The sequence below is a fragment of the Neofelis nebulosa genome, chromosome 12, assembly GCF_028018385.1.
Source record: "Neofelis nebulosa isolate mNeoNeb1 chromosome 12, mNeoNeb1.pri, whole genome shotgun sequence".
NCBI classification, from domain to species: Eukaryota; Metazoa; Chordata; class Mammalia; order Carnivora; family Felidae; genus Neofelis; species Neofelis nebulosa.
The window spans coordinates 95,085,580-95,157,668 of record NC_080793.1 but is presented as its reverse complement, the minus strand read 5'-3'; the positions used below and the strand labels follow the sequence as shown (position 1 = coordinate 95,157,668).

Sequence of the window (72,089 nt, the reverse complement as noted above, 5' to 3'; positions counted from 1 at the left end):
TTTCAGAATTGCTAACCCATGGCTTTGCAAAACAAAATCTACTATCGCTTTACATTTCTTTTAATTGCATTAATATAGCATGTAAATGCTTCTATTTTGATGTAGTACAAGGTCACAAAGGTTGAATGTAATTTTGTGCTATTAAAACACATCTCATTTTGATTCCTGCTGAGAAACCATGAGGAAGGCCTGAAGCCTGTGTTCACATATCCAATTTGTTCACATATCCAAACTACTAGTGAGCATTGAAATAAATGGGACTATAATACTGGCCACAGTGAAGTGAGATTTGCAAGATGGCAGATTAGGAAGCCCCAGGCCTTCTTTGCCCATGAAAACATTTTTTAAAACTGTACATGGGCTAAAATAATTTTTTTTTTTAGTTTATTAATTTTGAGAGAGGGGTGCCTGAGTGGCTCAGTTGGTTGAGCATCTGACTTCAACTCAGGTCATGATCTCACAGTTCATGAGTTCCAGCCCCACAATGGACTGTCTGCTGTCTGCACAGAGCCTGTTTCAGATCCTCTGTTTCCCTCTTTCTCTGCCCCTCCCCCGCTCATTCTCTCTCTGTCTCTCTCTCTCTCTCTCTGTCTCTCTCAAAAAGGAATAAACATTTAAAAAATTTTTTGAGGGGATCCTGGATGGCTCAGTTGGTTAAGCGTCTGACTTCCACTCAGGCCATGATCTCACAGTTCACAAGTTCAAGCCCCACATCAAGCTTTTTGCTGACAGCTCAGAGCCTGGAACCTTATTCAGATTCTGTATCTTCCTCTCTCTGTGCCTCTCCCCCACTTGCGCTCTCTCTCTCTCAAAAATAAACAAAACATTTTTAATTAAAAATAAATAAATAAATAAATAAATAAATAAATAATTTTTGAAAAAACAATTTTTTTTTTTTTGAGAGAGAGTAAGCAAGTGGGGAAGGGGCATAGAGAGAGAGGGAAAGAATACCAAGCAGGCTCCATGCTGTCAGCTCGGAGCCGGACATGGAGCTTGAACCCACGAATTGGGAGATCATGATCTGAGCCTAAACCAAGAGTCAGATACTCAACAGGCAGCCACCCAGGTGCCCCTGAAATAATTTTATAGAAGCCCTGGAAAACAATGGACTACAGCAATCAAGCAAATGCCCAATCAACAAAAAGCCACATTCAAAATAGGAAATTTCATGGCATCCTTGCTCACTTTTGTCTCAACACCTCTATGGTGTGATGCAGTGTAGGGTGGTCTAAAGGAAACAAAATCCCAGTTCCCAATTTCCTCCATCAAAATGAAGGAAGCAAACCAGATTTTACTTGTGACATTCTAACCGGTCTGGGGGCTGCCTGAGGGATTGGTCTGTTTCTTTGGATTAGGAGCTCAGATGGGGCAAAAGTGGAATAGCATGAATCTCAGCCTGGAAAAAGCTTTGGGAAACAGCAAGTATTGCTTGTGAAAGTTGCAGACACACAGATACCTGTGGCAAGAGATTATGGGTGGAGGAATATGATAGAATATCTAACACTCCAAAGAGAAGTTGGGGTGAGCTTTATTGGGAAGTTGACATTTTAAATTACATGGGGGGTGGGTACTGCTGGCTTAGGTGGTAAAGCCTGTGACTCTTGATCTCAGGGTCATGAGTTCAAGCCCCATGTTGGGCACAGAGCCTAGTTAAAAAATAAATTAATTAAATAAATAAAATAACATAAATAAATTAAATAAAATAACGGGAAGAACCAAAAAGAATATCTGTTGCTGAAAAATACAGATAGCTGAATTGAGAAATTCAATAGCAGACTGAAACAGGCAGAAGAACTAGGAAACTTGAAGACATTTGAAATTATTGAATCTCAGGAGGAAAAGAAAAATATTAAGGAAAAATGAATAGACCCTAAGGGACTTTTGGGACTCTATCAAGTAGACCAATTTATGTTCTACTATTGGAGTCCCAGAAGAAGAAAGAACGAATGGGGCAGAGAGATTATTTTAAAAAATAATATAAAACACTTCCCAAATTTGAGGAACAACATGGATCCACATATCCAAGAAGCTCAATAAATTCCAAGTAGGATAAAATGAAGAGAACCACACAGAGACATGTGATAAATAGTCAAAAGTCAAATCAAAGAAAATCTCAAAAGAAACTTTACATATAAGGGATTCCCAATACGGTTATGAGCAGGCTTTTCAGCAGAAATCTTGGAGTCAAAAACAAACCATCCTAAAATTGGTATGGAACCACAAAAGACCCTGAATAGCCAAAGAAATCTTGAAAAAGAAAAAGCTGGAGGCATCACAATACCAGGTTTCAAGTTATACTACAAAGCTTTAGTAATCAAAACAGTATAAAATAGACAAATATATCAATAGAAAAGAAGAGAATATCCAGAAATGAACCCACAGCTGTATGGTCAATTAATCTTCAACAAAGCAGGAAAGATTTTCCAATGGGAAAGACAGTCTCTTCAACAAATGGTGCTGGGAGAACTGGACAGCAACATGCAAATCAATGAAACTGGGCCACTTTCTTACACCATACACAAAAATAAACTCAAAATGGATTAAAGACCACAATGTGAGGCCAGAAACCATAAAAACCCTAGAAGAAAGAACTGGCAGTAACTTCTCTGACATTAGCCACCGCAACTTCTTTATACATACATTCTCCCGAGGCAAGGGAAACAAAATAAAAAATAAAGCACTGGGTGTTGTATGTGAGTGATGAATCACTGAATTCTACTTCTGAAACCAATATTGCACTACATGTTAACTAACTAAAATATATTTTAAAACATCTTTTTAATAAAGAGCTTCTGCACAGCAAAGAAAACAATCAACAAAACTAAAAGACAACCTACTGAATGGAAGAGGATATTTTCAAATGGCATTTCTAATAAAGTTTATTAGGGCCAAAACATCATTTGGTATAGAGCTAAATTTGCCTCTCTAGTGAGGCAAAACTTGCCTAAGTACTTTACCCAATACCCCACAAATTATGAGGCTTTCCACTCTGGTTGGCCTGAACAGGGACTACTTGTGCAGTGCATGTATGTGTGCAGCCTTGTGCAGTGCGTGTGTGTGTGTGTGTGTGTGCACATGCACAGCTCCCTCCTGTCTGGTTCTGTGCCCTGGAAATCTAGCCATTTTGACCTCCCCAGACTTGTAGTTAATTTTCTCAGAAAAATTTTAAAAATAAACTTTATTTTAGAATAGTTTTAGATTTAGCAAAAGTTTATTTTAAAATAGGAGAGAAGGGCTCCTGGGTGGCTCAGTTAGTTAAGCATCAGAATCAGCTCAGGTCATAATCTCACAGTTCATGAGTTTGAGCCACACATCAGGCTCCTCGCTGACAGTGCAGAGCCCGCTTGAGATTCTTTCTCTCCCTCTCTTTGCTGGTCCCCTGCTTGCGCACAAGTGCTCTCTCTCTTTCTCTCTCAAAATAAATAAATAAACTTTAAAAAATAGTAGAGATATTTTCTATAGGTGTACCACACTTAGTCTCCTCTATGACTTACATCTTACATTAGTATGGTGTGCTTGTCACAACTGATGAATTAATACTGATGTGTTATTAGTAACTGAAGTTTATATATTCATTTTTTTAACTTTTTAATATAACGTTCTTTTTTTGTGTGTTCCAGGATACCACAATACTTTTAGTTATTATGTCTCCTCTTGGGTATGAGTTTCTTAGACTTTGTTCTCAGTGACAGTTTGAAGGAACACTGGGGATGAATTTTGTAGAATGTCCTGTAACTAGGATTTTCTGATGTTCTTCTTATGATTATACTGGTGCTCTATGTTTTGGGGAGGAAGACCGCAAGGTAAAGTGCCACTCTTTACATACCATCAACATGACTTATCACTGTTGATGTTAACCTTGATCACCTGGCTGAGTTCCCAAGTAACTTCTGAATAGGCTCTGCACTGACAGCATGCAGTCTGATTGGGATATTCTCTCTCCCTCTCTCTCTCTCTCTCAAAATAAATAAATAAACATTTAAAAAATCAAGAATGTCATCGAGAGGTAGTGATGTCATTAACATTGTAAGAGTTTTCTTTTCTATCTTGCTCCCAAATAACACAATTTATCCAATTACCAATGGACAAGACAGCATTCAATTTGTGGAAGTCCAGGAATCCAGCAGAAAAACTAGCATACCATTGGAACACCAACAACAAAAAATCCAAGACTGGAATCATAGAAGAGAATAAGAGGAACAATTTCACTTTACCTGCATTACCTTTCCACCAAAGCAGCACAGCTCAATGCCAAGATGGATTTTGTCTGTCCTGATTTCTCCCATGAGGGAACATTAGCATGTGAGTACCCAGTTTCACCACCTATGTAGAATGCTGAAAACCAGACCCACATTTTTTTCTCATCCCATCCAGAATATTGAGGTATGCAGTGTGGCTGGGAGACAGGGAGTGGCTGGTAGAATAGCAACCAGGGGCACAAAGGGATGTGGACCCTATTAACTGCATTGCAGGCTCCATCAGGAATCCCACCTGTGACTGTGGTAGATGCTTGCCTGTGGATCTCAACTGGTTCATGGGCACCCCCAGTGATTCAAGTGCCTCACCTACACACACCAGTACATTGTGGTCCGTTCCTTGAGCATGCCCCAAAAAGTGGTGAGAGAGACTCTGAAGAGGGCTACTGAGTATGCGTAGAAAACCAGCTTGATTCTGCAGAATTAGGAGAAACCACAGACTTAGGCACTCAGCAGCAACGCAGGGACAGCAAAAGGGAGTCTGTCAGTACCAAACCTGACAGTGCAGGATCAATAGAAGGCATATAATTTTAAGATTTCCTCCACAAAAGGGAACAAGAAGTGTGGAGTAGACATATCCACAGAAAAGGTCTGAGCAAAGCTCAGAATCCCTAACAGGGCAAAAGGAAAGTATTTCTTATGTAAATCTAACCAGTAAATACTTGAGATATGAGTATTTCTTTAATGTGAAAACAGCAATGCAAGATTTCAAGGAATATGAGGGGTGTCTGTATGGCTCAGTCACTACAACATGTGACTCTTGATCTCAGTGTCATGAGTTCAAGTAGAATTTACTTAAGAAAAGATTTCAAAGAACATGAAAAATGAAAGAAACATGAGACCACCAAAGGAACACAATAATTTCCTAGTAACTAGACAAAAAAATGGAAATCTGAAATTTGCTTGACAAAGAATTCAAAATAGTTGTTATAAGAAAACTTGATGAACTACAAGAAAACACAGAAAGACAATTCAACAAAATCAGGAAAACAATGTATGAACAAAATGATAAGTTTAAAAGAGAAATGGAAATTATAAAGAACCAAAAAGAACTTCTGGAGCTGAAAAATACAATGCATAAAATGAAAAATGCAATAAGAATTTAAATGGCAAATTAGATCAACCAGAAGAAAGAATCTGTAGAGTGGAAGACAGGCCATTCGAATTTTTCTAGTCAGAGAAGAACAAAGAAAAAAATAATGAAAAATAGCTAACAAATCCTATGTGAACTATAAGATACAATTAAGAGAAGCAGTGTATGCACTCAGAGTCCCAGAAAGAGGAGAGAGGGAGAAGGGGGCAGAAAACTTATTTAAAGAAATAATAGCTGAGAACTACTCAAATCTGGGGAGGGATTTAGACATCCAAGTTTATAAAGTTCATAAATCTTACCAAATTTTCAATCCAAGATGATCTTCTCCAAGAAACATTATAATAAAACTATCTAAAGTCAAAGACAAAGAAAGAATTTTAAAAGTAGCAAGAGGGAAAAAAAACCCTCTTCACATAAAATGAAACTCTTATTAGGCTATCAACTGATTTCTTAGGAGAAATCTTGCAGACCAGAGGAGAGTAGGATGATACATTAAAAGATTTGAAAAATATATATATACCAACCAATCCTACTTTTCCTGACAAAGTTGCCCTTAAGAAATAAAATAAAAATCTAATCAAACAAGCAAAAGCTAAGAAAGTTTATTACCACTAGACCTGCCTTACAAGAAATGCTGAAAAGATTTCTTCAGGCTGAAATAAAGTACTCTAGTTAGTAACATGAAACCACATGAAAATAAAACACACGCTAGCAAAGATAAGCATATAGTCAAAATCAGAATATTCTAATACTTTAATATGGTGGTGTGTAAACCACTTTAGTATAAAGATTAAAGGCACAAAGCATTAAAACTAACATACAGCTACAATAATTTGGTAATGGATACACAATATAAAAGAGGTAAATTGTAAAACATCAAAACAAAAAATGTGAGGGGGAGTAAAAGGTCAGAGCTTTTGTACGTGATTGAAGTTGTTATCAGCATAAAATAGACTGTTACATCTAAGCAATGTTTTATGTAAGCCTCATGATAACTACCAAACAAAAACCTAGATACACAAAAGGTAAAGAGAAGGGAATCAAAATATACCACTATGGAAAATCGCCAATCCATAAAGAAAACAAGAAAAGAATAAAAGAATAAGTAAACTATAAAACAGTTGGAAACAATAATATGGCATTAGTAAGTGCTTCCCTATTAATAATTACTTTAAATGTAAATGGATTAAATTCTCCAATCAAAAGGCAGAGGGTGACTGAATGGATAAAAAATAAGATGCAAGCATGTGTTGCCTAGAAGAGACTCACTTCAGAGGGTTATACACCATGATCAAATGGGACTTATCCTGGGGTGCAAGGGTGGTTCAGTGTATGCAAATCAATAAATAAAGAAATCCAATTATATCACTAAAGAAAATCACAAAACCTAAAACAAAGACTAGAAAGAAACAGAGAAAATCTCTATAAACAACAAGTAATACAATGGCACTAAACCCATATCTAACAATAATCACTCTGAATGTAAATGCACTAAATGCTCCAATCAAAAGACAAAGAATTTCAGAATGGATTTAAAAAAAAAAAGACCCACCTATATGCTGCCTACAAGAGACTCATTTTAGACCTAAAGACACCTGCAAATTGAAAGTAAGAGGATGGAGAAATATTTACCATGCAAGTGGTTGTCAAGAGAAAGCCAGAGTAACAATACTTATATCAGACAAACTATATTTTAAGCCAAAGACTAACAAGAGACAAAAACATAAAACAATAACAAACATAAAGGAACTAATTGATAATAATACAATAATAGCAGAGAACTATAACAGCCCATATACATCAATGGACAAAACATCAAAACAGAAAATAAACAAGGAAACAATGGCTTTGAATGACACATTGGACCAGATGGACTCAACAGGTATATTGAGAAAATTCTATCCTAAAACAGCAGAATACACATTCCTTTCAAGTACACATGAGACATTCTCCAGAATAAATCACACATTAAGCCACAAAACAAGTCTCAACAAATTAAAAGAAAACTGAAGTCATGCCATATATCTTTTTGGACTACAATACAATGAAACTAGAAATCAACCACAAGAAAAACACATGAAAAGAGCACAAATACACGGAGGTTCAATAACATGCTACCAAAAATGAATGGGTCAACCAGGAGGTCAAGGAAGAAATTAAAAAATGCAAGCAAATTAAAATAAAAACACAACAGGATGCTTTTTGGGATGCTTTTTTCTGAAAGAATTATATAGCAATACAGGCCTACCTCAAGAAGCAAGAAAAATATCAAGTAAACAAACTAACCTTATGCCTAAAGCATCCAGGAAAAGAACAATAAGGGAAGCCTTAGGCCAGCAGACGGAAGGAAATAATAAAGATTAGAGCAGAAATACAGGATATAGAAACAAAACAAAATAAGTAAATAATAGAACCGATTAATGAAATCACATGCCAGTTCTTTGAAAAAAAAAACTAATAAAATTAATAAACCTCTAGCCAGATTTATCCAAAAGAAAAAAGAAACCTAAAAAGAACCACAAGTGACAGAGGAGAAATAACAACCAACACCACAGAAATACAAACTATTAGAGAATATTATAAAAAATTGCATGTCAACAACCTGGACAACCTAGAAAAATTTGGATAAATTCCTAGAAACATATAAACTACCAAAACTGAAACAGGAAGAAATAGACCAGACCAATAGCCAGCAAAGAAACTGAGTCAGCAATCAAAAAACCTCACAACAAACAAACGTTCAGGGCCAGATGGCTTCACAAGGGCATTCTACCAAACATTTAACTAATAGTTAATCCCTATTCTTTTCAAACTATTCCACAAAATAGAAAAGGAAGGAAAACTTTCAAATTAATTCTATGAGGCCAGCATTTCTCTGATACCAAAACCAGATAATAAAAACATCACAAAAAATGAACTACAGGTCAATCTGTCTGATGAACATTGATGCAAAAAAAGCTCAATAAAATACTAGGAAACCAAATCCAACACTATGTTAAAAAAATCATTCACCACAATCAAGTGGTATTTATTACTGGGTTGCAAGGGTGATTCAATATGCACACATCAATCAACATGATACACCACATTAATGAAAGAAAGGAAAAGAACCATATGATCCTTTCAATAGATGCATTTGACAAAGTACGTCCTTTAATGATAAAAACCCTCAACAAAGTAGGTTTAGAGGAAACATACCTCAACATAATAAAGCCCATATGCGAAAAACCCACAGATAATATCATCCTAAATGGGGAAAAATAGAGCTTTTCCTCTATGGTCAGTAACAAAACAAGGACATCCACTCTCACAACTTTTATTAACTGGAAGTCCTAGCCACAGCAATCAGACAACAAGAAGAGATAAAAGGGATATAAATTAGCAAGGAAGAAGTAAAACCTTCGCTATTTGAAAATGACATAATACTATAGAGAGAGAATCCAAAAGACTCCACAAAAACCTTCTAGAACTGATAAACAAATTCAATTAAGTTACAGGATACAAAATCAATACACCAATAATGAAGCAGCAGAAAGAGAAATCAAGGAATCAATCCCATTTACAACTGCACCTAAACCCATAAGATAATCTAGGAATAAACTTAACCAAAGAAGTGAAAGACCTATACTCTGAAAACTACAAAACACTATGAAAGAAAGATGACACAAAGAAATGGAAAGACATTCCATCATGTTCATTGACTAGAAAAACAAATATTGTTAAAATGTCTATACTACCCAAAGCAATCTACATGTTTAATGCCATCCCTATCAAAATACAACAGCATTTTTCACAGAGCTAGAACAAACAATCCTATCATTTGTATGGAACCACAAAAGACCCCAAATAGCCAAAGCAACCTTGAAAAAGAAGAACAAAACTGGAGGTATCACAACCCCAGATTTCAAGATATATTACAAGTCTGTAGTAAAACAGTATGGTACTGGAATAAAAATAGACACATAGATCAATGGAACAGAATAGAAAACTCAGAAATGAACCCACAAGTATATGGTCAATTCATCTTTGACAATGGAGGAAAGAATATGCAATGAGAAAAAAATCTCTTCAACAAATGATGCTGGGAAAACTGGACAGCAACATGCAGAAGAATGAAACTGGACCACTTCCTTACACCATTCACAAAAATAAATTCAAAATGGATGAAAGACCTAAATGTGAGACCTGAAACCATAAAAATCCTAGAAGAGAACACAAGCAGTATCCCCTTTGATATTGATAGTAGCAGTGTGTTTCTAGAAATGTCTCCTGAGGCGCAGAGAACAAAAGTAAAAATAAACTTCCACCACCACAACCCCCTTTAAAAGAAATTTTCCCCCCAGGGTTACTACAATGAGCAAATCAAAACACACCTGGTGGAGGGTCCAAACCACCACTACAAGTAGGGAGATAAAGCAACCAAAGTCACAACAACAGAGACCAGTTAACACACTCCAAAAACACCTCCTGAAGGGCCAGGCCCTGGACAGTGGATGACCCCTCTTTAATATAGTAGTGCTCGCAGGTGTAGGACATATAACAAGCTCTTAAAATACATAAGAGACAGAAAACTAGCTAAAATGATGAAACAGAAGAATTCTCCTCAAAAGAAATTCCGGGAAGAAATGACAGGTAAAGAATTGTTCAAAACAGATATAAACAATATATCTGATCATAAGATTAATCACTGGGCTTGAAAAAAGCATAGAAGACAGCAGAGAATCTATTGCTACAGAGATCAAGGAACTAAAAAATAGTCATGACAAATTAAGAAATGTTGTAAATGAGGTGCAAAATAAACTAGATGCAGTGACAGTGATGATGGAAGAGGCAGAAGGGAGATTAAGTGAAATAGAAGATAAAATTATGGAAAATGATGAAGCTGAGAAAAAGAGATAAAAAAAATACTAGACCAAAAGGGGAGAACTAGAGAACTAGTGATTCAATGAAACATAATAATATCCGTATCATAGGAGTTCCAGAAGAAGAAGAGAGAAAGGGGACAAACCATAGCTGAGAACTTCCACAATCTGGGGAAGGAAGCATACGTCCAAATCTAGGAGGCACAGAGAACTCCCTTCAGATGGAACAGGAATAGGTCTTCTCCACGACATAGTATAGTGAAACTGGCAAAATACAAAGATAAGAGAGAGTTCTGAAAGCAGCTAGGGACAAACAGGACTTAACCTACAAGCATAGATATATAAGGGTAATGGCAGACCTGCCCACTGAAACTTGGCAGGATATAGGGAGTGGCAGGAAATATTCAATGTGATGAATAGGAAAAATATGCATCCAAGAATCCTTTATTCAGCAAGGTTGGCATTCAGAATAGAAGGAGAGATAAAGTCTTTCCCAGACAAACAAAAACTGAAGGAGTTCATGACCACTAAACCAACCCTGCAAGAGATCCCAAGGGGGACTCTGTGAGCGGAATGCTGCAAAGACTACAAAGGACCAGAGACATCACCACAAGCACGAAATCTACAGATAACACAATGACATTAAATTCATATCTTTCAATAGTAATGCTGAATGTAAATGGACTAAATGCTCCAATTAAAAGACATAGGATATCAGAATGGTGAAAAAAAACAAGATCCATCTATATGCTGTCTACAAAAGTCTCATTTTAGCCCTGAGGACACCTTCAGATTGAAAGTGAGGAGATGGAGAACTATCTATCATGCTACTGGAAGTCAAAAGAAATCTGGAGTAGCCATACTTATATCAGACAAACTAGATTTTAAAATAAAGTCTGTAACAAGAGATGAAGAAGGGCATTATATCATAATTATGGGCTCTATCCACCAAGAAGAGCTAACAATTATAAATGTTTATGCACCCAATTTGAAAGCACCCAAATATATAAATCAATTAATCACAAACATAAGCAATCTTATTGATAAGATTTAATAAGGTGACTTTAATACTCCATTTACAGCAACGGACAGATCATCCAGGCAGAAAATCAATAAAGAAACAGTGGCCCTGAACAATACACTGGACCAGGGGGATTTGACAGGTATATTCAGAACTTTTCATCCAAGAGCAGCCGAATACACATTCTTCTTGAGTGCATGTGGTACATTCTCCATGACAGATCACATACTGAGTCACAAAATAGCCCTCAATAAATGTAAAAGAATTGAGATCATAACATGCATATTCTCAGATCACAATGCTATGAAACTTGAAAATAGCCACAAGAAAAAGTTTGGAAAACCTCCAAATGCATTGAAGTTAAAGAACATCCTGCTAAAGAATGAATGGGTCAACCAGACAATTAAAGAAGAAATTTCAATACATACGGAAGCAAATGAAAATGAAAAAATGACAGTCCAAATCCTTTGGGATGCAGAAAAGGCAGTCCTAAGAGAAAAACACATTGCAATCCAGGCCTATCTCAAGAAACAAGAAGAGTCCCAAATACAAAATCTAACAGCACACCTAAAGGAACTAGAAGCAGAACAGCAAATTAACCCCAAGGCCAGCAGAGGAATATAAATAACAAATATTAGAACAGAAATAAACAATATAGAATCCAAAAAAACACACACACAAAAAATAAAAAACAGTAGAACAGATCAATGAAACTAAGAGCTGGTTTTTTGAAAAAAATAAACAAAATTGGATAATCCCCTAGCCAGACTTCTCAAAAAGAAAAGAAAAAAGACCCAAATAGATAGAATCACGAATGAAACAGGAGAGATCACAACCAGCACCACAGAATAACAAACAATTATCAGAGAATACTATGAAAAATTATATGCCAACAAACTGGACAACCTGGAAGAAATGGACAAATTCCTAGACATCCACACACTACCAAAACTCAAAAAGGAAAAAACGGAAAATTTGAACAGACCCATACCTAGTGAAGAAATTGAATCAGTCATCCAAAATCTCCCAACAAATAAGAGTCCTGGGCCAGATGGCTTCCCAGGGGAATTCTACCAGACATTTAAAACAGAGGTAACACCTATCCTTCTTAAGCTGTTCCAAAAAATAGAAACTGAAGGAAAGCTTCTGGATTCATTCAAAGAAGCCAGCATTACTTTGATTCCCAAACCAAACAGGGACCCCACAAAAAAGGAGAATTACAGGCCAATACCTCTGAGGAACATGGATGCGAAAAATCCCAACAAGATACTAGCAAATCACATTCAACAGTATATTAAAAGAATTATCCACCATGATCAAGTCATTCGCCATAATCAGAGTCATTCCTGGGCTGCAGGGTTGGTTCAGTATTCGCAAACCAACCCATGTGATACATCACATTAATAAAAGAAAGGATAAGATCCTGTCAATAGATGGAGAAAAAGCATTTGACAAAATATAGCATCCTTTCTTAATTAAAACCCTCAAGAAAGTCAGGATAGAAGGAACATATCTAAACATCATAAAAGTCATGTATGAAAAGCCCACAGCTAATATCATCCTCAATGGGGAAAAATTGAGCGCTTTCCCCCCCGAGATCAGGAACACGACAGGGATGTCCACTCTCACCACTGTTGTTTAACATAGTGTTGGAAGTCCTAGCCTCAGCAATCAGACAACAAAATGAAATGAAAGCATCAAAAGTGGCAAAGAAGAAGTCAGACTTTCACTTTTCACAGATGACATGATACTCTACATGGAAAACCCGATAGACTCCACCAAAAATCTGCTATAATTGATACATGAATTCAGCAAAGTCGCAGGATACAAACTCAATGTACAGAAATTGGTTGCATTTCTATACACCAATAATGAAGCAACAGGAAAAGAACTCAAGAAATGGATCCCATTCACAATTGCACCAAGAATCATAAAATACCTAGGAATAAACCTAACCAAAGATGTAAAAAACCTGTATGCTGAAAACTATAGAAAACTTATGAAGGAAATTCCACAAAGAAATGGAAAAACATTCCATGCTCATGGATTGGAAGAAAAAATATTGTTAAAATGTCAATACTACCCAAAGCAATCTACACATTCAATGCAATCCCAACCAAAATGACACCAGCATTCTTCTCAAAGCTAGAACAAACAATCCTAAAATTTGTATGGAAACACAAAAGACCCCAAATAGCCAAAGTTATGTTGAAAAAGAAAACTGAAGCAGGAAGCATCACAATCCCAGACTTTAGCCTCTACTACAAAGCTGTAATCGTCAAGACAGCATGGTATTGGCACAAAAACAGACACATAGATCACTGGAATAGTATAGAGAACCCAGAAATGGACCCACAAATGTGTGGCTGACTAATCTTTGACAAAGCAGGAAAGAGTATCCAATGGAAAAAAAAAATACAGGCTCTTTAGCAAATGGTGCTGTGGAGAACTGGACAGCAACATGTAGAAGAATGAAACTAGGCCACTTTCTTACACATACACAAAAACAAACTCAAAATGGATGAAAGACCTAAATGTGAGACAGGAAACCATCAAAACCCTAGAGGAGAAAACAGGCAACAACCTCTCTGACCTCAGTGGCAGCAATTTCTTGCTTGACCCATCTCCAAAGGCAAGGGAATTAAAAGCAAAAATGAACTATTGGGACCTCATCAAGATAAAAAGCTTCTGCACAGCAAAGGAAACAATCAACAAAACTAAAAGGCAACTGACAGAGTAGAAGAAGATATTTGCAAATGACATATAAAGGGTTAGTATCAAAAATCTATAAAGAACTTACCAAACTCAACACCTGAAAAACAAATAATCCAGTGAAGAAATGGGCAGAAGATATGAATAGACATTTTTTCCAAAGAAGACATCCAGATGGCCAGCAGAAACATGAAAAGATGCTCAACATCACTCATCATCAGGGAAATACAAATCAAAGCCACACTGAGATACACCTCACACCAGTCAGAGTGGCTAAATTAACAACTCAGGAAACAACAGATTCTGGCAAGGATGTGGAGAAATGGTAACCCTCCTGCACTGTTGGTGAGAATACAAACTTGTGCAGCCACTCTGGAAAACAGTGTGGAGGCTCCTCAAAAAATTAAAAATAAACTACCCTACAACCCAGCAATAGCACTACTAGGAATTCATCCAAAGGAGACAGGAGTGTTGATTCATAGGGGCATATGTACCACAATGTGTATAGCAGCGCTTTCAACAATAGCCAAATTATGGAAAGAGCCTAAATGTCCACCAACTGGTGAATGGATAAAGAAGATGTGGTTTATACATACAATGGAATACTACTTGGCAATGAGAAAGAATGAAATCCTGCCATTTGCAGCAACATGGATGGAACTGGAGGGTATTATGCTAAGTGAAATAAGTCAGGCAGAGAAAGACAGATATCATATGTTTTCACTCATATGTGGAACTTGAGAAATTTAACAGAAGACCAGGGGGGAAGAGAAGGGGAAAAAAATAGTTACAAATACAGAAGGAAGGAAGCAAACCATAAGAGACTCTTAAATACAGGGAATAATCTGAGGATTGATGGCAGGGGGGGTGGGGTCAAGGGAGAGGGGAGTATGGGTGATGGGCATTGAGAAGGGCACTTGTTGGGATGGGCACTGGGTGTTGTATGTAAGTGATGAATCACAGGAATCTACCCGCAAAACCAAGAGCACACTATATAACTGCATGTTAGCCAACTTGACAATAAATTTTATTTTATTTTAAAAAAATGGGAAGAAGACATGAATAGACATTTTTCCAAAGAAGACATCAAGATGGCTAACAGACGCATGAAAAAAATGCTCAACATCACTCATCATCAGAGAAATACAAATCAAAACCATAATGTGATGTCACATCACACCTATCCAAATGACTAAAATCAACAACACAAGAAACAACAGGTGTGGGCAAGGATGATACTGCAAACTGGTGCAGCAACTGTGGAAAATAGTATGGAAGTTCCTCAAAAAGATAAAAATATAAGTACCATACAATCCAGCATCACTAGGTGGTTACTCAAAGAGTACAAAAATACTAATTCAAAGGGATTTATGCATGCCAGTGTTTATAGTAGCATTATCTACAATAGCCAAATTATGGAAACAACTCAAGTGTCCATCAGTTGATGAATGGATAAAGAAGAGGTGGTATGTATACACAATACCATAAAAAAGAAGGAAATCTTCCCATTTACAATGGTATGGATGGAGCTAGAGAAAGTCACTCAGAGCAAGACAAATACAATGTGATTTCACTCATAATTGGAATCTAAGAAATAAAACAAACAAGCAAAGGGACAAAAAAGAGAAAGAGAGGCAAACCAAGAAACAGATTCTTAACTATAGAGAACACATTGATAGTTAGGTTGCCAGAAGGGAGGTGGGTGGGGGGAATGGGTGAAACGGGTGATGGGGATTAAGGAGTGCACATGTTGTGATGAGTACCAAGTGTTGTAAGGAATTGTTGAATCACTATACTGTACACTTGAAACTAATATAACACTGTATGTTAAATAACTTTAATGTAAATAAAAACTTTAACAATGGTATTGGTGATGGATATATGGAGATTATTATACTATTCAATATTTCTACAATAAACAATTGCAATGGTTAAATTAAAAAAATAAAAGCAACATATGGAAATGAGTAGCATTTCTGTACACTAACAACAATATATCTGCAAAAGAAATAGAGAAATGAATGTCACTTACAATAGTGTCAAAAACAATATAATACTTAGGAATATACTTAACCAAGGAGGTGAAATATCTGTACACTGAAAACTATTAAGACATTGATGAAAGAAGCTGAGGACACAAATAAATGGAAAGATATCCTGTGTTCAAGGATCAGAATAATTAATATTGTTAAGATATCCATATTGCCCCAAACCATCTATAGATTCAATGCAACCCCTATCAAAATTCCAATGGCATTTTTTACAGAATTGGATAAAATGATCCCAAAATTTGTATGGAACCTCAAAAGACCTCCAAATGTCCAGATTAGTCTTGAGGGGAAAAAACAAAGCTGGAGGCATCACACACCCTTATTTCAAACTATATTACAAAGCTATAGTAATCAAACACTATGGTATTGGCATAATACCATAAATCAATGGAACAGAATCAAAATCCCAGAAACAAACTCATGCATATTAAGTTAAAAATATTTGACATGGAGCCAAGAATACTCAATAGGGAAAGGACGGTCTTCATCAAATAGAGCTGGGAAAACTGGATAACTACATGCAGAAAAGTGAAACTGGACCACTCCCTGCTACCCCTCACAAAAATTAACTTGAAAGGGACTAAAGACTAAACATAACATGTACTAACATAAAATTCCCAAAAAAAGAGGAAAAACTCCCTGACATAGATCTTGGCAACTATTTATAATTTATATACACATGACACCAAAAGCAATAATCAAGTGGGACTACATTAAACTCAAAAGCTTATGCACAGCAAGTGAAACAGTTGCAAAACAAAATGGAAACCTACAGACAAAATATGCAACTCAGTAGCAGAAAAGCAAACAATCTGATTTAAAAATGGGGAGGGGGGGGGCGCCTGGGTGGCGCAGTCGGTTAAGCGTCCGACTTCAGCCAGGTCACGATCTCGCGGTCCGTGAGTTCGAGCCCCGCGTCAGGCTCTGGGCTGATGGCTCAGAGCCTGGAGCCTGTTTCCGATTCTGTGTCTCCCTCTCTCTCTGCCCCTCCCCCGTTCATGCTCTGTCTCTCTCTGTCCCAAAAATAAATAAAAAAAAAAAAAAAAAAAAAAAAAAAAAAAATGGGGAGGGGATCTGAAAAGACATTTTTTCCAAAGATGTCCAAATGTCCATTAGGTACAGGAAAAGATCCTCAACATCACTTATCATCAGGGAAATGCAAATTAAAACCACAATGAGATACCACCTCATATCTGTTTTAATGACTATTTTTTTAAGGGAGATAACAAATGTCAGTAAGGATGTGGAGAAAAGGAAATGCTTATACACAGCTGATGGGAATGTAAATTGGTGCGCCACTATTAAAAAACAGTATGGAGTTTCCTCAAAAAATTAAAAATATAACTAGGATATGACGGAGCAATTCCACTTCTGGGTATATATCAAAGGAAATAAAACCAGTATATCGAAGAGATATCTACACTCCCATATACTGCACCATTATTAACAATAGCTAGGGCATGGAAACAAACTAAGTGTCCATTAACAGATCAATGATAAAGAAAATGTTATACACACACACAAACACACAGTGAAATACTAATCATATAAAAAAGGAAATCCTTCCATTTGCAACATGGATGGAAATTTAGGGCATTATCTGAAGTGAAATAAACCAGACAGAGAAAGACAAATAATGTATGATTTCACTTATATATGGAATCTAATAAAGTCAAACTCACAGAAACAAGAGAGGATGATTCCTAACAGCTGGGGTGTGGGGGAAATGGGGATGAATAATTTCTGGCAATGTAATGTACAGCATGGTGACTATAGTGAATACTGCATTACATACTTGAAAGTGGCTAAGAGACTAGATCTTACATGTTCTCACCACACGAAAAAGCTATGTGAGATAATTGATATATTAACTAACCTTATAGTAGTAATCATTTAGCAATGTATGTGCATCAAATCATCATTGCACACCTTAAATTTACACAATGCTACATGTCAATTACATCATGATAAAGCTGGAAAAAATGTGAATAAAAATAGGAATTTATATAAGAAAAAAGGAATTAGAAAGTTATCATTTTGCAGATATCAGACTGAACAATTGGGCTGGGTAAGAAACATGAGTAAATGCTAAGTATACTGGATGAATCTTTGAGGAGTAAATCAATACCTTATGCCTTCTGACATGATGAACTTAGAATACGGAATCATTTCTATGGTATCCTTGAAAAAAGTTACTCAAATCTAGTCATGAATAAACATCAGACAAAAACAGTCTGAGAGATTCTACAAAATAACTGGTCTGTACTCTTCATTAAAAATGTCATTCAGGGGGCATCTGGGTGACTCAGTAGATTGATGGTCTGACTCTTGGTTTCAGCTCAGGTCATGATCTCATGGTTCGTGGGATCAAGTCCCACATTGGGCTCTGTGCTGACAGCATGGAGCCTGCTTGGGATTCTCTCTCCCTCTCTCTCTCTGCCCCTTCCCTGCTTCTCTCTCTCTGTCTCTCAAAATAAATAACCACTTCAAAAAATGTCATAAAGTACATAAAAACTACATCACATAAAAAGACAAGAGTTGTAGTAGATAAAAGGAGACAAGATAACTCTAAGATTTTCTTTAGCAATAAAGTATGTTATTTGGGGCGCTTGGGTGGCGCAGTCGGTTGAGCGTCTGACTTCAGCCAGGTCACGATCTCGCACTCCGTGAGTTCGAGCCCCGCGTCGGGCTCTGGGCTGATGGCTCGGAGCCTGGAGCCTGTTTCCGATTCTGTGTCTCCCTCTCTCTCTGCCCCTCCCCCGTTCATGCTCTGTCTCTCTCTGTCCCAAAAATAAATAAAAACGTTGGAAAAAAATAATAATAAAGTATGTTATTTGAACAAATGGTAAAACTTGAATAAGGTCTGTGGATTGGATAATATTGGATCAATATTAATTCCTGCTTTGGTAGTTATGTTGTGGTTATATAGAATGTCCTTTTTTAAGGAAACACAAACTGAAGAATTTGGGATAAAGAGGAGTCATGTCTACAATTTACTGTCAAAAATTTTTTTAACATTAAAAAAATTTTTTTTAAAGAGCCACCTGGGTAGCTCAGTTGGTTAAGCATCTGACTTGGGCTCAGGTCATGATCTCACAGTTTGTGAGTTTGAGCCCCACATTGGGCTCTGTGCTGACAGCTCAGAACCCGGAGCCTGCTTCGGATTCTGTGTCTCCCTTTCTATCTGCTCCTCCTCTGCTCACACTCTGTCTCTCACTCTCAAAAATAAATAAACATTAAAGAAAATAATAAGTAAGTAAATAAATAAATAAATAACTTAGAAAAAGTGATATGTTTATGTGGGGAGAGGGTTGAAGTACATGTAGCTAAATGTTAACATTTGGGAAATCTAGGTGAAGAATACATGGGAATTTTAAGATGTTCTTTCAAATTTTCTTTCAGTCTGAAATTATGTCAAAATAAAAATTTTAAAGAAAAAAAAGTATAGCTGAATTATCACAAGGAAAATCAACAGAGAAATGACAGATTAGTAAGAAACATGCAAGGCATACAACAAAGGAATCCTGTCCGAAATATATAAAATCAACAAAAAAAGAAGATAATAGGCAAAGACAATATGCAGGCAGTTCACAGTAAAATAAATAAAAATGGCTTCTAAACACACACACACACACACACACACACACACACACATGCGCGCGCGCGCGCGCGAACCCCACCACGTTCATATTAAAATATGGTTAAGATGCGTGGATGGCGCAGTTGGTTAATTGTCAGACTCTTGTCTTGGCTCAGGTCACGATCTCACAGTTTGTGAGTTCGAGCCCTGCACTGGGCTCTGTGCTAACAGCACAGTGCCTGCTTGGGATTCTGTCTCTCTTTCTCTTTGCCCCTCCCCAGCCTATTCTCTCTCTCTCTCTCAAAATAAATAAACTTAAAATATGGTTAAAATATGTACATAGTTACCTTTTTCTCATTTCAGACTCAGAAAAAATTTGACAATCCTTTAACTTCTATAAAGTTAAAATATCCCCAACCCAAAAATCTATGTAAAAAGTATACTGTATACTTTCTGACATGTAAAAACATTAGCTACAAACAAATGCCCATCAAAATGTGATAGGGTGGGGCGCCTGGCTGGCTCAGTCAGGAGAGCACGTGACTCTTGATCTCAGGGTCCTGAGTTTGAGACCCATATTGGGTGTGGTGATCATTTTTTTTAATATGAAAAAAATGTGATGGAGTAAATAATAATGGTACATCCATTATCAATGTATATATAGAATATATACAAATAACATTTAAAAATAAGTGATACAGATATGTGTACTAATATCCAGAGTAATTAGCCAGCCATGCTGATTTTCTGCTTAAATTCCAAAGATTAAAATTGGCAGAGGAATGTGGGGATTGCATTTACTGCATATTCTCTTGTAATGTTTTAAATATTTTAAGCAAGTGTATATATTATCAGTAATAGATGAACTATATTTTCTCATAGAACTAAATGATATAGCTGTTGTTTTAACAGAATCTATTAATTCTGCAACTGAAATCTATTAATTCTTTCTTTCCGATGTTGATATCAATATTTGCATTTTCTCATCTTATTTCATATGCATATTTTCTAATACTATGTTAAACAATAATGGCACCAGTTGAAAAACCTAATTGCTGATTTTTAAAAGTTTATTTATTTTGAGAGAGAGAGTGTGAGTGGGAGGGGCAGAGAAAGGGAGAAAGAGAATCCCAAGCAGGCTCTGCTCTGTCAGAGAAGCCCAACACAGGGCCCAAAATCCCAAACTGTGAAATCATTGACATGAACCAAAATCAAGAGTCAGACACACTTAACTGACTGAGCCACCCAAGAGCCCCCTAACTACTGATTTTAATTCAACTATTTATTTCTATTTAAAATAATTTGTTGTTGGGGCGCCTGGGTGGCGCAGTCGGTTAAGCGTCCGACTTCAGCCAGGTCACGATCTCGCGGTCCGTGAGTTCGAGCCCCGCGTCAGGCTCTGGGCTGATGGCTCGGAGCCTGGAGCCTGTTTCCGATTCTGTGTCTCCCTCTCTCTCTGCCCCTCCCCCGTTCATGCTCTGTCTCTCTCTGTCCCAAAAAGAAATAAAAAACGTTGAAAAAAAAATTAAAAAAAAAATAAATAAAAATAAAATAATTTGTTGTTGCTATTAGCAAAATAACTACATTTGAGTAGTTTCTAACCATGTCTATTTTGTTAGTAAAGAATGATGAATTGATCAAATACTTTTCAGTAAATATTGATATTAAACCTATTGTCTTATGTATTTATTTTTTAATTTTTAAGTTTATTTATGAGAGAGACAGAGACAGCATGAATGGGGGAGGGACAGGTAGTGAGGGAGAGAGAAAATTTCAAGCAGGCTCTGCACTGTCAACACAGAGCTCGATGTGGGGTTTGAACTCATGAAACCTCGATATGACCTGAGCTGAAACCAAGAGTTGGAGGCTTAACCGACTGAGCCACCCAGGTGCCGCTCCTTTCTCTTTTTTTAAATGTTTATTTTTGAGAAAGAGCAAGAGCAGAGAAGGGCAGAAAGAGAGGGAGACAGGATTGGAAGCAGGCTCTGTGTGGGGCTCAGGAACTGTGAGACCATGACCTGAGCGGAAGTCAGAGGTTTAACTGACTGAGCCACCCAGGCGCCCTGCCTTTCTCTTTTAACTTAGGTTATTCTCACTGATATCCCATCACTTTTGAATTTCAGGATTAAAATCATTACTAGTTTTTATTTTATATACTGCAAGATTCATTCTATGTGCTAAAATGTTACGAGTGTTGCATCTATGGTCATAAGCTACAAGAGTTAATAAATAATTCCTTATTTTTGCATTATATTTATTATGATGGCTTTATAGTGATGGCGTATTTTTAAATTTCAATGAAGCAATGAAAAGAAATAAAAATATATTGGGAAATGCTACCTCTAGGATTTGGAATAATTTGAATTAATAAAATTATCTGGTCTCTAAACATACCAAAATCAGATATGAATCCAACTTTTCATGTTGTTTTTTAAAAATCAGCTTTATTGATATAATTTACATACAATAAACGGCATCAATTTAGTGTTCAATGCATTTGACAGTTGTGTACATTTGCAAAACCACCAACACAATAAAAATACAAAACATTTTCATTATCCTAAAAACATTCCTTGTTCCCCTTTGATGACCATCCCTCCCTCCACCCCCGGCCCCAGGCAACCACCAATCTGATTTTTGTCACTTTCTGTTAGTTTGCATTTCCAGAATTTCATATAAATGCAATTATTCAGTATGTTATACCTTTATGTATGGCTTCTTTTACTCAAAATGACTTCAATTTATCTGTGCTGTTGCACATGTCAGTAGTCATTGCTCCTTACTGCTGAATAACACTGTAGCAGTCATTTATGGATACGCAACATTTTGGATATTTATTCACTTGATGATGGACATGTGAGTTATTTTCAGTTTGAGGCTATTATGAATAAAACTATCCACAATCAAGTATAAGTCTGTATGGGACATAAGTTGTTGGTGCTTTTGGGTTAAATATGGGGAGTGGAATGACTAGGTTGTAATGGTAGCTGTATGTTTTAACTGCTTAAGAACTTGAAAACTATTTTTCAAAGTGTTTCTGTCATTTCAAATTTCCACTTGCCACAAATGAGTTCCAGTTTCTGCACAACTTCCAACATGTGATGCTGCCAATCATTTTGATTTTAGTCATTGTAATGAGTGTATAGAGGTATCATTGTGATTTTAATTTGTATTTCCTTAATGGCTAATGTTGAAAATGCTTTCTTGTCCTTCTTGGCCACATCACATCTTCTTTCATGAACAACCTTTGAATTTGTTGCAATTTTTTAATTAAATTATTTGCTTTCTTATAATTGGGTTGTAAATGTCCTTAAATTTTCAGGATACAAATCTTTTGTCAGATATCTATCGCAAATATTCTCTCCCATTCTGTATCTTGCCTTTTCATTTTGGTAGTAGTGCTTTTCAAAGGATGAATTATTAATTTTGAAAAGTCAAATTTATCTTTTTTTTTTTCTTTTATAGTTCATTATTTATGTGTCCTATTTAAGAAATCTTTTCCTAATGTCCTGGTATATTTTTAAAAAATTTTTAATGTTTCTTTATTTTTGAGGGACAGAGACAGAGTATGAGCTGTGGAGGGGCAGAGGGAGAGGAGACACAGAATCTGAAACAGGCTCCAGGCTCTGAGCTGTCAGCACAGAGCCCGATGCGGGGCTCGAACTCACAGACTGCGAGATCATGACCTGAGCCGAAGTCAGACGCCCAACCAACTGAGCCACCTAGGCGCCCCTGTCCTGGTATATTTTAAATGGTTGCTCTGTATAATGATATTTAGCATCTACTGTAAGGTTATCAACTTTTTTCATTTCCCTTTTGATTTGGATCAATTCCCTCTTGCCAGGAAATCATTCATTTACTCTAGGTAGTATTCTCTCTCTTGATCCTATTAATGGATACAGTATCAATTGTGCTTCTTCTTACTCATTACAAATCTTATGTAAATTTGCTATCTCTTTACCTTATTTAAACTTATGTGGGGGATCTACTGGGGTTTTAAAATATTTTTCTACTTTAAAAGAAAAAGGATGGATTACTTTATACATCTTGATGCCTGAATAAATTTAGGCACGCTCTCAGATACAAGAGAAACCTAGAATAGAATGGCTTATGTAAAATCTGCTTATTTCTATCACCTAGCAAAAGTCTGGAGTTAACTTGCTATTAGTGTTGACTAAATATTGTCACGACCAGTGTCTCTGATTCTTTCCCCTAGGATTGAGAGAAGGTTGCCATGCCACTGCCCCAGGCGTCATGTGCAAGGCCAGAAGGTGGGTAAATTAATGGCAGCAGCTAAATCTGTCCCTTTTTAGGAAAGCAAAGGTTTTCCCGGAACACACCTATCAGTGTTTTGCTTTTCCTGGCCTGAGTCAGTCACCGGGCAAACTAACAGCTTCAAAAGATGCTAACAAAGTAAGCAATAAGGGAAGAGGATTGGAATTGCTTAGCAAACGCAACACTGTCTAAAACTGTGAAAGTGGCTATCCATCCCCAAGAAACAAATAATCACTTTTCCTAAAGATACACAACATATACCAAAAAAGACACTTAAAAATCTTCTAATATGTGAAGCTTAACTAAGACTAGAAACTCAGAAACTATAATAGACAGACATATTTAAACATGTAAAAAATAAAATTATGTGAATGAGAAAATATATACAAAGTCAAGAGTCAAGCAATAGTTTTCTTAAGAGTTCTTACCATTGACATACAAAAAGCTGTTACAAATTGACAATCCAAAATAAATAAATAAATAAATAAATAAATGGTATAAAAAGGCAACTCACAAAAGAGCAAGGTATATGGCCAAGAAACACTTAAAGAGGTACATTAATATGTAAATTAAAAGTAGTTATCACTTTGCAATCAGAAAACTTCTCCAAGTTAAAAAGTCACCACTATTTTTAGTATAGGGGAAACCGTTTTATACACTAATGTTGGAAATATGAAATGCAAGTCTTACTCCACAGAGATCTGGCAATTTCTTTAAATAAGAAAACACAGATGGGGCGCCTGGGTGGCTCAGTCGGTTGAGCATCCGACTTTGGCTCAGGTCATGATCTTGCTGCAGTTCATGAGTTTGAGCCCCACTTCAGGCTCTGTGCTCACAGCTTAGAGCCTGGAGCCTGCTTTGGACTCTGTGTCTCCCTGTCTCTCTTCTCCTCCCCGGCTCACACTGTCTCTCTTTCAAAAATAATAAACATTTTTTAAAAATTAAAAAAAACCGCACTCATATGTGTGCACATATATTAATGGTCTATATGACCAAGTAAAAAGAAAACTATGAAGTTGACAACCATTGCTCACATGGTGACAGACTGCTGCAGTGGCTGGAGTTGCTAGAAGAGTGGACAAAGTCCAAATTCAGTCAATAAAACATGTCACACTTACATAGTTTTATGTGTGTCTACACACACGTATGTGTTTCAACATATTTAATTAAAAGAAAGGCTGATGTGTGGTGGGGACACTTCTGTCAATGAGGTGGCATTGTTCTCCATTGGGGTCTTCATCTGGTGGGCTCCTCTCCTGAGTATTGTCTTCTCCTACCTCTATATTATCTCTACGGCCTTGAGGACCCGCTCCCTAGAGGGGAGGCAAAAGTCCTTCCTACTATGGCAGCACCACGTTCACATACGTATGGCCCCTCACTCACTGGGGGAAGACCAGCTGGTCTCCGTCCTGTATGGTGTTGTCATCCCCGTGCTAAACCCCATCATCTGCCCTTGAAAGAGTAAGGACAGGAGAAAGGCCTTGAAAGCGGTGGCAGAAAAGGTAGCAGCCTTCAAATCTCATTTCCCTTGACTTGTACTGTTTCTTTTTCTATGATGATTAGTGATAGAAAATTACCCTACTGACACAATCTGGTTGTTTCTTGCCAACATTACTAATAAAACTCTAAGAATTAAAATTTCAATGACAAAACAAATGGGGCAAAATGTTAACAATAGATGAATTTGGGTAAAGGGTTACTATATATTTTTTGTACTCTTCCTATTCTTGAAACACTTCTATCTGTTCTATGTTTTAAATGATTTCCACATAAAAAGTTTAAAAAGTTTTAAAAAAGGCAATTATTGGGCTGGCCTATTTGTCCCCACTGGTTTGAGACACAGGCATGAAATTTAACCAATAAACAAAATGAATTATATTTCTTGTGAAATTTGCTTCTATGGGAATACTTCTTCTTCCTGTAACAAATTTAGTATCCTTCCAGTATGAAGTTTATGGCATTTTAAGAAAATGATGTATTTGGGGGCACCTGGGTGGCTCAGTCGCTTGAGCACCCGACTTCAGCTCAGGTCATGATCTCACGGTTTTCGAGTTTGAGCCCCGCATCGGGCTATAGGCTCTCAGTTCATAGCCTGGAGCCTGCTTCAGATTCTGTGTCTCCCTCTCTTTCTGCTCCTCCCCCACTCACACTCTGTCTCTCAAAAAATGAATAAATGTTAAAAAAAATTTTTTTAAAGAAAATGATGTATTTGAAAAGAAAATTTGATGTATTAAGAAATGATTTAATTCTTCTCCATTGTCTATGATGTCCAGTAAGATACAACTCATGGACAAAGACTTTTTGACATACAGCAATTCTGTAGGATAATTTACAATTGGTTCAAACTTACATGAGAAGCCTTTCTCATTTTCAGAAAATACACAATTTCACTCATGCACAAATACTGAATACTGAAAACTGATTTCTGAATGAAGATATTTTCACACAAAGTGCATTAATTTTGTCTACTTCCAGCAGACATTTTATGATTTCTACGTGGTTCTTCAAGGGATTGCTTTTATAGGTTTCTCTCTCCAAAATGAGTTTCCGGGAAACAATAAGCTTTTGGCCTGTTTCTCTCATGTGTGAATTTGCTGACGTTCAGAAAGCTGACTTTCCAGCAGATGATTTTTCTGGTTATTGTATACATAAGGTTTCTCTCCAGCATGAATTCTGTTATGTAATGAAGTAATGATTTGTGAATGAAGCTCTACTCACATTTACTAAGAAAACTACTCTCTCCTATGAATCATCTGATATATAAATGTTGGTTTGAGTTAAAGTTTTCTTACATCTACTGAGTTCACAAAGTAAGATTCCTTTTAAAAATTAAAGTACATTGCGAATTAAATTTACATTGTAAAACTTTTTTAAAAGTTCTGCTGTAAATACAAATGAACTATATTATAGTTCTGGCATAAAAAGCTATGTCCAATTCACACTACTCTCCTTCTTGCACATGCATCCAATCTATACTATCCTTGGAGTTCCATCTAAGTAAGAGTTAGCTCCCCCCATTCCACCCAGAACTGTTCCATCATCCATTCCCCAATTTCCAGCGCCCCTTCAAATATGTGGAGGCCCACAAAAGGAAGTCTTCCTTTCTCCTAGATGTTACCATGTTGACAGAAGGTAACATATCTTCTTTTTTTGGCTTAGTAATGTAGAATTGTTGTATGTATGTATGTATTTATAAAGTTTATTTTGAGAGACACAGAGAGAGAGAGAGAGAGGAGGAGGGACAGAGAGGGAGAGGGAGAGAAGAGAGAATTCCATAGGCTCTGTACTGGTTATGCAGAGCCTGATATGGGGCTCAAGTTCACAAACCATGAGATCATGACCTGAGCCAAAACCAAAAGTTGGACACTAACTGACTGAGTCACCCAGGTGCCCACATTTTTTAAAAATGTGCCTGGGAATAAAAAGGTTGAGAATCACTATCTCAGTGATCCTTCTAAATTAGTCTTTAAAATCCTTATTTTCAAACCCCCGGGCTCATACACCAGCCTTCATTAACTTAATTTCCTATTCATTACCCAAAGGAAAAAAGCCACACTATTAAAAAAGAAACATGACAGTCTCAATCTCCTTTTGCCAAAGATTGGCAGCTACCATAATAAAATCTGATACCACCACAGTCAGTTTTCTCTTAGGTTTTTCAAAGTTTACAAAATCTTCAACAAAACAGTAAATGCCTTAACTTTTAGCCACAAAAATAGGAAACAGTGTCACAAATCAGTGCATTTTCACTTTTAAATTAGCTTGGAAAACTCTGGTAATTTAAAAAACGTATTTCTGGACTCCACACTCCTTAGAAAGGAACAGCTATTGGGGTGCCTGGGTGGCTCAGTCTGTTAAGCGTCCAACTTCGGCTCAGGTCATGATCTCACCATTTGTGAGTTTAACCCCACTCAGGCTCTGTGCTGACAGCTGGGAGCCTGGAGCCTGCTTCGGATTCTGTCTCCCTCTCTCTACCCCTGCCCCGCCTCCACTCTGTCTCTCTCAAAAATAAATAAACATTAAAAAAAAAACTTTAAAAGAAAGGAACAGCTATCTCAGGGCATTGAAAACTTCTGCTAATGATTAGACAGAGCAGGTAGTACAGACAAGTACTTCCTTTGAGAACTAAAAATGGTGGAAGAAAATATTAAATATACTTAATTTTGTGATGGCACTGGAGAGTTACCAAGAAGTGAGAAAATACAGGAATAGGATTAGAGATAAGACATAACCTCTGGAGTCTAGGACTATTAAAAAGAGGTGTTTGCTAATTTTTAAAGCAAATACCGGAGAGGTTAAGACAGTTTTTAACAAATTTATGGACCTAATGGGACAAATACTAAAATTAAGTTCCTTCACAGAATGAGGCACCTAGAAAATCTCCCCAGGTCCTACATCTCTAGGGTGAAAAACACCAGACAAGCCTTCCCTGGGACTGGAGCCCAGTCTCACACTCTCAGTACAAGACTGGACGAAGACAGGCAGGGGTGCTTATGCTCTTGCCTAGTCCTACCTGTTAGAGTCAAAGGCAAATCTTCTCTGGAAGAGGATACCATCCAGACCGCTTCAGTGTCTCTGCAGTGCCTAATATATAGTGCCTGGTAGCTGATTTAAAATTACCAGGTATAGGGGAAAACAAGCATTACCAAAATCCGAAACAACGAATGGAAAAAGTTTTACAGAGGGTCTAAATAGTGGGGCAATCTCTAGACAAACCAGAGGAAGACATGAAGCAAAAGCATACTTTGTATAGATAACAGCAAGAAATTTCCCAAAAGGTAAAGAAAAAAACCACCAAGCTACAGATTAAAAAAAAACAACACAGCAAACCCCAAACAAGCACACAGAAAATCACACCTAGGCATGCCACTGTGATGCCACTTCGGCTGGCAGCCGAAGATAAGACAAATTTTGAAGGAGGGAGAGAAAAGGGGAAAAAAGCACATTATCTTCAAAGGTACTTACATTGAAAGCTTATTTTCAAAAAAAAAAAAAAGGAAAACATATATGGATTAATATAAATGAACATGGACTCAAATGACTGACATCAACTACACACAAAATCCAAATGCATGACATTAATACCATGTAAACCAAGAGGTATATAAAGGAGCTAATGTTCTAGCTCCTCACCTCATCTGGAAAGTAGAGACGGGACTCATTTATTTTAGCCTTCAATGAGTGAAGTATGCATACAGTATTAACATCTGATGCAGTAAATTTTAAGGCAAAAAAGAACATCAGTAGCAATAAAAACAGACATTTCATAATAAAGTTTCAATTAACCAGAAAGAGTATAACAACTCTAAATCTGAATGTATGTAAAAACAAAGACTCAAAATATAAGAAAAAAATGGGTTGATCTACAGGAGAGACAAATTCACAAATATTCTGGAAGATGAAACACTGCTTTTAGAATCAGAAAAAAAAAGATTTAAAAAAGTCTGTAAGAATACAGAGGGTCTGCAAACACAATGGGATTAATTTGTAGACACTGGGAGGGGACAGAGGATTACTCTTCCGAAAGTACAACCCTGTCTTCTTAGAAAACAAACTCAAATGTGAACAGTAGTGTCCCATAGTCACCTGGCACGTAATGGACGTGCAGAGAATGTACCAACAAAACTTCCATGGAAGGAAAGAATTCTAGGTTTTGAAACCCATTTTCTTAATTTGTCTCTTTTCCAAACAGAAATTTAAAAAAATATAGACTTCTGTGGATGAGGCTGACAGTCCAAAGTGCTGACCTCTGGATCTGTGACCTGAGTCCCATGGCCTCAGGGCCAGTCCTGAGGTGACAAGTAAGGAGTCTGTGGGGCTGCTGTCTACCTCATTGGTCACTCTGGGGACACAGCTGGGATAACTTTATGCCTCTTGGGTGTGAGTTACCTAGGCCATGGCAGGGAATTAATAAATACAGGAACATATTGGTTAATAACTAAAGAGGCCTATGAATATTCAAGTAGGCCTGTGGTTCTGATTACCAATCTCAAAGTCAAATAAAAAAAGTGTTTATCCAAATTCCCACACACTAATAGATACTATAAATAATAAATAAAAGTGGCTTCTTCCAAAAGGGGGGAAAAAAGTCCTTTGTGTCTTTAATGTCAATTTTCACAAAAAACCTCTGGCTTCTCTTCATTATAGACCTGAACTGTCTATACTTTTGCCTTGATTTCAGTGCCCTTGGACAATGAAAAAAATTTTTTAGCTCTCTGCTCATTAAGAACTTCCTTTAGTCAATATCGAATATTTTTGCTACCCAGGGCGTGAGAAGCTCAACAACCCTGAACTTATGAAGCTGCTTCGCCACAACATGAAACAAGAAAGACTAAGTCCTCTCCTTGCAGATTTGCTATTATTTCCAGGGGCTTGACAATTCCAGTACCTGTCTGGTAACTAAGTGTGGCCATCACACATCGCTTAAACTCTTCCTCCCAAGTATCTCCCGCAAACATGTAGCTGGACATCAGCTCTGTAATCCAGGCATTCCTACTTCTGACCAGAGGTAAGGTGGCTTTGGTTACCTCCTGCTTCTTAGTCCCATGGTAGCCTCTCATTCCTTGGTATCCCCACACCATGATTGTGGCACTGGACATGCTACTTCCCCAGTGTCAGATTTCTGATGTATCCTGAGCTGTGGCCTCCAGTTTAAGGCTTTCTTAAAGTCACTGCCTTTATAGGTCTTTTGTTTAGTATGAATTTTCTGGTGTTTAATAAGATTTGATCTGATAGTAAAGGCTTTTCCACACTCAGCACATATAAATGGTTTCTCTCCTGTGTGAATTCGATGATGCTCATGGAGTTGTGACTTCTTAATGAAGGCCTTCCCACAGTCACTGCATCCATAGGGTTTCTCTCCAGTATGAATTCTCCGATGCCGATTTAAGTGTGATTTCTGGATGAAGGACTTCCCACATTCAGTACAAATATAGGGTTTCTCTCCTGTATGAATCCTCTGATGCATAATTAGTGTTGATTTTCTTGCAAAAGCTTTCCCACATTCGCTGCACTCATAGTGTCTCTCTCCAGTATGAGATTGCTGATGTATATGGAGGCCTGACTTCCGAGTGAAGGCTTTTCCACAGTCACTACATTTATAGGGTTTCTCCCCAGTATGAATTTTCTGGTGCGTAAACAGATTCGATCTGTCGGTGAAGGCCTTTCCACACTCAGCACATCTGTAGGGTTTCTCTCCTGTGTGAATTTGCTGATGCACATGGAGTTGTGACTTCTTAGTGAAGGATTTCCCACAGTCACTGCATTCATAAGGCTTTTCTCCAGTGTGAATTCTCTCATGTGTAATAAAATGTGACTTATGGAAGAAGGCCTTTCCACATTCAGTGCAAACATAAGGTTTTTCTCCTCTGTGAATTCTCTGATGCATACTTAGTGTTGACTTCTGGATGAAGGCTTTCCCACACTCAGTGCATTCATAATGTCTCTCTCCAGTGTGGCATTTCTGATGTATCCTGAGCCGTGACTTCCAAGTGAATGATTTTCCACAATCACTGCATTTATAGGGTTTCTCTCCAGTATGAATTTTTTGGTGTTTGATGAGATTTGACCTGTCAGTAAAGGCCTTCGCACATTCAGTACATATATAAGGTCTCTCTCCAGTATGAATTTTCTGGTGTATAATGAGATTTGTCTTGTGAGTGAAGACTTTCCCACATTCTGTACATATAAAGGGATTCTCTCCTGTGTGAATTCTCTGATGCACATGGAGTTGTGACTTCTTTATAAAGGATCTTCCACAGTCACTGCATTCGTAAGGTTTCTCTCCAGTATGAATTCTCTCATGTGTAATAAAATGTGACTTCCGTATAAAGGCTTTCCCACATTCAGTACATACATAGGGCTTTTCTCCCGTATGGATTTTCTGATGCATACTTAGTGTTGATTTCCTTGTGAAGGCTTTTCCACATTCAGTACATTCAAAGTGCTTCTCTCCAGTATAATTTTTTTTATGTATATTGAGGTTTGAATTCTGAGAAACATTTTTCCCACATTCACTGTATTCATAGGGTTTTTCTCCAATATGAATTCCCTGGCATCTGAACAGATCTGACTTCTGGATAAAGGCTTTTCCATATTCACTGCATTTACAGTGATTCTCCTCAGTGTGAGTTTCCTCATGACTTGACTTGAGGCAAAAGTCCTCCTCATATTCAATGCATCTATAGGGTTTCTCTCCTGTAGAAGCCTTCTGAGGTACAGCAAGTTGGGGCTTCTGAGTGAAGACTGTCTCATATTTGCTGCATTCATGCTGTTTCTCCTCAGTATAGATACTTTGATGTGCAAAGAGGTGTGACCCCTGGGTGAAAATTTTTACAGAATCAGAATATAAATTGAGATTCTTCCCAGTATGAATTTTGTGATGTTGAATGAGAGCTTGCTTATGACTCAGAAGTTTCTTACACTGATTATATTCACAACCATTCATTTCTGTATGAGAATTCATAGGAGTGAAAATATTACCATATCTAATAATCTTATCAAGATTTTCTATTGCATTGTTTCTATAATTACATAAGCTTACAATAGGCTTCAAACTCCTTCCAAATGAGTCATAGTTCTGGAGTCTTTTTCTTGCAGGAACAAGGTATGTGTTTACATGATCAGTTTTCCCAGTGTCCTTATATTCACAGTCTCTCTCATTAGCTACTGTTTCCTTGTCAACAAAGGCGACATGACTTACACTTTTGTTCTGGTATTCCTCACATCTCTCCGTCTGTTTGTCATCTTGCCACAATTCTTCTAAAATGGAATAATATGGGTCATCTCTTGTAAAGAGATTAATTCTCTCAAACCGTATTGAAACTTCTTCAGACGTTCCCTGCTGTACAGTTTCAAAACCAATATCCCCATCTAAAAAAGAAGGAAAAAATAAAACACACAAAGAAGAGTTAAGAACATAGAAGGGATAATATATACAGGTGATTTAGGGTGAATACAGAGAACTGTGAGAAGCTTATATAAATTTAACAAATATGTATGCAAATATATAAAACATAAATAATACAGGATTTGTAATAGATTTATATGTGGGACAGCAGTAAAATGAACCCTTACAGTACATTTACTAAACAAGCAGTGGCAGCTAGATGTGCCAGGCACCGTCCTAAGTTCTATACTACCTCACGTAATCATCACACCCTTTCGTGCTTGGTGTCACCCTTGTCTTTATTTTACAGACGAGGAAACTGAGCCACAGAAGAGTCAGGTAACTTGCCCAAATCAATTGTTTAGTAACTGGAGAAGATGAGCCTCAAACTGAAGCCATGTCAGCTCCATGTACATTAGCATAAATACACAGTAAGGTGTCAGAGGGGCAAAGTGACAAACTATGTGGCTTAAAAGAAGCATATGGGTCTAGCTTCTTATCATCCTCATTATTCTTATCCTATTATTCTAGTTATCCTTCATCCACTAATCTCCCACTTTCTCTTTCCCTATTAACCACTGTGCCCTAAACACCAATTTATTTATGCACAGTGAAACTACTGCAGCTTCAGTCATTCTGACTTAGCCAAATGGCAAAAAATACCTATGATCCGATTCTTTGTTCTGGTTTGGGGTGGAGAGATACATGCACTCAACAGGAGGCATATAACAGCAGACAGGGGTGGCTTTCTGAAACAGGGCCTGAAAGCTGTCAATCAAAACCTGTCCTCTTCCTTTCTTTGGTTTACAAACCCACTGAGAGAAGAATTTGTCATGTGTTAGATAATAGGCAGTGACGTCAGTTGGGATCCATATACCTATGACAGGATAAACGTGGTGTTTTGAACAATGAAATCTATTAGTAGCACCTAAGATGAACTAGTAAAAAAATATGGAGGTAGCACATCCAAGTAAGGTTAGAATAAACTAAAGGCTTGAAGAAATATAGACATGGTTTTGAGTAAGAGGAGGAGGGCATCTAAGTGATATTTTCTAAAAGAGAAAAGTTAGTAAAAAGAGCAGAAAGAATTATTTGAGAAGATGTATCACAGGGAAAGTAAAGAACCACAATAGAACATGATGAAATTTTGAAAGGTGAGCTATCTACTCTGAGCATGGTGCACTGGACCTGCTCTTCCTTCATATATGCGGCCACCAGATGGACCCTTAAATGCAAAAGCCATCAGTCATTCCCCTGAGTATTCTATACAAGGGCCAATGCTTGCTTGAGACACACAATCAACAGTGACAGCATTAAGATTCGTTTCCCTGAGCCAAGCCTAGTGATGATCACAATTTATGCTGGAATTGAGACCCTTAATTTCAATCTGAGACACACAACTGTCTCTAAATGGCAATTTTAACTTTCAACTTGGGTTGGTTATACATATGACAGAGGCTCATAGGACTCAGCAAATGTAGCATAAAGCAGCAAAGTTCTAAGTATGTAGTCACCAGCAGGCAGGTGAAACTGATAGCAAAAGAGAAAAAAAAAAAAAAGAACCCTTTGGCACTGGTGATCATCTTGACATCCTGCTCACTGCACCAACTGTTAAGCTGCCTGCAAAGAAAGGATGGACCCCCCACCCCAAATTAGGTTCAGATGTCAAGACTGAGGATGTAATACACACACCAACAAGGTATGAACAGGTTCATTACTTAGCACAAGCAGTCAGGCTGACCACTCCTGTGCAGCTTCCCACCAGCACCGAGGGAGGGAGCACCTGTGCTTTCTTGTAGATTTGCCCAGATGTGGGGCAGAAGGCAAGGAGAGAGGGGTGAGGCTTAGGAGATGTCAGCAGTCAGTCAGACATCAAAAATGAAGTCAGATGTGACACCTAAAGCACAAGCCACAAAACCAAAATCAACAAGTGTAATTGTATCAAACTTAAAAGATTCTGTGTTCACAGTAAAAGAAATCAACAACAAAATGAAAGGAAAGCATACAGAATGGGAGAAGATATTTGCAACCATGTATCCAATAAGAGGTTAAAATCCAAAATAGATTAAAAAAAACCCGTAAGACTCACTAGCAAAAAACCAAATAACCTAATTAAAAAATGGGCAAAGGACAAGAATATTCTATCTAGCAAGGCTGTCATTCAGAATAGAAGGAGAGGGGGTACCTGGGTGGCTCAGGTCATGATCTCACAGCTCATGAGTTCAAGCCCTGCATCAGGCTCTGTGCTGACAGCTCAGAGCCTGGAGCCTGCTTCAGATTCTGTGTCTCCAGCTCTCTTTGCCCCTGCCCTGCTTGTTCTCTCTCTCTCGTTATTTCCCTCTCACTTTCTCTCTCTCTCTCTCTCTCTCAAAAAAATAAACATTAAAAAAATTAAGAAAAAAAAAAGAATAGACGGAGAGATAAAGAGTTTCCCAGGCAAACAAACTTAAAGGAGTTCGTGACCACTAAACCAGCCTTGCAAGAGATCCTAAGGGGTACTCTGTGAGTGGAAAGGAAAGACCAAAAGTGATAAAGACAAGAAAGGAACAGAAAAATCTGTAGAAACAACAAAACAAGTAATAAAATGGCACTAAATACATATCTACCAATAATTACTCTGAATGTAAATGGATTAAACGCTCAACTGAAGATACAGGATGTCAGAATGGATAAAAAAATAAGACCCTACAAGAGACTTGTTTTAGACGTAAAGATAGCTACAGATTGAAAGTGAGGGATAGAGAAACATTTCCCATGCAAATGGACCTCAAAAGAAAGCCACAGTAGCAATATTGTTATCAGACAAACTAGATTTCAAACCAAGGGCACTATATCATCATAAAGGGGCCTATCCAACAAGATCTAACAATTGTAAATATTTATGTCCCCAACATGCGGGCACCCAAATATATAACACAATAACAAAAGTAAAGGAACTCACTGATAATGATACCATAATAGTAGGGGACCCTAACACCCCACCTACAGAAAGGGACAGGTATCTAAGCAGAAAATCAACAAGTAAGCAATGGCTTTAAATGACACACTGGACCAGATGGACTTAACAGATATATTCAGAACATTTCATCCTAAAGCAGCAGAATACATACAGTTCTTCTCAAGTACATATGGAACATTCTCCAGAATAAATCACATTTTAAAATACATGGAAACAAATGAAAATGAAACACGATGGTCCAAAACCTTTGCGATGCAGCAAAGGCGGTCCTAAAAGCAAAGTATATACCAATACAGACCTACCTCAAGAAGAAAAATCTCAAATACACAACCTAACTTTACACCTAATGGAGCTAGAAAAAGAACAACAAGCAAAGTCTAAAGCCAGCAGAAGAAAGGAAATAATAAGTATTAGAGCAGAAATTATATAGAAACAAACAAACAAACAAAAAAGACGATACAATGGATCAATAAAACTAGGAGCTGGTTCTGTAAAAAAAATTAATAAAACTGATAAACCCCAAGCCAGACTTATCAAAAAGAAAAGAGAGAGGAGTCAAATAAATAAAATCACAAATAAAAGAAGAGAAATAACAACTAACACCAAAGAAATACAATTACAAAAGATTATGAAAAACTATATGCCAACAAATCGGACAACCTGGAAGAAAAGGATAAATTCCTAGAAACATAAACCACTATAACTGAAACAGGAAGAAACAGAAAACTTACACAGACCTACAGCCAACAAAGAAACTGAGTCAGTAAATCAAAAAACTCACAACAAACAAAAGTCCAGGGCCTGATGGCTTCACAGAGGACTTTTTTTTTTTTTTAAGTTTAAGGGGAAAGTGGGTGATGGGCATTGAGGAGGGCACCTGTTGGGATGAGCACTGGGTGTTGTATGGAAACCAATTTGACAATATATTATATGTAATATTTAAAAAATTCTCTCTCTCCTCTTCTGCCCCTCCCCCACTTGTGTTTTCTCTCTTTCTCTCTCTCTCTCTCTCTCTCTCTCTCTCTCAAAAAAAAAATATATATATATATGACAGGCTGACTGGTACATGAAAAGATGCTCACTCATCATCAGGGGAATGTGAATTAAAACCACAATGCAAGGGGCACCTGGGTGGCTCAGTCGATTGAGCATCCGACTTCGGCTGAGGTCATGATCTCACAGTCCGTGAGTTCGAGCCCTGCATCAGGCTCTGTGCTGACAGTTGAGAGCCTACAGCCTGCCTTGGATTCTGTGTCTCCCTCTCTCTCTGCCCCTCCCCTGCTCATGCTCTGTCTCTCTCTCTCAAAAATAAATAAAAACATTAAAAAAAAACCACACACACACACAATGCAATATCACTTCATGCCCGTTGGAATTTCCATCATCAAAAAGAGATTACAAATGCTGGCACAGATGTGGAGAAGAGGGAGCCCTTGTGTACTGTTGGCAAGAGTATAAACTGGTACAGCCACTGTGGAAAACAGTACAGAGGATCATCAAAAAATTAAAAATAGGGGCGCCTGGGTGGCGCAGTCGGTTAAGCGTCCGACTTCAGCCAGGTCACGATCTCGCGGTCCGTGAGTTCGAGCCCCGCGTCAGGCTCTGGGCTGATGGCTCAGAGCCTGGAGCCTGTTTCCGATTCTGTGTCTCCCTCTCTCTCTGCCCCTCCCCCGTTCATGCTCTGTCTCTGTCTGTCCCAAAAATAAATAAAAAACGTTGAAAAAAAAAAATTTTAAAAAAAAAAATTAAAAATAGAACTGTCATCTGATCCAGCAATTACACTTCTGGGAATATATCCAAAGGAAACAAAAACACTCATACAAAAACATATCTGCAACCCCATATTCCCTGCAGCAATATTTACAATAGTCAAGACATGGAAACAATCTAAGTGTCCATTGATGAATGAATGGATAAGGGTGTAGTGTACATATACAACAGAATATTATTCAGCCATAAAAAAATGAGGAAATCCAACCATTCGCAACTACGTGGATGGATCTGAAAGCACTACGCTAAGATAAGTGACAGAAAGATAAACACTACATAAGTGATAATCTCACTTACACGTGGAATCGAAAAAAAAACTAAATTCATAGAAAGGAAATCAGACTTGTGGTTACCCCAGGGAGAGGGTAGGAGAAGGGGACTGGAGGAAGGTGGTCAAAAGATACAAAATTATAAGCACCAACGACATGATGCACAGTATGGAGACTAGAGCTAACATTCCTATACAGCATGGAGGAAAATTGTTGAGAGTGATCCTGAGTTCTCATCACAAAGAAAAAACAATTCTCCCTTTTTTCTTTCTTTTCTTTTTATTGTATCTATATGAGCAGATGGATTTTATCTGAACCTATGGTTCATTTCACAGTATATGCAAATCAAACCATCATGTTGTTTATACAGTGATATATGTCATGTATTTCTCAATAAAATTGGAAAAATAAAGTCAGAATCTATTAGATATATGATGAGATGTTCAAAATATTTTATTAGAGAAACACAAATTAAAGCAATAACTAGAAATTATAATCCATTGGATTAGCCAAATTAGAAATTCTTAGAAACTGGGGCAGGGATGGAAAGAAACTGATGTCTTCGTACACTCATGGGACTGTAGAATAACACATTCAATCTAGAATAATGTGGTCATACTTCATCAAATAAAATATTATAACCCAATGATAAAGAAATCCCATTACTCTTCCTCAAGAAATTCTCATTACCAAAGAATAATTCATGAAGAAATTTATTGCAGTACTAATTGTAGTAGCTGGGAGGCTGGACAAGTAAAATGTGATGTCTCTCCGCACTATGGGATGCTATGCATCAGTTAGAAGCAATGAAGTAGATGGGGCGCCTGGGTGGCTTAGTCGGTTCAGCATCCGACTTCAGCTCAGGTCATGATCTCATGGTCCATGGGTTCCAGCCCCGTGTCGGGCTCTGTGCTGACAGCTCAGAGCCTGGAGCCTGCTTCGGATTCAGTGTCTCCTTCTCTCTCTGCCCCTTCCCTGCTTGCACTCTGTCTCTGTCTCTCTCTCTCTCTCTCTCAAAAATAAATACACATTTGGGGCGCCTGGGTGGCGCAGTCGGTTGGGCGTCCGACTTCAGCCAGGTCACGATCTCACGGTCCGTGAGTTCGAGCCCCGCGTCAGGCTCTGGGCTGATGGCTCGGAGCCTGGAGCCTGTTTCCGATTCTGTGTCTCCCTCTCTCTCTGCCCCTCCCCCATTCATGCTCTGTCTCTCTCTGTCCCAAAAATAAAATAAAAAACGTTGAAAAAAATTAAAAAAAAAAAAATAAATACACATTAAAAAATATTTTAAAAAAAAGAAGCAATGAACTAGAAAAACACATTGCAACATGAGCCAATTTAGTGCTAAGAGGAAAAAAAAGAAACTGAGTAGGACATATAGCACAGTACGCAGAGTACCATTTCTACAAATTAAAAATACTAACAATTTAAATTTTACAAACACTCTACAAATTCAAGGTTTGAGAGCAAACATATCAATTACATTAGAACAGTTACCTCTAAGAATAAAAACAAATATGGGGACTGAGAATTAAAAGAGAGAAATAAAGAAACAAATTGGGGGAGGGGAATGTTAGGTACATTGATAATGACATTAACTACAAACCAAGGAATATAATTAACTCAATTTCCTGTAAACAAAGTACAGAAACTTTTTGTAAAATGTCAAAATAAGTAAATTAGTTAGAAAGGTGAAGTCAGTGTTGTGTTACACTAGCCAAGTAAAAAGAAAATGTCAGGAAACATAAACTAATGTCATAAATAGTAAAACGCTGCCCCCCAAATGTAGTAATGGTACTCTCTAAGTCAACAGCTAGAGGAGAGACATGGGACATTATACAGGAGGGCACCTCTAAGTGACAATTCGGAAGTATTAAGGGGAAAGAGAGAAAATGAAAAGAAACCAGCAATAGTGTAACCCATAGTAATTTTTTAAAAAGGTAAATCAATGAGTATCTAAATGTGTAAGAGAAGGATTTAAGACCATGATGTGATGGAGGTAAAGAGAATAGAAATGCTAGAAAAAGGGAGAAAAACCATAAAGCAGGATCCTAGATCCAAATTAGGAGTAATTATAGAACATTCCCTCCTAGAAAGTCAAGGAAAGACAAGGACGCTGATATGGGAAGGGGCCTTAAGGTAGGAATGGCCTTCAGATATCTAGGGACTGCACCCACGCCACCATGCAGTTCCAAAAGTGGAGAATGTTACAGAAATGTCCTACTGACAGTGCCCCACAAGCCCAGCTGCTGCCCATACAACACACTCTCCATGCTCTCAGTCCCCTACTCACTGAGACAGTTGTGATTTGAAATGTCACCATCCAGCACACATGGCTCTTCTTGTTCCGAGTTGAAAATGACTTCTGGTTTGGGAACTTGACACCCTATCAACAGAAAATGACAAAAGACTTGCTTTCAGAGGCCATTCAATGAAGCATTCCATTTACTTTTCAGAAAAGTTCATGCAGAATAGAGGTATATTCATAACACACCAAATAGACAATTACTAACATAGAACAAATAGGACAAGCTATTACACACTTCAGATGACCTGCAGCCATTTTTTATATGAAATTTATTGTCAAATTGGTTTCCATACAACACCCAGTACTCATCCCAACAGGTGCTCTCCTCAATGCCCATCACCCACTTTTCCCCCACCCCTCAACTCCCATCAACCCTCAGTTTGTTCTCAGTATTTAAGAGTCTGTTATGGTTTGCCTCCTTCCCTCTCTGTAACTCCCCCCCCCTTCCCCTCCCCTCTGGTCTTCTGTTAAGTTTCTCAGGATCCACATATGAGTGAAAACATATGTGATCTGTCTTTCTCTGCCTGACTTATTTCACTTAACATAACACTCTCCAGTTCCATCCACGTTGCTACAAATGGCCAGATTTCATTCTTTCTCATTGCCACGTAGTATTCCATTGTATATATAAACCACATCTTCTTTAGCCATTCGTCAGTTGATGGACATTTAGGCTCTTTCCATAATTTGGCTATTGTTGAAAGTGCTGCTATAAACATTGGGGTACAAGTGCCCCTATGCATCAGCGTTCCTGTATCCCTTGGGTAAATTCCTAGCAGTGCTATTGCTGGGTCATAGGGTAGGTCTATTTTTAATTTTTTGAGGAACCTCCACACTGTGTTCCAGAGCGGCTGCACCAGTTTGCATTCCCACCAACAGTGCAAGAGGGTTCCCGTTTCTCCACATCCTCTCATCTATAGTCTCCTGATTTTTTTCATCTTAGCCACTCTGATTGGCGTGAGGTGGTATCTGAGTGTGGTTTTGATATGTATTTCCCTGATGAGGAGTGACGTTGAGCATCTTTCCATGTGCCTGTTGGCCATCTGATGCCTTCTTTAGAAAAGGGTCTATTCACGTCTTCTGCCCATTTCTTCACTGGATTATTTGTTTTTCGGGTGTGGAGCTTGGTGAGTTCTTTTTTTTTTTTTTTTTTTTTTTTTTTTTAATTTTTTTTTTTTCAACATTTTTTATTTATTTTTGGGACAGAGAGAGACAGAGCATGAACGGGGGAGGGGCAGAGAGAGAGGGAGACACAGAATCGGAAACAGGCTCCAGGCTCCGAGCCATCAGCCCAGAGCCTGACGCGGGGCTCGAACTCACGGACCGCGAGATCGTGACCTGGCTGAAGTCGGACGCTTAACCGACTGCGCCACCCAGGCGCCCCGGTGAGTTCTTTATAGATATTGGATACTAGCCCTTTATCCGATATGTCATTTGCAAATATCTTCTCCCATTCCGTCAGTTGCCTTTTAGTTCTGTTGATTGTTTCCTTTGCAGTGCAGAGGTTTCTTTATGTTTATGAGGACCCAAAGTTCATTTTTGCTTTTAATTCCCTTGCCTTTGGAGATGTGTCAAGTAAGAAATTACTGTGGCTGAGGTAAAAGAGATTTTTTTCCTGCTTTCTCCTCTAGGGTTTTGATGGTTTCCTGTCTCATTCAGGTCCTTCATCCATTTTGAGTTTATTTTTGTGAATGGTGTAAGAAAGTGGTCTAGTTTCATTCTTCGGCATGTTGCTGTCCAGTTCTCCCAACACCATTTGTTAATGAGACTGTCTTTTTTCCATTGGATATTCATTCCTGCTTTGTTAAAGATTAGTTGGCCATACATTTGTGGGTCCAATTCTGAAGTCTCTATTCTATTCCATTGGTCTATGTGTCTGTTTTTATGCCAATACCATGCTGTCTTCATGATTACAGCTTTGTAGTAGAGGCTAAAATCTGGGATTCTGATGTCTCCCGCTTTGGTCTTCTTCTTCAAAATTACTTTGGCTATTCGGGGTCTTTTGTGGTTCCATACAAATTTTAGGATTACTTGTTCTAGCTTCGAGAAGAATGCTGGTGCAATTTTTATTGGGGTTGCACTGAATGTGTAGATTGCTTTGGGCAGTATTGACATTTTAATAACACTTATTCTTCCAGTCTGCGCGCATGAAATGTTTTTCCATTTCTTTGTATCTTCTTCAATTTCCTTCATAAGCTTTCTATAGTTTTCAGCATACAGATCTTTTACATCTTTGGTTAGGTTTATTCCTAGGTATTTTATGCTTCTTGGTGCAATTGTGAATGGGATCAGTTTCTTTATTTCTCTGTTGCTTCATTATTGGTGTATAAAAATGCAACTGATTTCTGTACATTAATTTTGTATCCTGCGACTTTGCTGAATTCATGTATCAGTCGTAGCAGACTTTTGGTGGAGTCTATCGGGTTTTCCATGTATAATATCATGCCATCTGTGAAAAGTGAAAGCTGACTTCATCTTTGCCAATTTTGATGCCTTTGATTTCATTTTGTTGTCTGATTGCTGATGATGCTAGAACTTCCAACACTATGTTAAACAACAGCGGTGAGAGTGGACATCCCTGTCGTGTTCCTGATCTCAGGGGGGAAGCTCTCAGTTTTCCCCATTGAGGATGATATTAGCTGTGGGCTTTTCAAAAATGGCTTTTATGATGTTTAAGTATGTTCCTTCTATCCTGACTTTCTTGAGGGCTTTTTTAAAGAAAGGATGCTGTATTTTGTCAAATGCTTTTTCTGCATAGATTGACAGGATCTTTGCAGATCTTTTCTTTTATTAATGTGATCTATCACATGGATTGATTTGTGAATATTGAACGAACTCTGCAGCCCAGGAATGAATTCCACTTGATCATGGTGAATAATCCTTTTTATATGCTGTTTAATTCAATTTGCTAGTATCTTGTTGAGGTTTTTGTAGCCATATCATCAGGAATATTGTTTCGCTGGGTCTCTGTCTGGTTTGGGAATCAAAGTAGTGCTGGCTTCATAGGATGATTCTGGAAGTTTTCCATCCCTTTCTATTTTTTGAAACAGCTTGAGAAGGATAGGTATTATCTCTGCTTTAAATGTCTGGTAGAATTCCCCTGGGAAGCCATCTGGTCCTGGACTCTTCTTTGTTGGGAGATTTTTGATAACTGATTCAATTTCTTTGCTGGTTATGGGTCTGTTCAGGTTTTCTATTTCTTCCCGTTTGAGTTTTGGAAGTCTGTGGGTGCTTAGGAATTTGTCCATTTCTTCCAGGTTGTCCAGTTTGTTGGCATATAATTTTTCATAGTATTCCCTGATAATGCTTGTATTTCTGAGGGATCGGTTGTAATAATTCCATTTTCATCCATGATTTTATCTGTTTGGGTCATCTCCCTTTTCTTTTTGAGAAGCCTGGCTAGAGGTTTATCAATTTTGTTTATTTTTTCAAAAAAACAACTCTTGGTTTCATTGATCTGCTCTACAGTTTTTTTAGATTCTATATTGTTTATTTATGCTCTGATCTTTATTATTTCTCTTCTTCTGCTGGGTTTGGGGTGTCTTTGTTGTTCTACTTCTATTTCCTTTAGGTGTGCTGTTAGATTTTGTATTTGGGATTTTTCTTGTTTCTTGAGATAGGCCTGGATTGCGATGTATTTTTCTCTCAGGACTGCCTTCGCTGCATCCCAAAGCGTTTGGATTATTGTATTTTCATTTACATGTTTCCACATATTTTTAAATTTCTTCTCTAATTGCCTGGTTGACCTATTTACTCTTTAGTAGGGTGTTCTTTAACCTCCATGCTTTTGGAGGTTTTCCAGACTTTTTCCTGTGGTTGATTTCAAATTTCATAGCATTGTGATCTGGAAGTGTGCATGGTATGATCTCAATTCTTTTATACCTATTAAGGGCTCTTTTGTGACCCAGTATGTGATCTATCTTGGAGAATGTTCCATGCGCACTCGAGAAGAAAGTGTATTCCGTCGCTTTGGGATATAGACTTCTAAATGTATCTGTCACGTCCATCTGATCCAATGTATCATTCAGGGCCCTTGCTTCTTTATTGATTCTCTGTCTAGATGATCTATTCATTGTTGTAAGTGGAGTATTAAAGTGTCCTGCAATTACCACATTCTTATCAATAAGGTTGCTTATGTTTGTGATTAATTGTTTTATCTATTTGGGTGCTCCCAAATTCAGTGGGTAGACACTTATAATTTTTAGCTCTTCCTGATGGATAGACCCTGTAATTATTATATAATGCCCTTCTTCATCTCCTGTTACAGCCTTTAAAGTCTAGTTTGTCTGATATAAGTATGGCTACTCCAGCTTTCTTTTGACTTCCAGTACCATGAGAGATAGTTCTCCATCCCCTCACTTTCAATCTGAAGGTGTCCTCAGGTCTAAAATGCGTCTCTTGTAGACAGCAAATAGATGGGTCTTGTTTTTTTATCCATTCTGATACCCTATATCTTTTGGTTGGAGCATTTAGTCCATTTACATTCAGTGTTATTACTGAAAGATATGGGTTTAGAGTCATTGTGATGTCTGTAGGTTTCATGCTTGTAGTGGTGTCTCTGGTACTTTGTGGTCCTTGTAACATTTCACTTACAGGGTCCCCCTTAGGATCTCTTGTAGGGCTGGTTTAGTGGTGATGAATTCCTTCAGTTTTTGTTTGTTTGGGAAAACCTTTATCTCTCCTTCTATTCTGAAGGACAGACCTGCTGGGTAAAGGATTCTCAGCTGCATATTTTTCCTGTTCATCACATTGAAGATTTCCTGCCCTTCCTTTCTGGCCTGCCAAGTTTCAGTAGATAGGTCTGCTACTACCCTTATGTGTCTACCTTTGTATGTTAAGGCCCGTTTATCCCTAGCTGCTTTCAGAATTCTCTCTTTATCCTTGTATTTTGCCAGTTTCAGTAGGGAATGTCATGCAGAAGATCGATCCAAGTTATGTCTGAAAGGAGTTCTCTGTGCCTCTTGGATTTCAATGCCTGTTTCCTTCCCCAGATCTGGGAAGTTCTCAGCTATGATTTGTTCAAGTACACTTTCAGCCCCTTTCTCTCTTCTGGAATTCCTATGATACAGATATTGTTCTGCTTGATCGCATCACTTAGTTCTCTAATTCTCCTCTTGTACTCCTGGATTTTTATCTTTTTCTCAGCTTCTTCTTTTTCCATAATTTTATTTTCTAATTCACCTATTCTCCCCTCTGCCTTGTCACTCCGCGCTGTGGTCGCCTCCGTTTTATTTTGCACCTCAATTATAGCATTTTTTTTTTAAATTCATCGTGACTATTTTTTAGTCCCTTGATCTCTGTAGCAATAGATTCTCTAATGTCCTCTATGCTTTTTTCAAGCCCAGTGATTAATTTTATGACTATTATTCTAAATTCTTGTTCAGTTATATTGCTTGAATCGGTTTTGATCAATTCGTTAGCTGTCGCTACTTCCTGGAATTTCTTTTGAGGAGAATTCTTCCATTTCATCATTTTGGCTAGTTTTCTGTCCCTTATGCATTTTAAAAGCTTGTTGTGTGCTCTGTACCTGCAAACACCGCTATATTAAAGGAGGCTCATATATACTGTCCAGAGCCGGGCCCTTCAGGAGGTGTTTTTTAAGGGATTGTTACTTGCTCTCTGTTTTTGTGACTTCGGTTATTTTATTACCCTACTCGTAATAAAATTTTGGACCCTCCACCAGATGTGCTTTGATTTATTCCTTGGAGTAGCCCTGTAAAGGAAAACAGAGAGACAAACAGGAGACAAAAACACCAAACACACAAATAACATAAACAAACAAAAATCTAAAGACTAAAAACAAAACAAAAAACAAAAAAACAGACTACAAGAAAAGAAGAGGGTGGAGGCAGTGCTGATGGAAGAGCACATACAAGGACAGAAATGACAGGAGTGGGGTGGAGTGGGGGGGGGGGAGGGGGAAGAAAAAATAAACATTGATTAGGCAGAGAGACTAAAAGGCTTAATCCAGAGAGAGAGAAAGGAAAAAAAAGGAGGCGGGGAAAATGAAATGAAGATAAAGTTACCCAGAGAAATTATATGGCTTAATTATTTCAGAGAGAGAGAAAGGACTGTAAAGAAGGAGGTGTAGAACATGTATCAAGACAATGGATTAAATATGTCTGTTTAGACAGACCAATAACCAGAGTTATTGGGAGGGAAGAGATAAGGAGGAGAAATGGAGAGGGGGAGGGAAGAATTATCTATATATCCAGAATTGACCTAGTTAATCCAGGCAATGCTGCATCGCTTGTCAGGGTAGCTGTCCACAGGGTCTGTGCCCCTCTGGTGGATAGCAGTTACCCAGTGCAAAGGAGCGTGGTTTGGCGTTTTCTGGATCCACCTCCACTATGGGCCCAGGAGTGATCCCTGAGTCCCTGCCTTGGTGGTGGTGGGGAGTGGGGGAGGAAATGGGTGATCCCCCAGTCTCTTCTCTACGGAGCTGGACCTGGTGGACTCAGTTTGAGTCACCCTCACTGTGCCACGGACACAGACAAGAAGGTCCTTCTCACTCTGCCAACTCCCCTGACCCTGCGCTTGGCTAGGATTCAAAGTCCCGCTCTGTGCACTCTGGCACTGGGGAAGTGCCTCTCAGTGCCGCAATATGTGGTCCCCTCTGGCTTTGTCTGTGCCACAGCCACTTCAGGGAGGACCACCTTCTCCTACTGCGCACACAGCCACTGCCCTCACCATGAGCCCCCAGGGTGGCGCACGCAGGCAGTCTTTGTCTTTTCCACAGCACTTCAGGCAAACGGCGGCCTTTTCCTCCTGCAGACTGCGCCCTCAGCCTAGCCACTGTGCCCAGGGGTAGCAGACGCAGGCAGGTTCTGTACTATCGCGCAGCTCTCCAGGGAGGGAACCACTTTCTCCAGCTGCGGGCTGAGCCCCTGACCCGCACCCAGGCCTGGCTCCCCTCCTCCCTAGGTGCGTGAACAGGGAGCCGGCCCCAGTTCAAAGAAAGCCCCGCAGTTAGAGACTGGATCCCTCCCAGTCTCAGCCCGAGGTCTTTCTCCTGTCCAGATACTGTCCTACACTTCCCTAGCCACTGATCTCTTCGTTTTGTCTCTCCGCAGAAGGGGGTCCCTCCCCTCCATGTCCACGCAGCCTTTTTTTTTATCTCCCCCAGTTCACAGTTACCCACCTATCTTTTTTCCATCTTTCCCATTTTCATCCTAGTAGATTCAGTCTCTTTTCCTCCCAGGTTCTGGTGTTCAAAGTCCTTTGGTTTCCACACTTCCTTGTTTGAGAGATGCAGGAAGTATGGATTCCCCCTACTTCACCATGTTGGCCCCTCCCAGACCTGCAGCCTTTAGAATTCCCACATATCACAGAAATTCCACAGATTTAAAAAATTCCACTGAGAATGCAAATATACTCAAATAGGTACAGCCTTATCCCCAGGGGAGCTGTGCTTACCCACTGAGATCAAGTTGAAATAGTTTTCCAGCATCACATCCCTGTACAGGCTTTTCTGAGCAAGGTCCAATCGTTGCCACTCCTCCCTGCTGAAGTCTACCATTACATCCTTGAATGACACTGACCCCTGTAAAAACATATTCCTATTCAATGTGAAGAATGGAAACAAGGTATTTAGGAACTTACTTTTAATAATTTGCATCATGCTACAACATATAAAGTTCTCACTAAACACCTGTATTTTATATCATTATTTGAGGGAAAATAAATCTCATTAAAAATATCATGCTGGTGCCTGGGTGACTCAGTCAAGATTAAGCCTCCGACTTTGGCTCAGGTCATAATCTTGTGGTTCGTGAGTTTGAGCCCCACATCGGGCTCTGTGCTGACAGCTCAGAACCTGGAGCCTGCTTCGGTTTCTGTGTCTCCCTCGCTCTCTGCCCACCCACCACCCCCATGCTCTCACTCTCTCTCCCTCTCGAAAATAAGCATTAAAAAAATATGTAACCACAGAATCTACCCCCAAAGCAAAGAGCACACTTTACACACTGTATGTTAGCCAATTTGATAATAAATTATATTAAAGTAACATAAATAAATAAATAAATAAATAAATCATGCCGTTCTTTCTGTAGTACTGATAATATTCTGGGTTGTTTTGGTCATGTTTTTTTGGTATGCTGTGGAAATTCATAAAACTTTATGATTTGTGCATTCTTTTCTATGCCATATGTCATTAAAACTTCATTTAAAAGATAAAATATATTCTGCCGTTCATTTTGCACTTACCAATTCACTGAATAAGTCCATTTCTTTCTTTAAAAAAGATAATTAAAATAGGCATTTTTTTTTTTAACAGTGTGGTACTAGCATAAAGAGAGACATATAGGTCAATGGGATGTAAATGAGAATCAAGAAATAAACCGTCATATTTATAGTCAATTGATATTCAACACAGGTGTCAAAACAACTTAAAACCGGGAAAAAAAGGATAAAAGAATGAAGTTGGACACCTACCTCATACCATATTTAAAATAATAGCTCAAAATGGGTCAAAGGCCTAAATGTTCTTATATTTAGCCAAATTTACACTTTAGCTAAAAGGGTAAATCCTTGTGATGCTCGATTTGGCAATGATTCCTGGGATATAAAGTCAAAAGCACAAGCAACTAAAGAAAAAAGTAGAGGAGCAAGTGGATGGCTCAGTCAGTTAAGCATGTGACTTCGGCTCAGGTCATAATCTCGCAGTTCATGAGTTCAAGCCCCCCCGTCAGGCTCTGTGCTGACAGCTCAGCACCCCAACTTATACTCTGTCTGTCTCTCTCTCTCAAAAATGAGTAAACATTAAAAAAAGTTAAAAAGAAAAAAATAAATAGGACTTCATCAGAAATAAAAACTTTGTGCTTAAAAGGATATCATCAAGAAAGTGAAAAGACAACCCAAAAACTGGAACAAAATTTTTGCAAATTATATGTCTGGTAAGCGAACTGTATCTACAATATAAAGAGCTCCTGTAACTCAATAAAGCATAAATAATCCAATTAAAATGAATAAAGGACCTGAATATACATTTCTCTAAAGATCCACAAATGGGAAAAGATCCACATGTAAAGATCCTCAGTACCTTTAGTCATAAAGGATATAGAAATCCAAATCATAGAGATACCCCTTCAAATTCACTAAGATGACTATAATAAAAAAGATATTTAATATTGTTAGTCATCAGTGGTATATTTCCACGAGAATGGCTTCAATTAAAAAAAAAGATAATAATAAATGGTTAGTGTAGAAGTGGAAATATTGGAACCCTTGTACAGTGATAGTAGACATGTAAAATGATATAACCACTTTGAAAAACACAATTTCTCAAAAAGTTAAACACAGAGTTATAACATGACCCAAAAGGTCCACTTCCAGGTATATACCCAATAGAAATGAAAACATTTGTCTACATAAAACTTGCACATGACAATTCATAGTAGCATTATTCATAATATTCACAGTGAAAAGGAGTAACATATTGTAGTCTGAGAAGACAGAGGGGGAATGTGGGGCAGAGGCAATATTTGAGAGGTATCAGTGAACAACATTAGCCCAAAGATTCAAGAAGCTCCTCAAATCCAACTTTATAAAACTGCAAAGACTATAAAAAATGGTAACAGTAATGTCTAGTGATGTTTAAAATACATGTCAAATCTAGGGCGCCTGGGTGGCTCAGTCAGTTAAGCATCCGACTTCAGCTCAGGTCATGATCTCATGGTCAGTGAGTTCAAGCCCCGCATCCAGCACTGTGTTGACAGCTCAGAGCCTGAAGCCTGCTTCGAATTCTGTGTCTCCCTCTCTCTCTGTCCCTCCCTCGCTCATGCTCTGTCTCTCTCTGTCCCTCAAAAAGGAATAAACATTTAAAAAAATAATAATAAAATACATGTCAAATTTAAATGCATGAAAATAAGAATGCAAAGATGAGAGGTGGTAAATGGAATTAAGATGATTTGGTATCCCAGAATTATTGAGAAGGGGGTAGAAATAACAACGACTTAAAGATGAATACTGTAATATCTAGGGTAAAAAAAGAATGTATACAATGAGCAAGTTAACAAAGGGAAAAATTAAATTTTGAGTAATCTAAAAGAAGATTCAGAAAGGAATGTAAAAATAATATTAAATAGATGGTTCAAATATAAAATTAATAGTAAGATAGTATATATAAGTGCAAGTGTATCAGCCATTACATTAAATGTAAATGGACTTGGGAGCCTCAATGGCTCAGGTGATTAAGCATCTGACTCTTGATTTTGGCTCAGGTCATGATCTCACAGTTGGTCCTCTCTCTCCCTCTCCCCCTCTCTCTGCCACTCCCCCAATGGTGCTCTCACTCTCTCAAAATAAATAAACATTTAAATGTAAATGGATTAAACATTCAAGATAAAACAAAGATTGAATAAATCCCACTTGATCATGGTGAATGATCCTTTTAATGTATTGTTTAAAAAAAAAATTTATTGTTATTTATTTTGAGAGAGCTAGAGAGCAAACAGTAGAGGGACAGAGAGAGAGGGAGACAAAAATCCCAAGCAGGTTCTGTGCCATCAGTGCAGAGCCAGATGCGGGGCTCAAACTCACAAACTGTGAGATCATTACCTGAGCCAAAATCAAAAGTCATACATTTAACCCACTGAGCCACCCAGGCACCCCCTTTTAATGTATTGTTGAATGTAGTTTGCTAATATTTTGCTGAGAATTTTTGTATATGTTTCATCAGGGATCTTGGTCTATACTTTTTGTAGTGTCTTTGTCCGGTTTTAGTATCAGGGTAATGCTGGCCTTTTAGAATGTATTTGGAAGCTTTCCTTCTTCTTCTATGTTTTGGAATAGTTTGACAAGAGTAGCTTTAACTCTCCTTTACTTTTTTTTTTAAGTTTATTTATTTGAGAGAGAGCAAGCAAACGGGGAAGGGGTAGAGAGAGGGGAGAGAGAAAATCCCAAGCAGGCTCTGAGCTCTAAGCACAGAGCCCAATGCAGGGCTCTATCTCACAAACTGTGAGATCATGACCTGAGCAGAAATATGAGTCAGGCGCTTAAGCTACTGAGCCACCCAGGCACCCCTTCAACTCTCCCTTAAGTGTTTACTTGATGGAGCACCTGGGTGGATGAGTCGATTGAGCATCTGACTTCATTCAGCTCAGGTCATGATCTCAGTCGTGAGTTCGAGCCCCACATAGGTCTCACGGCTGTCAGTGCAAAGCGGGCTTCAGATCCTCTGTCCCCCTCTCTCTGCCCCTCCCCCACTTGCACTCTCTCAAAAATAAACAAACACTTAAAAAATAAAATAAATGTTTGCTAAAATTCACCTGTGAAGCCATCTGGTCCTGGACTTTTGTCTGTTGGGTTTTTTTTTTTTCATTATCAATTCAATTTCACTACTAGTAACTGGTCTGTTTAGATTTTGTATCTCTTCCTGATTCAGTTTTAGAAGATTATATGTTTCTAGGAATTTATCCATTTCTTCCAGGTTTATTCCTGGGATACAAGAATGATTTAATATCCACAAATCAATCGACATGACACACCACATTGACAAAATAAAGATAAAAATCATGTAGTCATCTCAATAAATGCAGAAAAAGCATTTGTCAAAATTTAATACCTGTTCATGAAAAAAATAAAAGTAAGACTTTCAACAAAGCGGGTTTAAAGGGAATATATTTCTGGGCACCTGGGCGGCTCAGTCAGTTGAGAGTCTGAATCTTGATTTCAGCTCAGGTCATGATCCGAGGGTTGTGGGACTGAGCCCCACACTGGGCTCTGTGCTAAGCATGGAGCTTGCTTAAGATTCTCTATCTCTCCTTCTGCCCCTCCACTCCCCTGCTCACACTCTCTCTCACTCTAAAATAAAATAAATAACTAAAAATAAAGGGAGTATAGCTCAACATAATAAAGGCCGTAAATGACAAACCTACAACAAACATATACAATGGTGAAAAACTGACAGCTTTTTCTCTAAGATCAGGGGCAAGACAAGGATGTCCACTCTCATCACTTCTATTCAACACAGTACTGGAAGTCTAGGCCACAGCAATCAGAAAGGAAAAAGAAAAGGCATCCAAGTTGATAAGGAAGAAGTAAAACTGTCATTATTTGCAGATGACATGGTACCATACACAGAAAATCCTAAAAACTCCACCAAAAAAATATTAGAAATAATAAATGAATCCAGTAAAGTTGCAGATACAAAATTAACATACAAAAAAAAGATACTGCTTATGTTTCCATACACTAATATAAAGTAGCAGAAAGAAATTAAGAAAACAATTCCATTTACAACTGTATCAAAAAGACTAAAAGCCTAGGGATAAACTTAATGAAAAGACATGAAAGACCTGTACCCTGAAAAACAATAAAGCATTAATGAAAGAAAGAAACCAGAGACAATACAAACAAATGGAAAGATATACCATGCTTATGGATTGGAATAATTAATATTGTTAAAATTCCATATTACCCAAAGCAATCTATAGATCCAATATAATTCCTATAAAATGCCAATAGTATTTTTTACAGAACTAGAAAAATACTAAAATTTTTATGGAACCACCAAAAAAACCCAAGTAGCAAATGCAATCGAATAACAAAGCTGGGGGTAGCACATCCAATATTTCAAGAGATACTACAAAGCTACAGTAATGTAAACAGTATAGTACTAGCACAAAAAACAGACACATAGATCACTGGAATGGAATAGGAGGCCCAGAAATAAACCCAGGCTTTACATGGTCAATTAATCTACAACAAAGGAGGCAAGAATATACCATGGGAAAAGCCAGTCTCTTCAATAAATGGGTGTTGGGAAAACAGGACAGCTACATGTAAAAGAATGAAACTGAACCACTTTCTTACACCATACCCAAAAATAAATTCAAAACGGATTAAAAACCTAAATGTGAGACAGGAAACCATCAAAATCCTAGAAGAGAACACAGGCAGTAACCTCTCTGACATCAGATTTAGCGACATGTTTTTAGATATGTCTCCTCAGCCAAAGGAAACAAAAATAGTAATAAACTGTTGGGGCTATGTCAAAATAAAAAAACTTCTACATAGTGAAAGAAACAATCAGCAAAATGAAAAGGCAACCTACTGAACAGGAAAAGATATGTGCAAATGGTACACTGAATAAGGGGTTAATATCTGAAATATACAAAGAACTTATACAACTCAACACACAAAAAAAAACCCCCACAAATAATCTGGTTAAAAATGGATGGAGGACCTGAATAGACATTTTTACAAAAAATGAGATATGGGGCACCTGGATGGCTCAGTTGGTTGAGCACCTGATTCTTGATTTCAGCTCAGGTCATGATCTCACGGTTCATGGGTCTGAGCCCAAGTCGAGCTCCATGCTGACAGCTCAGAGCTTGGAGCCTGCTTGGGATTCTGTATCTCCCTCTCTCTCTGCCTCTCCCCTGCATGCACTGGGTCTCTGTCTCTCAAAAATAAATAAACATTAAAAAAATCTTTTTTTAAGTTAAAATGCAAAGAAGAGATAAATATTATTGAAAAAATATATAAGAATATGCTTACTATAAAATAAGTCCTCCTTCAAAAAAAAAAAAAAAAAAATCAGTGAACGACTTCCACTCCTGGAAAGATGGGAACAAATGCACTCATCTCTCCTCATTCCACTACACCCATCTAGAAACCCTAGACATCATCCATAAACAATCTGAGAATACTCTGTAAGGCTAAATAAGAGACAAACTGGCTAGGGACCTCAGGAACCAAGGAACTACACAACATTAGTTCCTGAAGACTGCCTCATACAGCCCTGACAGGTGCTAGAACATTCTACAACCCAGAATCACCAAGAGCACACAAAGAGAGTTCAAAGAAAAGTCTGCTCTCTCTAGCTAAAAGATCAGCAAAGGGGCAACCTAGAAGGCAGAAAAATTTTAGGCAAAATATACTCTAGCCAAACACAACAGATTAAAAACCCAAAGAAACAAAAAACTTTGGGCCTGACCCCACGCCCACCAGTAAAGACCCAGGGAGTGGCCTAGACTCCCACTCTTGCCTGGCTGAACAAAGATGCCCGTTCACATTCCAATGGTGTGGGAAAAAGCAGGGGGGGAACTGGAACTTTCATTCATACACAGTAGTAATAAAATAAAATAAAATAAAAAAAAGACCAATATTTCTCATTAATATAAGTCCTCAACAAAGTATGAGCAAATAAAATACATAAAAAGAAGTATATGCCGGGGTGCCTGGGTGGCTCTGTCGGTTAAGTGTCTGACTTTGGCTCAGGTCATGATCTCGCAGTTTGTGGATTCCAGGCCCACGTCAGACTCTGTGCTGACAGCTTGCTCAGAGCCTGGGGCCTGCTTCAGATTCTGTGTCTCCCTTTATCTCTGCCCCTCCCCTGCTCGCCCTGTCTCTCGCTGTCTCTCTCTCAAAAATAAATAAACATTAAAAAAAAAAAAAGTATATGCCATGATCAAATGGGGTTTATTCAAAGGTTGCCAAGGCTGGCTCAGTATGTGAAAATCAATGTAATCCATCATAGCAGTAGGCTAAGGAAGTAAAATTCCACAACCATGTCAACTGATGCAGAAAATCAAAATTCAACACCTATTCATGATAAAACCTCAAAACTTTGTTTCACAAGGTAGTCCTTGGACAAGCAGCAATGACACCCTGTTGGAATCCCAACCTTATTAAATAAGAATCTGAAGTCACGTGCCAGCGAGAGAAGCACCGCTTTGTAATGATGGAAACCCTGTCAGTGTATTTCTAACAGTGTTCTTGTTGAAGACACTGTTCTGTCTCCATTCATCTGAAGAGCCATCAGAATTTTTCTCAAGCATCAAGAACCAGGCAATCTTTACTACAGATGAAATAAATTACTTATCAACAATATAAACCAGTATCTCATTTTCATTATAGCTATGTCTTTCACGGAGACCAGAGACAATCTCACAGTTCAAAGTTCATAGCTGTATAAAATCACAACTCACATATATCTATACTCCAAGCTTGACTTGGAGTTGTTAGTCACTTCTTTTTTTCCCTCTGATCTTGGTTTTTATTAATTTATACTTGTCCATCTTACGATATGGGTTATTAGATGCTTCCTAAAATCCACTAGAAAACAAAACAACAAATAAATAAATGAACAAATAAGAACTCACCAGGGACTTGGTCATTTCTGGCTCTTCTGGGAAAGAGGCAGAGATCTGAGAAGAGATGAACAGAGTGACCAATGAGAGAAGGAAGTGTGCCAGAGTCCCACACATGGACATATACATCATTTAGCATCCACGCACCTGACCCAAAAAACTCATTTCCAGGACTACATCATAAAAAATCATCCTGAATTGCACAGAAATTTAATTTATTTTTTTTAATGTTTATTTATTTTTTGAAAGAGAGAGAGAGTGGGGGAGGGGCAGAGAGAGAGGGAGACAGAGGATCCCAAGCAGGCTCTGCGCTGTCAGCACAGAACCTGACATGGGGCTCGAACTCATGAAACGTGAAATGATGACCTGAGCCGAAATCGGATGCTCAGCTGACTCAGCCACCCAGGCACCCCTGCACAAAAATTGAAAAGCAGAAATTTCACCACAGCATGGCTAACAACAAAATTAAAAGGCTAGAACATACTGATACCCAATAACTATAGACTCTTTAAATAATTTGTGGACCATCCTGAAAACATAAAGACACATAAAATTAAATTACAGTAGAAAAATATGTTAAACGGCCAAGTAAAAATAAAAAGATGTACCAAATAGTATGGTTTCATTTTCACTGAAGAATATGTGTGTACATACACATGCACACATACACACATGGACACATATATGAGTGCATTCATACACAAGAAAGAAAATTGTCTGGGAGGAAATATACTACCATGTTAACAGATATATTATTTGGGTGGTGGTAAAATTATAGGTAATTTTTATATTCTTATAAAACAAAGTAGCTTTTTTTTTTTTAATGTTTGTTTATTTGGGGCACCTGGGTGGCTCAGTTGGTTGAGCCTCCAACTTAGGCTCAGGTCACAATCTCGCGATTTGTGGGTTCAAGCTCCGTGTCAGGCTCTGTGCTGACAGGTTGGAGACTGGAGTCTGCTTCAGATTCTGTGTCTCCCTCTCTTTCTGCCCCTTCCTCACTCATGCTTTGTCTTTGTCTCTTTCTCTCTCTCAAAAATAAACATTAAAAAATTGTTTTTAATAAATAAAAATAAATGTTTATTTTTGAGAGAGATAGTGAGCGGGAAGGGGCAGAGAGAGAGAGAGAGAGAGAGAGAGAGAGAGAGAGAGGAGAGGTAGAGAAAATCCCAAGCAGGCTCGCTGCTGTCAGCACAGAGCCCAATGCAGGGCTCGCTCCCACGAACTGTGAGATCGTGACCTAAGCTGAAATCAAGAGGCAGACAGTCAACTGAGCCACCCAGGCGCCCCTGGAAGCAGGTTCTAATCAAGACACACACATTGGTCATTGTGTCCCTTTGACCCTAGACCTATCCTCCCCAATATTTTTTCATGATAGACTTTTAAAATTAATTTTTGCTTTGAACTTTTATATTAAAAGTATTCCTATTAGGGCGCCTGGGTGGCGCAGTCGGTTAAGCGTCCGACTTCAGCCAGGTCACGATCTCGCGGTCCGTGAGTTCGAGCCCCGCGTCAGGCTCTGGGCTGATGGCTCGGAGCCTGGAGCCTGTTTCCGATTCTGTGTGTCCCTCTCTCTCTGCCCCTCCCCCGTTCATGCTCTGTCTCTCTCTGTCCCAAAAATAAATTTAAAACGTTGAAAAAAAAAATTTTTAAAAATAAATAAATAAAAATAAAAGTATTCCTATTAAATATACTTTTCATGTCTAAACTCTGCCAGCAAATATTGGGCCAAGGTGGACTGGAGTCTGAAAAAGAGATTCTGAAGGCTCACTATGTGCTCTGATACCAGGGATCTGTGGAAACACAATGAGATCCTGCAGAGACAGTGCCACATGGTGACAGCCACTCAGCTGTCCTCCCAAGAGCCTCATACGGTGTGGGACGGGTGGCACAGGGGAACGAGAATTTGGAGCCAAATCAACGTATGTTTGAATCTCAGTTCTTCCATCTTCTAGCATGACAACCTAGAGAACTCACTTCAATCTGTTTCCCCATCTTCATACTTTTTAGATAAACAAACTTACAATACTTGAAAAGCACTCAGACAGGTGTGGCATATAAATACTCACTAAAATTAGTTACTGATATGATTACACTATCAGTAATCCACGTAGACTGCAATCACTGTACCAGATGTCATCTGACTTCACAGCCCCCTCAAGTAAGTCAGCACCAACCCCGACCCCCAGTTCCTCACTCGCACTCCACGAGTGGCTCCATTGTCGTAGCTGCACACCGACCTCCTGCGAGAGCCATCACTCACACCTCAGAATCACTGGTTCCCATACCCTGCTGCTCACAGACCCCAAATCATTCATTCCACAGTCCCCGATCACAGAGCCTCCAACACTCTAACCTGATCGTTCTGGCTTGCCACCAGTAAATTCCATGCCCCACAAAGGAAAAATTCCTCTTATATGTCTTTCCTCTATTCTCAATACTTCTGGTCATCAAGTGTGTGTGTGTGTGTGTGTGTGTGTGTGTGTGTGTGTGTGTGTGTGTGTTGGAAAAGGTCGGGGGTGGGGAAGGAATCCCTACACTAAGCAATTCTGCAACACCAGCCGAATGTCCTACAATTTAACTCAATTCTGGCATCATCTGCTTGGAGTCAGCATCAGATCGAACAGGTTGAGGGCTCAGTCTCATGTGTGCCCCCTGCCCCAACTTCAAATGCCAATCATAAGCCCAGGCTGTTACTTGTGCTTATTAACTGGCTATAAATCAGAGGTTCCCAGGACCCCCAGCTCGGGTTCCATTAATTTGCCAGAGCAGCTCACAGAACTCAGGATAACATTTGACTTATTGGATTACCGATTGATTATAAAATGACATACCTCAGGAACAACCAGGTGGATGAGACGCATAGAGCGAGGTATATGGGAAGGGGTGCCGCACTCTCCCAGCATCTCTATGTGTTCAATCCAGAAGCTCTCCAGACTCCATCCTTTTGAGGTTTTATGGACGCTTCATTATGTACAGATGATTAATTAAATAACTGGCCATTGGTGACTGACTCAACCTCCATTCGGGGCATGGGTTTCAAGTTCCAACGCTCTAATCACATGGTTCGCTCCCCTGGCAACCAGCCCTCCTCGAGTGGTTATGGAGAGACTTTAGAAAAATTACTTCATTAACGTAAACTCAGCTGTGGCTCAAAAGAATTTATTATGAATGATGACAACATCCATTTCACCTTCATCTCTCTGGAGCAATTTCTGGAGTCAGGAATAAAAGGTGCCCTGTGGCTCTTATCATTTAGGAAATGACAAAGGTTTTAGGAGCTATGTGCTGGGAACCATGGACTAAGACTAAAATACTTATTTCTTATTATATCACAATATCACATGCCCCCATTGCCGGCCTCCACACTTTCATCACCACCCACCATGCATCTTCATCAATCATCCCAAGAGTCCCAATCCCAGATGCACCTGCACTGGCACCAGGTACCCAAGCACGCTTCCCACCACTCACACCACTACTAGGCCTGTACCATTAGCCTTCCCCACAAACTTACCCACACACACGTACACGCACACGCACACACACACAGAGGAAGGAACCCAATCAATGATCAAATCTGGGGATATTCTTGAATTTTAAAGATAATCAAAAACACATAAATCCAAAGCACATGTGAAATAACAGATTATTTACAGAGAAAATTTTCAGAAAATCAAGATGCCTCATCTGCAGTAAATTAAATGATATCAGAAATGTATCTAAAAGGCCTTTTCTGGGGCACTTGGGTGGCTCAGTCGGTTAAGTGCCCAATTCTTGGTTTTGGCTCAGGTCATGATCTCATGGTTCGTGAGTTCAAGCTCCATGTTGGGCTCCGTACTAATGGTGCATAGCCTGCTTGGAATTCTCTCTCTCTCCCTCTCTCTGCCCTTCCCCTGCTCTCTCTCTCTCAAAATAAATAAATAAACTTAAAAAAAAAAAATCTTTAAAAGGCCATTTCTCTGTGAAGGCTAGAGAAAGACATTTTCAGAAATAAAAGTACTTGCAGAGTATCTCTATCTGGCGAAAATACTTTAAAAAGTATTCCAAATAATGTAAATTGAATCAGATGAGATCTCCCAAAGAAAAATACTGTTCAGCAATAATTTTTGCAAGAGATATGATTATAAAAAAGGACAAGAGTGGTGATGGGATGAGGCCATTAAAGGTAAAATTGATAATATTCTATGATAAAACATTTCTAATTAAAACATAAGAAAAAACGTAAGTTATATGGGGGTGTAGAATGGAAACAATGAACAGAAACTTAATCACTACAATGAAAGTAGAAAGTATGAAACAGAAAAAAAATGGGGCACCTGGGTGGCTCAGTTGGTTGAGCTTCTGACTTATTTATTTATTTATTTATTTATTTATTGTTTAATTTACATCCAAGTTAGTTAGCATATGATGCAACAATGATATCAGGAGTAGATTCCTTAATGCCCCTGACCCATTTAGACCATCCCCCCCCCCACCCCCAACCCCGCTGACTCTTGACTTCTGCTCAGGTCATGATCTCATGCTTCCTGGGATCAAGACTGGTATGGTACTGTGCTGACAGGAGCCTGCTTGGGATTCAGTCTCCCTCTCTCTCTGCTCCTTCCCTGCTCATGCTCTCTCTCTTTCTCTTAAAATAAATAAGGAAAGGAAGGAAGGAAGGAAGGAAGGAAGGAAGGAAGGAAGGAAGGAAGGGAAGGAAGGAGGAAGGGAGGAAGGAAGGAAGGAAGGAAGGAAAGAAGGAAGGGAGGGAGGAAGGAAGGAAGGAAGGAAGGAAGGGAAGAAGGAAGGAAGGGAAGAAGGAAGGAAGGAAGGGAGGGAAGGAAGGAAGGAAGGAAGGAAGGAAGGAAGGAAGGAAGAAGGAAGGAAGGAAAGAAGGAAGGAAGGGAGGAAAGGAAGGAAGGAAGGAAGGGAAGAAGGAAGGAAGGAAGGAAAGAAGGAAGGAAGGAAGGAAGGGAGGAAGGGAGGGAGGGAGGGAGGGAAGGGAGGGAGGGAGGGAGGGAAGGGAGGAAGGGAGGGAGGGAGGGAGGGAAGGAAGGAAGGAAGGAAGGAAGGAAGGAAGGAAGGAAGGAAGGAAAGGAAGGAGGGAGGGAGGGAGGGAGGGAGGGAGGAAGGAAGGAAGGAAGGAAGGAAGGAAAGAAGGAAGGAAGGGAGGAAAGGAAGGGAAGAAGGAAGGAAGGAAGGAAGGAAGGGAAGAAGGAAGGAAGGAAGGGAGGGAGGAAGGAAAGGAAGGAAGGAGGAAGGAAGGAAGGAAGGGAGGAAGGAAAGGAAGGAAGGAGGAAGGAAGGAAGGGAGGGAGGAAGGAAAGGAAGGAAGGAGGAAGGAAGGGAGGGAGGAAGGAAGGAAGGAAGGAAGGAAGGAAGGAAGGAAGGAAGGAGGAAGGGAGGAAGGAAGGAAGGAAGGAAGGAAGGAAGGAAGGAAGGAAAGAAGGAAGGGAGGGAGGAAGGAAGGAAGGAAGGAAGGGAAGAAGGAAGGAAGGAAGGAAGGGAAGAAGGAAGGAAGGAAGGGAGGGAAGGAAGGAAGGAAGGAAGGAAGGAAGGAAGGAAGGAAAGAAGGAAGGAAGGGAGGAAAGGAAGGAAGGAAGGAAGGGAAGAAGGAAGGAAGGGAGGAAGGAAGGGAGGAAGGAAGGAAGGGAGGAAGGGAGGGAGGGAGGGAGGGAAGGGAGGGAGGGAGGGAGGGAGGAAGGGAGGAAGGGAGGGAGGGAGGGAGGGAGGGAAGGAAGGAAGGAAGGAAGGAAGGAAGGAAGGAAGGAAGGAAAGGAAGGAGGGAGGGAGGAAGGAAGGAAGGAAGGAAGGAAGGAAGGAAGGAAAGAAGGAAGGAAGGGAGGAAAGGAAGGAAGGAAGGAAGGGAAGAAGGAAGGAAGGGAGGAAGGAAGGGAGGAAGGAAGGGAGGAAGGGAGGGAGGGAGGGAGGGAAGGGAGGGAGGGAGGGAGGAAGGGAGGAAGGGAGGGAGGGAGGGAGGGAAGGAAGGAAGGAAGGAAGGAAGGAAGGAAGGAAGGAAGGAAAGGAAGGAGGGAGGGAGGAAGGAAGGAAGGAAGGAAGGAAGGAAGGAAGGAAAGAAGGAAGGAAGGGAGGAAAGGAAGGAAGGAAGGAAGGGAAGAAGGAAGGAAGGAAGGAAGGGAAGAAGGAAGGAAGGAAGGGAGGGAGGAAGGAAAGGAAGGAAGGAGGAAGGAAGGAAGGAAGGGAGGAAGGAAAGGAAGGAAGGAGGAAGGAAGGAAGGAAGGAAGGAAGGAAGGAAGGAAGGAAGGAAGGAAGGGAGGGAGGGAGGAAGGAAGGGAGGAAAGGAAGGAAGGAAGGAAGGAAAGAAAGAAAGAAAGAAAGGAGAAAAAAATATGGCGCCTGGGGGGGTTCGGCTGGTTAAGCATCCAACTTGGGGTCTGAGTTCTGAGTTCCAGCCTCGCTTTGGGTGAGCTGAAGGTCTGCTTCTGGCTCCAAGCTGACAGTGCAGAGCCTGAGTGGGATACTCTCCCTCTCTCTCTTCCCCTCGCTCACTCACACACTCTTATCAAAAAATTAAATAAACTTAAAAAAATAAATAGTAACAAACTGATAAGCTTAAAAGACAAGATCAATTAAGATCTCAATCTCTCACCCCTCATATCCCTCATTCCTCATTCTCAACAGCTACCCACCTCTCCTGACCCCACGACCCCATGCCTCCCCGCAGATCCACCGTTAGAGATCCCACCATCTCGATCTCTCCCTCACGGATCCACCTTCAGGACCCCACCGTGCCCATCTCTCCCCGGTTCCACCCTCAGAGATCCCCCCGACCCCATCTCTCCCTCACGGATCCACCCTCAGAGATCCCCCGACCCCGACCCCATCTCTCCTTCACGGATCCACCTTCCAGACCCCACCGACCCCATCCCTCCCCGCGGATCCACAGTCAAGACCCCATCGACCCCATTACTGCATCCACTGCCCGCCCCCGTCAGTGGCCGGATTGCTAACCACGGACCTCAGCGACGCTTCGCCACTCATCTCCCGACGCTCCCATCGCAGCACTCACCTACCCCTCACCCACGCCCTCTCAAAACAGTGGCCGTTTACCTCAGGTGGCGACTAAATCTGGCCGACTTGCCCTCTCGCTCAGCCCCACTCTCTGCGGGATTCCTCACGGGGCCGCCTGGGTGTGCGCATGCCCAGCAGCGGTTTCTTGGCCCTAGCTCGCGAGTACTTAACATGGCTCGCCGCTAAAAGCGGCTCCCTCCAAATGGCTGGCCCGCGCCAACATGGCGGCGCCCATTAGGCGCCCAGGCGTGCAGGCGGCCATGTTGAAGTGATGTAAAGACCGTGGAGCTCAGAGTCGTCTCGGGAAACGCGGTTGGGCGGAGGTGCTACTCTGGGACTCAACCAGGAAACAACCAGAGCGAGACAACCAGGAAACAACAACCGGGACCCTTCCCCTCGCTCCCGTGTACTCAATACCACGATTTGAGACAATCAGCAATTATAGAACGCTTCACCCCAAAAGAGGAAGGTACACATTTTATTCAAGCACCCACGCAGCATTTGCCAAACTAGGTCACAACCTGGGTCATAAAACAAATCAAATTTAGTAAAACTTAAATCATACAGCCTAGTTCTCTGGACACAGAATCAAACTAGAAATCATCAGAAAGACAACAGGAAATTAACACTTGTAAACTAAGTGGGGGTTTTTTGTTGTTGTTTGTTTGTTTGTTTGTTTAAGAAAGAGCGCAAGCTGGGAAGGAGCAGAGAAGGAGATAGAATATCTGAGGCAGGCTCTGTGCTGACAGCAGCGAGCCCCATGCAGGGTTCCAACTCACAAACCATGGGATCATGACCTGAGCAGAAGTCCAGCACTCAACCAACTGAGCCACCCAGGTGCCCCTAACACGTGTAAATTAAGCAACACAGTTCTAAATAATCCATGGGCCAAAGAAGAAGTCTTAAGGAAATTTTAAGAATACAATGAAATAGGGGCACCTCGGTGGCTCAGTCGGTTAAGCGTCTGACTCTCAATTTCAGTTCAGGTCATGATCTCACGGTTTGTGGGATCCAGCCCTGCACTGGGCTCTGCGCTGACAGTGCAGAGCATGCTTGGGATTCTCTCTCTCTCTCTCTCCCTCTCTCTCTCCCTCCCTCCCACCGTGCCCCACCCCACCCTCGCATTCATACGCATGTTCTCTCTCAAAATAAGTAAACATTAAAATATATATTTTGAATTAAATTATGAATATATAACTTATAAACACTTGTAAGATGCAGTAAAAGTAGTGTTTAAAGGGAAATTTATGGAATTGATTGCATTGTTTAGAAGGGAAGAAAGAACTAAAATCAATAATCTAAACTTCCATCTTAGGAAATTAGAGAAGAGCAAGGTATTAAATATTATTAAAATGATATGGATATTAAATATTAAATATTGAATTCAATATTAAAAGGACAAAAAAGGAATTTTTTAAGAATTTAATTTTTTATAAGTTTTAACTTCACAGCAAAATTGAGAAGGTACAGAGATTGTCCACATCCTTCTAGCTCCCATACGTCCACAGCCTCCCCCTATTAATATCCTCCTCCAGACTTGTACATTTGTTACAATTGATAAATCTACATTGATGTACCATAATCCCCTAAAGTCCATAGTTTACATTATAGTTTGCTCTTTGTGTTATATAGTCTATGAGTTTGGACAGATATATAATGACAAGTATCCATCATTATGGTACCCTCTGTGAATATCCTCTGTTCTCTGCTTATTTCTCTTCCCCTACCTCAACCCTTGGAAACCATTTACCTTTTTTCTGCCTTCATAGTTTTTACTTTTCCAGAATATCATATCGTTTTCCAGAATGTCATATACTATATCCTATAGTATATAGTACATAAACTTTGGCTTCTTTCACTTAGTAAATTTTTTGTGGCTTGAAAGCTCATTTCTTTTTAGCACTAAATAATACTCCATTGCTGGGGTGCCTGGCTGGCTCAGGTGGTAGAGCAGGTGACTCTTGATCTCAGGGTTGTAAGTTTGACTCCCATGTTGGATGTAAAGATTACTTAAAGTTTATTTATCCATTCACCTGCCAAATGACATCTTGTTTGCTTCCAAGTTTTGCAATTATGAATAAAGCTGCAATAAATATTTGTGTGGGCATAAGGTTCCACCTCCTTTGGGCAAATACTAAAGAGTGCAAATGCTGAATCATATATTGAGTATATTTAGTTTTATGAGAAACTGTCAAACTGTATTCCAAAGTGGTTGTGCTATTTGCATTCCCATCAGCAATAAATGAGAGTTCCTTTGCTCCACATCCTTGCCAGCATTTGGTTTTTGTCAGTATTCTGGATTTTAGCCATTCTAATATAGTGTAATATTGTCTCATTGTGGTTTTAATTTGCATTTCCCTGACGACATATGATGTCAAGCATCTTCTCATTTGCTTATTTGCCATCTATACATCTTCTTTGGTGAAGTGTCTGATAAGGTCTTTGGACCATTTTTAAAAGTCAGGTTGTTTTCTTATTGTTGAGTTTGAAGAGTTCTTTATGTCTTTTGTATAACAATTTTTTGTCAGATGTGTCTTCTGCATATATTTTCTTCCAGTTGGTGACTTGTCCTTTGATTCTCTTAACATTGTCTTTTGTAGAGCAGTTTTAATTTTATTTTAATGTTTGTTTGTTTGTTTGTTTGTTTATGAGAAAGAGAGAGAGAGAGCCCACAACAGGGGAGGGACAGAGAGAGAGAGAGACACAGAATCCAAATCAGGCTCCAGGCTCTGAGCTGTCAGCACGGAACCCAACACAGGGCTTGAACTCACAAACTGTGAGATCATGACCTGAGTAGAAGTCAGACACTTAACCAAGACACCCAGGTACCCCGAGTTTTAATTTTAATAAAGTCCATCTCACCAATTATTTCTTTAATGGATAGGCCTTTGGTATTGTAAGAAGTCACTGTCATACTCAAGATCATCTAGGTTTTATCTCATGTTATTTTTTTTTTAAGTTTATTTATTTTTAGGAAAGACATAGACAGTGTAAGCAGGGGAGGGGCAGAGAGAGAGAGGGAGAGAATCCCGAGCAGACTCCATGCTGTCAGAACAGAGCCTGATGCAGGGCTCAAACTCATCGAAACCATCAGATCATGACCTGAACTGAAACCAAGAGTAGGATGCCTAACTGACTGAGCCACCCAGGCACCCCATATTCTATGTTATCTTTTGAGAGTTTTATCATTTTGCATTTTACATATAGTTCTTTGATGAATTTTGAGTTACTTCTTGTGAACAGAATAAGGTCTTTGTCTAGGTTCTTTGGGAGTGTGTGCACATGCAGATGTCCAGTTGCTCCAGCACCATTTGTTGAAAAGACTACCTTTGCCTCATTGTATTGTATTTGCTTCTTTGTAAAAGAGCAGCTGACTATATTTATGTGGATCTATATGTGAAACTGTAAAAGATCTATTCATCTTGCAGCTGCCCAAGAGATACTTTTGTCCACAGCCCCCTTAATATACCATTTCTGGTCAATCTGGACTTGTCAGCACCCCCCCCCTTTTTTTTCAGTCTTAAGGTTATTGTAAATGGAGTATTGAAGTCTTCAACTATTGTCGTGGGGCTGTATTTCTACCTTCGATTCTGTCAATATTTCCTTCATAGCTAGGCCTCAATGTTATTACAAACTGGTCCGACACAGCTACATCATTTTGTTGTCCCATAGGACATAACAATCTTACAGAATACTAACTTCAGACAAGATTATTCTGAGACCATGATAAATTGCAACACAAAAAGGACATTTCATGTTGTCTAAGCACAGACAAAAACAAGATTGCTGTGCCATCCACAAAATAATCATCACATTGCCTTACTTTCTGACAGTATCCAACCTACAGCAAATCTCCCCCTCCCTGAGACTCTACCGCAAATCATTTGAAGTCCAAGAGCCAAGTAGGCTCTTTCTAACTCCTCTGAGATAACTCATGGTTCCCCATGATGTTCTTCCTTACTGCAACATAAATGCTGTTTAACCACAGGTGTGATCCTAGTGGTCTTTAACTGAAGAGTTTTGAAAGGGTTCCTGGTGAAGAGGTCCCTGGGCACTGGGTCAAGATAGGGAGGTCATACCTTTGTATGCATGAGCCTGGAAGGAAATACAGATTAGAAACATGATCAAGAGAACAAAGCCTATGAATTTTATACTTAGTAACCTCAAACTGAATACACACCTGCCATTTGCAAAGGCTGTTTCCACCAAAGGAATGGCTGATTTAAGATTTAGGGGAGTCAAAGAGAGGGGCTTGGCAAAAAAGGGGTCAAACAGTGGAACTCCTAGGAGGTCAGAAGCCATCACCTGCCTCTTGGGAGTTCTGAAGTCAGACAAAGTCTGACTTCCCACAAGATGCCAAGCTCCTTCTTTGCCTTTAGTACCTACTTATCCAGTTTCCCTTTTTGCCTCAACTTCCTGGAAGCCGTATTTTTCACATGAAGCTACATAAACATATCTTAGCTATTGTTTTCAGTTTCCTTATTGTTAAAGAAAAAATTAAAGAAGTTATTGACACTAGTTAAAACAGGAAGGCATGTTTATTCCGGACTATAATGATAGGTGTGAAGGACTAGTGCAAAGGGCTTTTGCTGGAGGAGAGACTCGGGTCAACTCTGAATACAAGGAATGGGGGGGGGGGGTGCGGTTATGGCCAAGGAGCAGAGTGAGGGCGAGTGGATGAAAATTTCCTGGGTCTGAGGAAACAAGGCCAGGGGGATTCTTCCTACGGACTCACCAGGACTCTTGTTGAAAGCAGGCCAGGATGGTAAGACACGGAGGGCGAGGATGAGTAACCTGATCGGATAGCAAAGGTGAGCAGACACCAAGGGTGGCGGATTTTCTTTGACTCGGTAGGATTCTCGCTAAAATTGTGGAGCCCAGTGGAGATGAAGGCGCAGAGGAGCCCCACTCGGGCTCGGTCGGGGAGACTTTGTGGCCATCTTGATGGGCCCGGAAATCCAGGGAGATAAATACAACACAGGGTCCTTACCAGTTGGATTGAATGCTGGGTTTGTGAGCCTCTCGGAGAACCGGCCTTCCTCCTCTGGGAAATGAGTCACGCACAGAACGTGCCCTGCACGAGCCCCGCCACCTGTGGCTCCCACCTGGCCTGGCCACCCCCACCCCCACCCCCGCAGCGGCCAGACTCTTCCGGGGGGAGGGGGGGTCTTCCCTATGTCCACCCACTCCCTCCAGCCCACATCGGGGCCGCTCTGTCCGCTCCCGCCAGCGAGGATCTCGGGTCCCCACGAGGCGGGCGGCAGCGGGCGCCCAGGTCCAGGATGTTGGGCGCCGGTCGCTATCCCCTCAGGGAGCGCGCGCCCCGCCTCCCGGCCTCCGTAGTTCGGGCGCGGGTGGCTTCCCCGTAGGCCCAGAGTCCCCACCTCCCGGTCTCCGTAGCTCCAGCCCCGGATGCACATGCCCGGCCTCGGGCCCCTGCACTTCCGGCGGTGGGCGCGGGCGCCTGTGGGTCTGGCGGGGCGTGTTTGAGGGCGCTGGAGTGACCGCCTATGGTGTTTGTCTTTCTCTGAGTGATATATTTAACGATACATAAACATATTTTATTTACACTTTTAAATCGTGGTGTTTATAAGCAGTTGATAAAAGCAGTTCTGTGTGCGCCACAGGAGTGAATTGTCATCGTTACGTGAAACTTACATAAGAAATTCCTGCTAGTGTTACAGTTTTATGTAATGTCTTCAACAGCAGACACATTAGGTGGGAAGTGTCTGCGTATGGAATCGAGCACTGTGTGGCTCCATTTGTTTTCACTTTGACAAGATCCATAGTCCACAGTGAACACCATTATAATTAAAAATTATTTTCCTTGGGGCGCCTGCCGGGGCTCAGTCATTTGAGCGTCTGACTCCCGATTTTGGCTCAGGTCAAAAAACCCGGAGATGTGGTTTCGAGCCCCCTGTCAGTTTCGTGCTGAGCCTGGAGACTGCCTGGGATTCTCTGCCTCTTTCTGCTCCTCCGTCCACTCGTGTGCTGTTTCTCTTAAATAAACGTTTTCCTTAATGCTCTTTGAAATACATCAATATGATAGCTCCTTCATGGCGTGAATTTTTTAGTTTAAGAAGATTTGAGCTACATTGTTCACCGTTCCACATTCAGTACCTTTGTAAGATTTTCTCACCTGTGAGAGTTCTTCCAAATAAAAGCCATCTAGAATAAGCACATCCACAGGCCTCCCCTGACGCTGAATCCTCTTATGTGTGAGTTCTGGTTTCGGACTCAGTCTTCTCCATATTTGTTGTTTTGATGGGGTTTTTCGCTGGTATGAATTAAATGAACCTTAATGAAATGGACATTATAGGACGAACTTTCTAGCATCCACTATGTTAAGAGGGAACATCTCCATTGAGAATATTTTGCTGTCTAATGGGTTCTGGCTTCATGATGAAGGGTCTCCCATAGTCATAGCCATGGTGTTGTTTTTCACCAGTATGTATTAACTGATGCTCAGTGAGGTGTGATTTCTGGGAGAAGACTTTACAATACCCAGTTCATAGGGCTTCTCTCCAGAATGAATCCTCTGATGTCTGATGAGTTTTATTTCCAGCATTCAGCACACTCACAGGAAAATTCATAGTATGAATTTTCCGATGTGTTTTGAGACCTGCCTTATGAGAAAAGGCTTTTCCACATCCTGCACATTCATATGGTTTCTCCCCAGAATGTTCCTCTGCTGTCTGAATGGTTCTGGCTTCAAGCTAAAAGCTTTTCCATACTCAGGGTGCCTGGTTGTCTCAGTCAGTTGAGCATCCAACTTTTGATTTCAGCTCAAGTCATGATCCCAGGGTCATGAGATGGAGCCCCATGATGGTCTCCATACTGAGCATGGAGACTGCTTGGGATTCTCCCTTTCTCTCTCTCTCTCTCTCTCTCTCTCTCTCTCTCCCCCTCTCCCTCTGCCCCTCTCCCCTTCTTATGCATGTGCCTGCTCTAAATTATTTTTTAAGGTTTATTTATTTATTTTTGAGAAAGAAAGGGAGCCTGGGGTAGGGGCACAGAGAGAGAGAGGGGAGAGAGAATACCAGGCAGGCTCCATGCTGTCAGGACAGAGCCTGACCTGAACCCAGAGATAATGACCTGAGCCAAAATAAAAAGTCTGATGCTTAATTGACTGTGCCACCCAGGAGCCCCTCTAAAACAAACAAACAAGCAATAAACATACATAATTTCCCACACTCATTACATTCATGGGTTTTCTCCCTAGTATGAGTGACCTGATGGTGAATGTGGGGTGCTTTCAGGGAGAAGGTTTTACCACATTTATTATATTCATATAGTTTCTTTCTAGTATGGACTGTCTGATGCTTTCAGAGATCTGACTTACATGAGAAGTTTTTTCCACACCCAGCACATTTATAGGATTTCTTCCCAGTATGAATTTTCTGATGTGCCTTGAGATGACCTTACAAGAAAAGCTTCTTCTACATTCTGCACATTCACAAGGTTTGTGCTCACTATGACTCCTCCGAAGTCTGACGAGTCTGACTTACTTTTAAAGTGTTTTACACATTTCACACCATGAGGTATCTCATCAGTATGTGTTACCTGGTGCCCTGCAAGATGTGCTGAGAGAAGTCTTCCAATATTTAGAATATTCATAAGGTTTTATGAGGGTATGATTTCTCTGGTGGATACCAAGTTCTGGTCCACCACCTCTAAGTTGACTTAAAAACTTCCGTGGTTTGTCACAACATGTCAATCATCCCTTGGAAACTGATCCATAATCTCAAAAGGGAATAAATACTCTTCAGAAATTCCCACTTTTGTGACTTCAGGTCTAAATTCTTCATCTGAAAGGAAAAGGGAAAATTGGCTCAACAAGAAGTACAAAATCAGAAACCAAGCAATGGAGCACACAGTTAGAGGTGCTGCTCTTGTATCATTGGTTCAGTGCTTGGCACATAGTTGGTGCTTAACAAATAATTGTGAAAGAAATCACTATCTTATCCTAGTAGGGCTACCGTTCACTGAACCTGTATTGACCATTATTTATTTCCTATTTCCTTCCCTACTGTCCTCATCTCAAGACACTTCTTGTCTTGCCTCTGAAAACATATTTCTCTTTAATTCTAATATTAAATGACTTCTATGTTCTGTGACTATTACAGAGTTAGTATGTTCTCATCTTATTTTTATTTGCTTAAAACAAACAAGACAAATCAACCAATAACCCTGCTAGATCATGCCGCCACACTGTTCAAACTGCATACGTTATTTCTGTGCTCAAAGCCCATCTGTAACACCCATAGGCCAACAGACCCAGTTATTTACACTATTTCACTAGTACCTGAGAAATACAGTCTCTTCCCACAGAATCAGAGTACTGGTTGTCCAACATGCTCTATTCCAGCCAAACACGACAGAAGAAACTGCCCCAAGGACAGGCCAAGTGGGGACACAAAGCTTCTAACCTTGGCACCTGGATGTCCCCTCCCACCACCTCCAAAGTGGCGCAGAGAGAGCCAAGTAGGAAGCTAGGACTTCAACCCCACCAGCCTCTTACTGTGGTGTCAGGAGAAACGTGTGGGGACCTGGCAGTAACGATGTGGCCTCGCATCCTGGAGCAGTGTCGGATAAAGCCAGCTGAAACAGCAGTTTTAGATAAGATCCAGAGTCTTACAACAGAATACAAAATATCTGGGTTCCAATAAAAAAAATCGCTCATACCAAAAGCCAGGAAGATATCAAACTGAATGAAAAAAGACAACAGATAAATGTCAACTCCAGGATGACACAGAGATGTTAACATTACCTGGCAAAGAACAGAAAGCAGCTTTGATTAGGGGTGCCTGGCTGGTTCAGTCGGTAGAGTGTATGACTCTTAATCTTGGGGTTGTGAGTTCAAGCCACATGTTGGGGGTAGAAATTACTTTAAAAAAAAAGAAACCAAAAAAAAATAATTTAAAAAAAGCAGCCTTGGGGCGCCTGGGTGGCGCAGTCGGTTAAGCGTCCGACTTCAGCCAGGTCACGATCTCGCGGTCCGTGAGTTCGAGCCCCGCGTCAGGCTCTGGGCTGATGGCTCGGAGCCTGGAGCCTGTTTCCGATTCTGTGTCTCCCTCTCTCTCTGCCCCTCCCCCGTTCATGCTCTGTCTCTCTCTGTCCCAAAAATAAATTAAAAAAATGTTGAAAAAAAAAAAAAAAAAAAAAACAGCCTTGATTAAAATGTTTCAGTGCCCAATTATGAACACAAGCAAAACAAATGAAAAATAGCCTCAGCAAAGAAATAGAAGAAATAAGGAAGAAACAGATGGAACTTTTAGAACTTAAAAATACAATAACTGAAATAAACAGTCCAGTGGCTGGGATCATGAGTAAAATGGAGGACACAAAAGAAAGTCAATAAAATGAAAGATAAAACAATAGAAATTACATAATCTGAACCACAGAGAGAAAATAAACTGAAACAAGCAAACAAACAAACAAACAAAACCACCAAGCAGAACCTCAGTAATTTACAGGACTAATAACTAGGTTCTAACAATTATGTGACCAGAATCCTGGAGGGAGAGGAAAGAGGCTAAGGAAGAAAAATGACATAATCATATCAAATGATGCAGAAAAAGCATCAATATCAACACTCATTTATGATTAAAAAAACTCAGAAAAATAGGAGTAGAGGGGAACTTCCTCGACTTGATAGAGTAGCTACAAAAACCTATAGCTGACTCTGTAGTTAATGATGAAGGACTGGATGTTTTGCCCAAGACTGGGAACAAGACAGGGATGTCCACCCTCAACATTGTTGTTCAACACAGTACTGGAAGTTCTGGCCAGTGCAGCAGAGTAAGAGATGGAAATAAAAGGCATGCATATTAGAACAGAAGAGATAAAGCTGCTGTTATTTACAGGTGAAAAGATGGTTTATGTAGAAAATTCTAAAGAACCTATAAGGTAGGAGGATGCAAAATCAACATAAAGATTAATTG

General features: G+C 39.5%; 1 protein-coding gene across 4 annotated transcripts; it reads right to left on the bottom strand.

Moving 5' to 3' along the window:
- Nucleotides 1-21,999: 21,999 nt before the first annotated feature.
- Nucleotides 22,000-62,385, bottom strand: ZNF484 (zinc finger protein 484). Of its 4 annotated transcripts, XM_058695998.1 has the most exons (6): nt 62,093-62,162; nt 55,148-55,192; nt 47,457-47,583; nt 40,026-40,118; nt 32,552-32,721; nt 22,000-32,167 (listed from the first exon to the last, which is right to left on the bottom strand). In XM_058695998.1, exons 1-6 carry the CDS (start codon nt 62,129-62,131, stop codon nt 30,407-30,409), a joined length of 2,235 nt encoding a protein of 744 aa, XP_058551981.1. In that variant the 5' UTR covers nt 62,132-62,162; the 3' UTR covers nt 22,000-30,406. The 4 variants fall into 4 exon arrangements, with proteins under 4 accessions (XP_058551981.1, XP_058551980.1, XP_058551978.1 ...); XM_058695997.1 differs by lacking the exon at nt 62,093-62,162 and adding an exon at nt 62,185-62,385 and having other exon boundaries at nt 22,000-32,721; nt 47,457-47,599; XM_058695995.1 differs by lacking the exon at nt 62,093-62,162 and adding an exon at nt 62,185-62,385 and having other exon boundaries at nt 22,000-32,721.
- Nucleotides 62,386-72,089: the final 9,704 nt, after the last annotated feature.

Coding starts and splice junctions, on each gene's coding strand:
- ZNF484 (XM_058695994.1), bottom strand. CDS start 62,131: ATGGGAGCGTCGGGAGATGAGTGGCGAAGCGTCGCTGAG. Junction 55,193..62,092: donor AGTGGCGAAGCGTCGCTGAG/GTCCGTGGTTAG, acceptor ATCTCTTCTCAG/ATCTCTGCCTCTTTCCCAGA. Junction 47,584..55,147: donor CAGAAATGACCAAGTCCCTG/GTGAGTTCTTAT, acceptor ATGTTTTTACAG/GGGTCAGTGTCATTCAAGGA.